Consider the following 72,089-nt stretch of genomic DNA (forward strand, 5'->3'; position numbering starts at 1 on the left):
CCGCAGCATCGCTCATGGGGCAGTCAACCAAGCACCGAACTCTCCTTTCCCTTTTGCCCCTTTCGCTAGTCAAAACTCTGCATTATTCAGAAATAAATCACACCGAAAGATCCTCCTCAGAGCCCAGCCCAGGGAATGGGCGCCATGGTGGCAGCTAAGGGCGCTGGGCCCAAACCGGCCACAGGACCAAACCCTCACATGATTAGTTTTTCCTCCAGGCAACAGCCAGAGAAAGAACCTGTCCCTATTCAGCTAAAAGAGATTAAATGTTGTGTTCTTTGTGTCATATTGATAGGGTAAGAACCAACTGGCAGGGGTGGTAGCAAAGGAGAGAGTTAAGAATAAACACCCTATTTATAAACCAGGCCTGCAAGACCCGGAGCAGGGGCGCTGAAGAACACGGATGCTGCCGCATTCGAAGTATGGATTAGGAAGGCTGCTGGTGCCCATAATTCCTGGAGATGCCTAGGGCGCTTTTCCCATGTTGTTTGCTGCTGGTCACGACGCTTTGTTGCTGCTGGTGCCCTGCGATGCAGTAAAGGCCCAAGCAGGCGCATGGTCGAGCCCCGTGGTGCCTTGCTGCGAGGTGGGCTCCGAYGTCCCTGCGTGTCCTTCTCAACCACCCGCCTGAAATCTCACACTGAGCTAAAAGGAGACAAACGGGAGCATAAATTTGCACTTCTCCCATCTTTCATAAGCATGAAGGGAAGGTGGAACACAGAGCTCTGAGAAGCAGGCGGTGCCACAGGGAGGCCTCTGCAAGATGGGAACGGGAAGATGAAACGCAGGAACCASAGCAGCCTTGGAGGCACCGGCTCCAGGAATCCGCTCCGAGGAAGGGTTCGGCCTGGGTGAAGAGACGCTTCCAGTCGTGCTCCGGCTCCGGAGCAGCAACTGGGAAAGCTCCTCCTGGCCCCACACAAGGGGCCAAGGAAGCAGCGCATGCTTGTGCTGGAAAAGCCTTGAACATGAGAAACGAAAAYGTGGATGCGTCTCAAGTGCCTTTACGACCATTTAAGTTATTCCGTCTTCGCTCCTGTGACAAGCAGGTAGTTTTTACACAGTTCTCCTCCCCTCCTGAGTAACTTGCCATAACCAGTGGCTGCGCACGCTGCAAGTGCCCTCGCAGCGCCTGCACGACGCTCCTCCCAGCCCTCACCAACCCCGGTGGCTCCAGGGTCAGTTCTGCAAGTCGCTGTGCAAGGTGGAAGCCAAGAACGCTTGGCGAGGAGCAGCACAGGAACCAAATGTGATGCAACCRCCACCTTGATTCAGGTCTTCTGCAGTCAGCTGCAAGCATCTCAGCCCCACTGAGTGATGCTGGTGGTTTAYGTCCTGCAGATGACACGTGCCTCCCAGCAGAGGAGACAGGACCCAGCAACGYGCAGCGAAGCGCTGCGGTCAACCTGCTGCTGCAATCATCACTTCTACTCACCAACAGCAGACACCTAATCACAGAAATAAGTTCTGCTCCATTAATCTCAGTGAATATATTAAAACCCAGAAAGCGCTTGAAGGATTTACCAATTTATTTGTATTAGTTACAAATTTGGCAGCAATTATGTTTATGTTACAAAACGATTTCTGGCCTGCTATGACAGCATCTATTACAAGTGACTTCAACACTGCCCTTGCTGTCCCTGCTCACCAAAACAGGAGGTGGGAACGAGCCTGGTGAAATGTCACAGGACTTGCTGGTGAGCAGGAACAGCACCCGTGCAGAGGGCCCCGTTTGTACAAGCTGCTCCTCTCAGCATCAGTTCCCGGCCCCAGAAGCAGGTAGGGACCCAGCCTCTCAAGAGGTGACATCCAGAGGTCCCGTTCCCACTAATAATCCAGGAGGGCAGTCACAGCTGGGCTTTCTAACAGGGAAATTTGTTACGGCTCAGGTGTCTGCAGGAATAATTCACAGCAGAAGCTGGGGTGGAAAGGTCTGGAGGGAGAGGAGACGTGAAGGGATTTGTCCTTGTTCCCCACTTTTCACTGAAACTGGGGCAGCCCCACAGACACTGTGGGGTCTCCCATAGCGCAGGAAGTGGAATGGAGGCTGCAGCAGGGCAGGCAGGAAAACAGAGTGTACCAGACTTCCCAACGCCACACACATCCGTGCCGCGGAAACACAACACGCTGCGACAGTTCAGCCTCCAGGCTGTTCCAAAGAGCTCCGGCTTTAGGATTTTTTATTATTAAAATCATCTTATCAAATCAAAAGACATCATTAAAAACAAGTTTTCAGCTACAGTTATGAAGCAGAATGTTTGTACAGGACGCATATTTTATAGCCTTAGTTTCACCTACTAGCTTGTAATATAGTACTTTAAAAATCATTATGGATTAAAAACAAGTGTGGGAATCTTCAGCGCTCCTCCTCAGTCACTTCCTGCATCATATTTCACAGTCATATCTTGTTTTGATTTAAAAAATATATATATCAAGGCACAGTTTCATTTACATGACTCATCAGGTATTCTTCTGCATGCTAGAAAGAAAAATAAATTTAATTACTATGATATAGTGCTGCAAACAACTTGAGCTGAATTATCATCAACTGCCACTTGGAAACATATGGCAAAATATGMGATTGGTGTAACTCCGTTATTGCAAAGTTAGATATAAAGCCCAAATAGATAATAAAGCCAAACAGCTGAAAGCCTTCTAACCTAAACAAGGCACCTACCTTGTGTCAGTGATTGTTTTCAGAAGAGCCCGTTCACTTCTCCTGACACTGGGTCCAAGTCTATATCGAAGAAACAGGGTCTAGTTGGCAGGCCGGGCATCGTGCTCATCTGCAGAGCAAGGGAGAAAYGACGGTAGCAGCAGAGCTGGGAGGGAAGGCTTTGACACCCAGGGACACTTYACTGTGAGGGTGACAGAGCAGTGGAACAGGCTGCCCAGGGAGGTTGTRGAGTCTCCTACTCTGGAGGTCTCCAAAACCCACCTGGATGCCGCCCTGTGCCACATGCTCTGGGTGTGCCTGCTTGAGCGAGAAGGTTGGACTAGATCTGTAGAGGTCCCTTCCAACCTTGAATATTCTGTGATTCTGTGTGTGACACGGGGAGGGCCACGGCTCCCTGCACACAGACCTACCGCTGGGTGATGGTCAGGGCCCTTCTGGAGCCCACGGCAAGAACCAGAACTCCTGGCTCAGAGGAGGAGGAACAGACCTTTCCTGCAGCATCCTCCTTTCCTTCCAAACCACACGCACGGAGAAGTAACACAGGGCAACTCCAGCCATTTACTTACACCACAAAAATTAGACCACATGGATGTAATCAACCCCCTTGCAGGATTTCAAATAACGCACCCCTCGTTTGGGTTTTCTTTCCTTCACTGGTTGAGAATCTGAAAACAAGCCCTTAAGAAACTCAAAAATAGAGCTGTCTGAATAAAAGATGTTTTTTCAATTCACTAGTGGCATCAAAGAAAGAATGCTAAATAATTGAAGTCACACTATTTATTTCACTTTCATTATTTTTTATGCTTAAAGTTAAATGTAGGTAATCCTTGAAATTATGTTTCCTTTAAAATAGCAAAATGTTTCATTAAAGTGTAAYGTAACAGTTCAAATTTTGATCTAGAAAGGGGGAAAAAACCCTAAAAACTGAGAAGCTCTGAAAAATTACAGTGTGACATTTATCTTTGTGGTTTACTTGAGACAACATGAATACATAAGTACAGGTGAAGAATTTCAATTCAAATTTCTCATAAGTTTTGCTGTATTTTTCAGTTCACAGATTTCCTTTGAGGCTAACATCCCTCCTGCTGAATGGATTAAAAAACCTGTACTGCAATCAGTGTGCTCTAGGTTGCTTTTCACAAGGACATCCCTGGATTTGCAGGGAGGTTAAGGAGTGAATTTCACATCTCTAACCACAAGACTGCTGTTAAATCTGGCAGAATTTACATCCTGATTAACTGAACGTCCAAGAAAGCAGAAGAAAATTGGGGAGGAGCAGGAAGGACAGAGTTCAACTTCATAAGGAATGAAGCGATCTGAGAAAAAGTCAGTTATTAGCTTGAATATCTAAAAAGCATCTCTCCCTTGTGTAGCTCATTAATGCTGTGCCCCCCTTCCTTCTGCAGTGCTTATAAAAAGCTGTAAATATAAACTCATTGTTTGGATTAAACCTTGGCTTTCAAAAAAAAGGTGAGCAACAACAGGCTTTCATATGATCCCAAAACACACAGTGTTCTTTTTATAAAGATGGGCAAGCCAGACTTTAATCAGGATGTGGYTATTTTTTCCATGTTGGCTAACCTGCAAACTTTCTACTTTTTTGTRTGTATGTCAAATTAAAATGTATGTGTGTGTATATATATATATGTATATGTATGTGTATATATATATGTGTATATATATATATATACAYAYACWCWCACACACACACACACCCCCCTCCAACGCTTAGCTGTAGAACATCTAGCATTTGAAGGAGGAAGGGACCCAACCCTTAAATCAGCACATTTCAACCTCTGCCCCCTGCACCCTCAATGCTTTTGAAAGACAGTCCAAAGAAAGCAAGAGTGTTGCCGTGAAGACTTCAGGAAAAGGTACAGATCCTTAAAATATTTTTAAATAAGGGAAGTGATAGAGATGTTTGGTCCAAACACTCCAGCCCTGAAATAATGTAAGTCACTTCACAACATTTGTCTAGACTAAATTTCCAGTGGTTCYTTTCATCCTAATATTCTTTGATGCAAACCTGAATGTTACTGTGTTTTGCAGGTAACTCTTATTTTAGTTTCCCCACTATCCTGTTCACATCAAAGCTATTCCAGGCTTCTCTTTCCAGAGTAATTACTCCCTCTCCTTTAGGCTGACATGARGTCAATCACCTCAAAGAACAGGAACCAGGCTCAAGGGCCCAGGGAAATACAGTGCTGTGAGGGATGCACGTTGTGCACAAATGGATAGTCATCCATTGAGGAATGAGTAATGGGACAGGCGAGTCTGGAGGTGTCTCAGCAGCTGCTGTGTAGGCTTTGGGGGGGCTGTGTTGTCTCCCCCTGATCTGCTGGTACGTGCAGGCTTCAACTGCAGCACTAAGAAGCGTTTTCATCAGGAATGCAAAGTCACAAATGCACTTGGGCAGGTCACAGATCTCAATTCATTAGCTGCAGGGCTCACGTTTTCCTCAAAAGCCAGACAGACAGGGATGAGGGACCCACGGATTGCCTGGAGGGCTGTTCTGTTTGTGCATTCAAAGGATCATCTGGTCTATTTTAGCATCTCTTTCTCTCCTTGGAAAAAAAAAACCCTACTACAAGCCTCATAGCCCAAGCTAATACTATTAAAACACTATAAATGACACAGACTCTCCTCCTTTAAGGCATCTGTTGTAAATATCTTCACGTGCGTTCCCTGTTTTTTTCCTCCCCTCCTAGTTCAGGGTTTCACTCGGCCACCTACCGTTCCCACGAGCGGGTAGAGGAAGCCGGCGCCCACGCTGGCTCGGATGTCTCGGATGGGCAGAACGAAGCCTGTGGGGGCTCCTTTTTGTTCAGGGTCGTGAGACAGCGACAGGTGAGTTTTTGCCATGCAGACTGGCAGGTTTCCAAAGCCCTGAGGAAAGCCATGACAGGGGAGAGGGAACGAGATGTGAAGAAGGAACAGCAGCCACAACTCCTCCCATACACAAATGCAACTACTGGTTTCTGCCACTCGCTGGGGTATCGGGTCATTTTGCCCCTTGGCAGCTGCTTCACCCACAGCCTTTCAGGTGTGTTGACCAATTCAGGAGCCCTAGTCCTTCCRCCACCTTCTAAGTATGAAGGCCCCCAGCAGAACCAGTTGAGGAAAAGGTTAAGAATAGGGAAATGTTGGATAAAAACGGTTCTCATACAACCCTTATAGTCTATTCAAAGTCCTTTACACATCTTCATTAATGCAGAAACTATCTGCATGAGTTATACTGCAACAGTGCACTATTTTGCAGGAGGCAAATTCACAAACAAACCAAAAATCCCCAAACTACTCAGTCTCTGGCAGTCCCCTAATACTCAAACTGCTGGAAGATGGGACAGTAGAGCAGAGAAATATCTCAATATCCTCATGCCCCTCCCTCTCCATATGCTGTTAGGAGATGCACTACAGAGGGACATACATGGCACGTTCTCCACTAGAAGCCAGTGCCAGCTTCTCACCAGCTGACCCACTCCATCCTCTGCCACAGGTGCATCCAGTGAGCCCTGGAGAAGGCCATCACAGAGATCACATCCCCTTTAGGCACAGTTTGAACAGCACTGTCAGACGTGAACATTTTAATGAAAGCATTGCTGCATATTAGGTGGTTTGGAAAGCTCACCTGCTTTGTGTACAAGGTGACTTTCTCCTGTGCTTCTGGAAACAGTTCAATGTCACTTGCCCCATAGATCTGCTGTGCGATAACTCTGATCTTATCTGTGACAGGCAGCTAGGAGAAAAAATATATATAAAAAATAATTAAAAAAGAGTAAGTCGGCTTGGACAGACTACGAAGAGCCCTAACAGCCCAGTAGCTTAACAGCCCCTCACACATGCTGTGCAATGCAATGTCCATGTGCAACTTTTAGAGCTATTTCCCTTCGCTATAAAACAAARACTACATCATAACAATCTGTAATTTTTTATTTATCTTCTTGCAGCTGATTCCCTGATAAGACAACAAACAAAACCAGTTCACTGTGACCAGAAACAATAAAATACATATCRGTATTTCTGATAGGCTTTTCTTACACATTAATTCACCTCCCAGAAAAGATATGGTAATTTGCCTCAAGTTTAAGTTAAAAGCCGTTTTTGATAAAACACAAGTTATGTTGAAAAGAAACAAAAGCATAAATTAGGTTAGAAAAGGAAAATGAAATGCAYTTGTTCAGGAGCTAAAATAGATATAATGATATCACTCTGCACTTCATTAAGTTCTTGAATAAATGCTTGTTATTGAAGGAGGATTCAAGGTATAAGCTGGGTGTCTGTCAGTGAGCAAAGAGGTGTCTGGAGAGGCTCCTCATTTGCATGAATCTCACTTCTTGCCTAACTGAAACAACCCCCAGCTTTTGATGCAAATCTCTGGTAACTTCCCCAAAGAGGAGAACCAGGCTCTGGAAGCACTTGGTTAACCTGCTTCCCCCCATCCTGCTGACCCAAGTCAGCTGCAGCTCTGATGTGCAAGGGAGACTTGAGGAAGGCAGTGACACTCCAGACAACTGCTGTCCTGCACAAGACTTCCCTCAAAGCCAGCTTCTCTTATGTGGATTCTCCACAGGCTACAAAACCACCAACTGCTGTTGAAGTTCCCGAGTTCCTATCTTGTTCGTGAGGCATTAATGTGGTGTTTCCTCCTGCTGTTTAACAAGTTGGGTTCATGTTGCTACTCGTTCTATTGCTGGGCAGTATTTTTATTGAACTGCCAGGGACTTCATTACCTTCAAGTCTACCCCAGCTCTAAGTCGTAGGAAACACACACACTCCCTTCTGCTTCACCTGTGCTGTGACTCTGTTACCCCATTTGTGAAGTAAAAAAAAAAAAAAAAAGCTCCGAATTGGGTGCACAAACTTTCCCAGTTTGGGGTTATGGATCCTCGTGCTGGCCATGACACACACCACAGGCTCCCTGGTGAGGCACCAAGTTCAGCAGGGTTCATTCCAGGCCATCCTCTGACAGGAAACCACGTCTCAGTTCAAGAAACTTCCCCACCCTGGGATACCTGGGTTTTAGTGGGCTGCCCCACTAAAATCCTGTTCAGCATCTCTAGCAGAGTCACAGCAACATTTTCCAGTGCCCAGAGTAAACAATATTTCACTTTGCAGTCAAACTGACAGGACTAGGTCATTGATGCTGGTGAATAAGTATTATATTTAAATTCTTCTCTTCTYAAATTTTCACAGCAGACTTTCAAACCACCTTCAGCAACTTAAGCCCGTGAAACTAACTACTCCTCACCTAATATACAAAGTACTTCTACATCATGACTGACTGCACTTGACAACAAACTAAAACTCTTTCCTAAGCAAAGAGTGAAACGAAGGATCAAGTAGGGGCTTTCTGTGATGGTGCAAGTTGTTACCTCCACGTTATAGAGGAACCTGAAGTTGCTGGGAGCCTGTGATGCTCTCTGCACAGCTCGGGCAAGCGCAACTGCTCCTTTGCCTCCCTCTGCCCAGTGCGTGCACTCCACTGCATCGAACGCTCCCGCTTCCTTCGCCAGCTGCACGACCAGGGCCAGCTCGGCCTTGGTATCCGTTCTGTAAGGAGAACAACAGGTTTATTCGTACGAGAACATCCACATCGTAAATCACCTGCTTGCTTCAACCATTCACCTCATCCCAAACAAGGCAAATCACAGAATCCAGCCATGAGGAAGCCATTTCTGCATTTAGGGATTATCCACCACAAGCCTCCACCTCCTTGGTGAGGGAAGCAGCTCCACACAGGAACAAGCAACAACAGGAAGCCCTGGAACCACACGCAGAAACCCACGACTGACCGACAGCACAGTGCTCTACGTGCTGACATCTCTGCTCCTTACTGCCAACTCCTGCTTTCAAAAGTAAACCCCAAAAGCTATTCGAAGTACTGAGTTAGAGGTGCGGGGATTCACATGCATATCACAAGTTAAAAAAAAAAAAAAAAATTGCTCTAAACCAACCAATATAATTTAGTATAAGAAATCCTTAGTTGACTATTCCCCTGCAATTGGTATCAGTTTTAACAGACCAGTTCAAAGTTTTTTATACAGAAAGAGACAACATCAGAATTTATTTCCTCTGCAGTACAATAAAGGAAGCTCTAAATGCTTTGTAATGGAATAATTATTCCAGACAGCAGATCACTGAATGCTGTGTGGTCTACAGAACAGGCCCCTTATCATCTTTTAAGCATCCAGATTGCAGAGCAACGCAGGCACTATTTGAATGYAGTAATTTTGCTAGCCAGGGTACAAGTGATGGCAGTTTAATAATCACTGATCTTAAAATCCTTGGTTAAATTAAACTACAGAGTGCAGTGGATACAACCGAGCAGAGCTCGCGTATTCACTCTCTGAGCAATGCAAGATGCTGCTTGCTGCAGACGATGCATGAACAACACTGTAAAAAAAGAAGTTTAAGTTACACRTAGCATTTCCCTCCCTCCACATCCCAGCTCACTTACTTGAAGGCATTCACAGCCACGACTACCGGGACACCAAACATCCGGGCGTTTTGGATTTGCTTCCTTAGGTTACTGCAACCTTTCGCCAAGAGTTGAAGATTCTGTAAAGACAACAGTCAGCAGAGGCTACATCTCAGGACAGGCAGTGAAACATCTGCCCCAAAACCATTATGTCCACAGCTAAGGACAGAAGTGCCAGAACAGTGTCAAAACAAAGATACAKTCTCACACTGTTGCTTTCTGAACAGCCTGGCTGAGGTAACATCATCACCTCGGGGAAGGGCAGACAGGAGGAAGGCTGCCTGCATCCAGGCACTGCTGGTTTCAGCTGCCCAGCCAAGGCAGGAGGCATCACTTTTTACCATTACTGTTATTTTTAACTGCTCAAGTTAAGACTTATGCTGAATAATTCCCCATACTAAACCTCATTTTCCTCTGTGACACATTCTTCTACATATCAAACATCATTAGCAGTGAAATTCACTTTGTGGCAACAGCTTTAGTTTTATACATATTTATATTTTGCAGCAGGGATTACTGTGGAAATCTGTACATTTTATCCCTTCCTATACAAAGTTTAGCTCATACAGAAGCTCCACATGAGAAAAAGCTGCAACCACAAATACAGCAAGTGCATTATCCAAGTGTACACAGCTATTCAAAGAACAATGTTAGAGGCTGAGACTGTAATTCCTTTTCCCTCTGCTTGCAAAGAAAGGGGAAAAATGTGCTGCTGCTAAGAGTAATTAGACAGGCGCTCGGAGTATTTTCAGAAACCATATTTCAACACCAAGCAACTGCTCTCTACTGAGAGGGTCAGGGGACACAGTAGATATCATAAGGAAAAAATAAGCACGCAGACAACTGTGTGAGTTAAGAAGAAACAAAAGACTCTAAATACTGACTAGGTTAAAAACAACGAATGCTCAAAAGAAAGAAGAGAGCCAAAGGATCATGGCTAAATAAAATAAGAAAGGGGTTTAGGGGAGGGAACATTACAGCTGGTACGAGGAAGCATTTCCTCAGCAGCTAAGGAAAGGACATAGCAGCTATTCAGACATGCACTGCATGACAGTGTCTTGTAGTAACTGCAGTTAACTGATCAGCTAGCAGCACATAAATGTCTGAAGAAGGAGGTTACCTCTTCTGTGTACTCCTTTGGCAAAGGTACCCCAGCACTGACCTGGAGAAAAAAAGAAGAAAAATAAAGAACTCCAGAAGATTTCTGTTCATATGAGCAATCTGCCCTGGGTTGTTCTTAAACTGAATCAAGATCTAAGGCACTACTCACAGCCAGTGCCCAAGTGCCCCAGCATGCAAGCGCTCCATGATGACAATAAAACAAGTGTAGCATATGACACAGAGCAGCTTGCAAGCCTACGGACACATATGGATTGCTTTTACAGCAGCAAATCTCAGGACAATACAAGTCCCTCCATTAAAGCCACAGGGCTTTAAGTGACTAAATGGGAAAAAGCCTAAGAACCTTAGGCCACAAGCTGAAGCACAAGAAGTTCCGTCTCCAGGTGAGGAGCAACTTCTTTACTGTTAGGGTRACAGAGCAGTGGAACAGGCTGCCCAGGGAGGTTGTGGAGTCTCCTACTCTGGAGGTCTTCAAAACCCGCCTGGATGCCACCCTGTGCCACATGCGCTAGGTGTGCCTGCTTGAGCAGGAAGGTTGGACTAGATGATCTGCAGAGGTCCCTTCCAACCTTAAATATTCTGAAATAAAATATTCTGAAATAAACCTCACAGATCTAACCTCCTTGCCCAGCACTTACTGCAGGGCCTCCTCCGTGCATTTTCAGAGCTCGGACAGTGGCAACCAGCACCACCACATGAGGCCGGAGACCTGAATAGCGGCACTTAATGTTGAAGAACTTCTCCATGCCGATGTCTGCACCAAACCCTGCCTCTGTAACTGGAGATGAGGACGAAAACTTGTGAGAGAATGCTGGGCAATGAAAAAGGCAGCTCCCTCCCTGCAAAAAGCACACACTTACCAACAAACCCATCTTTGCCCACAAGCTTCAGTGCAATTTTATCTGCCAGCACTGAAGAATTCCCGTGTGCAATATTGGCAAAAGGTCCAGCGTGAACAAACACTGGTGTGCCCTGGAAAAGGGAGAGGGGAGGAGGAAGGAAGGAAGACAGGGAGAAGGGGGGGGGAAAAAAAAAAAAAAAATCACACAGCAAAATTTAGCAAATCTTTAGCATTTCAGTAGGTAAGCACAACAGTGTCTGAAGGTGGAGAAATATTTTTTACAGAGAGTTCTGGGAGTCCTCTAGTCAAACACTCATTATCAGTATTAATGACTACAGGACAAACAGGATTATAATAATCTGCAGAAGTAGAGATATTAATCCTCTTAGGAAAAGGATGGCAATATCCCAGCAACTCTTCCACATGCTCCTGCACCCACACACCACAGACTCCCAAAACACTTCCTGGTGCTGATGGGATCTCAATGGAGACAGTGGAGCTTAGCAGGCTTCTTCAGGAACCACCCCACAAACCAAGAGCAGACCTAGGAAGAAGGGAGCCTTCCCTTGCAGCCCTGAACTCCATGCAGGAAACCACAATAAACAGYTCCTCCAGCTCCAAGCAGAGCAAACCAGTGCTGATTTGCAAAGGGCACACTGGACCGGTTCCTTTTTGGCTTCAAGCACGCGCACATCCCAAGCCCTTAAAAAGCCCTTCTGTGCTCACCTCTAGTGTCTGCATCAGGTTGGGCTTAACAGCATCTTTCATCAAGACAGCCAGAGCACCAGTCACTCCCTAAAGGAAGAAGAGCAGCAGTCAGTTCCCAGGCCCAGCAAAGGCTTCCAGGTGGTTCCTGCACAGTGCCAATGCTCTGCTCTTGTCCTCAGGAGCTTTCAGGCTGTTGCTCCAGGTACCTTTTATTTTAGACCCCACCACCTTTTCAGTATCTTGGCTCTAACTATGGGCAAAGGCGCATCCCCTTCTGCTACATCTTGCCCAAGGATTTTGTGCAGAAGTAACTTCTAAAGTGAATTCTTGTCCTTGTGACAAGCTGACACCAGGAAAGACAAACGCAGGAGTCTCTGTTTCTCTGTTCCCTCTTAAGATATAGCTCTCTTTAGCAAAGCTAAAGCCTGCAACTCCATCCTCATGCACCCAGGAAGGAAAGCAGTGGTTCTGTCATCCTTGTGACTGACAGTCCATTGGAAATCCAACTGGCTGCTACTCTGCACTTCCAAYTGCCATCACATAGACTACGCCAAACGCTCAGAACACTTATGAAAAAGCCTTCAACCATTATTTCCTTTCCTCTTAATTTCAACTGGATTGCAGCACTYGATTATGTGAAAGACTTTTCTTGCTTTTTTAAGAAATTTGCTGCTTTGTTTCATTAGCTTCAATCTTTCAAGAAGAAAGCTTCATTAACATTTAATGGAAAAGCTTTAAGCTTCAGTCATCTCGAGAATAATGAAAGCCACGGAGTCAGATTCATTTCCATGATGATATTTCAGGTCTGTGTCACTCAGTGGTGCTTCAACACATCCCCATTTCTAAGAAGTAATCAGTTTTTGCTTCCACATCTCTTCCCAGCTGTTTTGGGCATCCTAGTAACGTAGCTGTGACAGTGGTGACTCAGAGCAGAAGGACTTGCCCTTGGGCATATCTTTATGCCAATCTGGCCTTTGCAATCACAGGGTTTCTGCCTGCATAAGGAGGATGTAATGCAGGCCTGGCGACGCAAGCCCACAGCTGCGTCTGCAAAAACCAGCGTAACACCGAGAGAACCTGCTGGATAGACCTGATACCATCTCCTGCTCTGCAGTTTCAATTAAAATAATGAGGTTAAAAAAAAAGTCTTGGGTTGAAACACTTTTATTACCCAGACTCTACATAAAACATGTAAAGCAACTCCCTACCCAAGGGCCATCTGCATCTGCTGCAGACAGGAAGCAAGAGAGACTTTCTCTTAATAGGTGCTAACCAAGGTCCTCAAGGTCAGAACTGCAGCACATTAGCAACATGAACAGAAATTTCCAGGCTGCTTACAGGTACTTTTAAGCATGTACCTTCCCTCACTCCCAACAAAAGTCTCGAATCACAACATCTACAGAAAAAGGGTTCACAGACTAATCCTCCTCTGCAGGGCCAGAGTTATGCCATGCATCTCGTAATATTTCTCAGGCTTGTCCTGGAAGGAAGTAAAAAGAAGTAAAGACAGGGAGAGCATGAGCTGGGAGCTTTGTGCTGTCTCCCATCTTGCTAGAATCCTGATCCAGATATCCATTCTGCAGATTCTTCTGTTCCCAGACCAACATATTCACAGAATGCATGCAACACCACGCATACTGCATCACGCTAGCCTACAAAACTGAAAAATCTAAAAATCTATTACACAGGACAAGCTCATTATTCCTTTACTGGGCAGTGAAACAGTCTCAAATCTGTTCTCTGTCCTGAGGCAAAGTGGCAGGGCACAGCTCACACACGCACAGAGCTCAACTGCGCTTCCTTCCTCCAGAGAGGGGCTTTCTCCAAAGCCTTCCTTGCAAGAAGTGCCTGGGGCACAGGCTGACGCGCTGTTGGGGAGGGTTGTAGCTGACACACTCCACAGATGTGCCAAGAACTGGGTTAACAATTATTGTATGGACAACTACAAGACAGGGCTGCAGCTTGTGCCCTTCCCCTCTTTCAGGTACCAGTAACAGACATCACCAATTCCACTATATTCAGCATATCACACAGTGAGAATAAGGGATTTGTATCTCACTCTCAGGCTCTCCCTCCACCACTGCTGTATGGAAGCCTTGCACTTATTTGCAAAGAGTTCAGCTCTTGTATCTTCTGCTAGGTGACAAGGTTATTTCATCATCTGTAATTAAATCTGCACAGGCTTTGTCTCTGCTCACTGTTTTCCTCCCTCCAGGGAGCCTGAGAAACAGGATGGTCAGCAGGATGTATTTTGAATTCTTCCTATTCATATTTATGCTTCTTTTCTAGATGCATTTCCCCGCTGTGTTAATTCCCACAATGTTACTTCAATCTTTCAAATCAACCTCTTGTCCATTGCCCAGGACACAGGTACCACAAGCACATACATGCTGTATAAAGTCACACACCTTCACTACACCTAAGGACCAAGATTTCACCTTTAATCTTCCATGTACTTAAGTCTTTTCTGTATTGTAACTATCTCTACGCTTTCCAACYCAAGTCCTTCAGACACAATAGTGGGAACTTGGCATTTAAGGACCAAGTGACTCTCTTACGAGGTCATCTGCTGTAACTGGTTCTCCCYTCTTGCTGGAAGCCACCACCATTCTTCCCAGTCGGGTCCTCATATCATCCAGTCCATCGGCGAGCGCCAGGACTGCCATGATTTCACTGGCCACTGTGATGTCAAACTGAGCCTGCAAGAGATGAACATTSTCTGTGAAAAGGACTGGTCATAATTCCCTACCAGAAATCTTTACCTCCACTAAATTATTGGAAGAAGGTCAATTATCACCATCTTAAAAAAAACAAAACCCCCACATACATACATAAAAGCAATCTAAAGTATTGCTCTGAGAACATACTTCACTTCAAAATGCAGTTTGCAGCTACATTCTTTTCTGCAGCATAAGGTAAAAACTGCTTATTCCACTGCTATTACCTGAGGCTCTCCTGGTGCATAAATTACTGATTCATGACAAAACGTTCAATACCAACAAACTTTATCTTTGAGGACTGAGATTACTAATTGGTCTGACCATTATTAAACAGTAAAATATACAACAGAATCCAGCAGATTCTGTAGAAAACGAAGAGGATTTATCTGACATAACGAAGACACCTCCAACTAAGCTAGGCACTCCAGGGACCTTTTCTAGTCAATAAAGAGGCTTTTTGAGCACGATCTATTTAAACGATTAACTTGACAGCTACTTAAGGATGAGAGGAATCACAGTGCATATTGCCTGTTTTTCCTCTATCGATTATACAATAAATCTAGGCAACAAGCTCAGAAGCAGCATCTAGTTTTGGCCAGATGCATCCTGCCCAGAGGGCTTGGAGCAACTAAGATTAGCAACTGCCATGTGTCGTATTTGCAAGGGGTATTTGTGCATCACTGTTATCGTGCCACAGTCATCTCAGTTCACAGAGCCAACATTCAGAACAGGAAAAGAGAGGAATGGATGATAACACTGGACATAGCATTGGCAGTGAATTTAATTGCCTGCTCTGAGGGTTTTTTCTGCTCTCTCTTTAACAAATTATTGGTAGCAGATGAAAGTGAGTGGAGTTATGGAATCCTGGCTTAGGGCCACATGTTTTTTAACCTTTGTGTTTTCTAAAAGATGGTGTAATGCAAGAGAGAGGACCACTTACTGTTCGTGAGAATCCTTTTTCCGTTGGAGACTGTCCAATAGTGATTCTCCTAAGGAACCTGTCGTTTGTGTCCAGCACTGCAGGGATACAGACAGAATCATRAGAAGTGACGTTTCAAGGGTTTCAAGTCATACATTTTATCTCTGCCCTATCACAACCGCCCACCTAGACCAGGCAAGATGATTTGGTCTAAGATACTGTTTTGTCCTTAACAGCAGCAAGTATCACACAGGATTCTTCTGCTCAACTATAARTGCAGTGATATTAAGATACCCATGGGCACACGTTGGAGATGCTGCACTAGATCCAGAGGGAATCAGCCTCCCTGCTTCCGCATCAACCATAAGGCACCAGCCTCCCCAAAAGCAGAGCTAATTCCAATTACTTTTTCATCATCATTAGTCAATGTGAGATCAGGAAATTACTGCAGCCAAATGAAATAGAATTATCATTTTAGAAGTTAAATGATAAAATGGATGGATTATATCCTTTCAGTGGGAATAGCTTATGTTTCCAAGATGATCTGGGTTGAGAGGGCTGAGTGGAACTAACCAATACGGCTTAAATTTTGTGTTTCTTACTATCTCTTGAAATATTCTAAGTATTTTATAGAAATTTCCCATGAGACAGACTAATTTAGTCACATTAGAGGCTACGAAGCAGATTTCAAAGAATATATGTCACACTATGTTTCCATAAATAGGAGACAAAGAAATACTCCTGGGGTTTAAAAGAGAAAGGTCTGTATTTGTAATTCCTTTCGCCATTGAAAAACAAAATCAGCCAGGCTGCTTCACCAGATCAATCTTATCTTTAGTTAACTAAGAAAGCAACCACACATCTCAGCAAGCTCTGGATTACTGATGTGATTTGGATTTGCAATGTCCAGCCTATCGACAAATCCCAGGATACTCAAGTTTTGGCTAAAGTGTCTGGACTGAAGATGTGAATTTGGGAAGAGGAGGGCGGCACTACCAGAGTGCCCGAGCTGTGATCAGGTTTAAGGTTTAGATACTGAAGAAGTCAGTGGTGCTGGCTGAAAAATACCCTGGGCCAGGCAGCTGTCCATTCTCTCCTTAACTCTGTTGCTCTTGCAAGCAGGATGGCCAGTGAGGAACTCGATTCATCTTTCTAGCAAACTGGCTAAATTGCGACTTGCACAATCACCCCACCTGCCCATTTCCATTTCCATTACCTCCCATTTCCTTTCCAAATTTCCCTGCAGTTCAGCAAAACGGTKGGTTTTTCAGCAGTTACTAAACGACTGCAAGCTTTGCAAACAGGCAGCTGGGAAAAGATAGACTAGATCCCAGTTATGTCCCCCAGAAGGAAAAAAAAAAATGGCAGAAATAAATCCTTATGGATGTCCCCCTGGAAAAGAGCAGACCAGTCTGCAAAGATGTAATGAGTGACATGGGGAAGGTGACATTATTTCAGCTGGGCAAGAAAGAGGACAGGCCAGAGGGGTGAAAAATTCACAGAAAACCAGGAGACTTTCACCAGGTGCTAATAGAGCAACTTGTTTAACAGGAAACACTGTATAAACTGGGAAAATCCTTTATAAAACAGCTTCTGTAAGGTAGCTGAGAAATACTGCTACAAAGTAACACTGAAACTATATCTAAATTTTGTACCTGAACAGATGTTGCAGGGCATATATGTTCCAAAATAATTTCTAGTTCAAAAAGCAGCTAGACTGACATGGACCCCAAAAGGTGCTTATTATTATYAGAGTTTATTTTCACACAAAATGTAAAAACATATTGTCTCTTAGTGCTTTTACACTATTTAACCATGTCTGATGATTCTAGTATTAAATACTGTAACAGGTTTAGAAAAAGTATACCAAGTGAAAAAATATAAAGCTTCCAATTTAAGACTGCCAAGAGAACAGAACTTCAAAGAGAAAAAAATCACTTTAAAATTTTAAAAATTGAGTGTACGAATTACATCATTCAAATTATGTATTGCTGTCTTTAATGATGTTCARTATCTGTACATAGGATTCCTTAATATGGAATTATCCAGAGGCTGCTGCTATCTGAAAACACCTCTTACAATGAAGCCTGATGAGATCAGGTGTTTCAGCAGTTCTGTGGGGTGCAGGTGTTCAGACAGCACTGGTTTAAACACCAGGGCAAAGTCAAGTCAATAAGTTGCTATTATCCCTTGGCAGCAGTAGTTGAACCAAAGTATTCAAGTGGGGCAACATCAAGACCAGGACCTGGAAAGATTTACGGCCTTCTCATGTTGTTGGTAGATTTATGTTGTGACTTACAAATAAATCTCAGAAAAAAATCCACAAGAAGAGAGTCTCTGCTACTGTTGCAAGATAGACAGCAATCTTCAATAGCTTGGGATGCAGCTGACTGATTATAGGGGGTGGGAAATCAGCATTTACTGGCAATTAAACCTCACAGAAGGCAGCAGAGCACGTGCTGCTGCACATAACATCCTTGCAATCTAGTAAGATAATTTTTTTTAAAGGGAAAAAGGCTTTTGGCTACAGTTGCCATCTCTGAACTCTGACTGACAAATCCAGAAACAGAAACCTGTGTGAAACAGTGAAATCTGCTCTGAACTCACAAAGATTAAGATTCAAGCTCCTGTGTCAGACCCTGTAGTAATGAGATTCCAGCTACAGTCCAAAAAAACATCTATCCCATCAAATACTCCAAAAGAGAGGCCAGCCAATTTCTTTCTCCCATTTTTCCAAGAAGAAGGTGGGGGGGGGGGTGGAAAAAAAGAAAGGTTCTGCTACATTTACAAGCTCCTGTTTCACATACATTTTGTTTCTTAACTCCTTCATTTACTGGCTCTCGTACCTCTTTGCCACGTTATGGTGGCTGGGTCAATATCCAGTCTCACAAACACATTCATCTCTTCCTTTGTCAAAGCCTCAGGATCCGTTTTGTGAATGCCCAATTTCTAGATGGAAGAAAGAACAAAGCAAAACAAAAATTAGCATGAAAAGATTTACAGAAATGAATTATTATTAGTTAGCCTTTGACAGTAGCACCTGCATTTCCAGAAATCAGGAAGGGATGCCTTTTAGACATCCCTTCTCCTAACACATGCACAATGTAGGAGGATCCCTATCCAGCTACCTGGAAGCAGAGCTTGCTGCTGGTCAGCGAGTAAAGGGCAGTACAGGCAAGACAGCTCATTGGGGCAGGTTGCCTCCAAATTCTGTGTAAAGCATCTACACAAAGAGTAAGAAACTGCAGAGCTTCCCCTTTCCTACGTGCCTTGCTCCAATCATTATCCTCACGTGCTTACATCTGTTTCTGTTGCCTTGCTGAGGGCYACTGCACACACACGCACTGCACACCGCGTTCAGTGAGCAGGTTAAGCAGCACAAAGGAGGAATGAAACAATTCAGTCACAAGGCTGCCAGCATCCCAGAAAGCTCATCTCRAACACGCTGAGAGCATGGGCACCTTGCCAAGTTGCTTAATTGAGAGTAGAATCATCTCAAGAAACCTGAGACAAGTGCAAGCATAGGAATGGGGCAAACGATTGAGGTTATTTATGAACGAGCAAGCTCCTTTAATTTTTATTAGGCAGCTAACTTCACCTTTTCCTCCAGAACAGCAAAGAATAAAGTCTCTTCTCTTCAAGCACAGCACATTGACAAATAAAAGCAAGAAGCTCCCCCTTTCTGGGGTATCAGTATACCTTTTACACCTCAACATTTACAAGCAGAGGAGGGGTTAGGGTAGAGTTTCCTCAGCATCCATCCATCAGTAACAGCAAGCAACGTGATATCATCTCCTTGTTCAGCAGAGGAAGCAAACATGTTCTTTCACGGCTGAGATACTACAGCCCATTAATAAATCAGAGCCTTAGCTTCCTAGGTATTGTTCCTGAACTGATGTTCCTGCTCTCCACACGAGCAACTGATCCAGCTTCGCTGTTGCACAAACAGGTAAGGAAAGCAACTCGGGAAGAGCTCAACAGGCCCAAGACAAAAAGGTCTCAGCCCAACGCAAAATCCTTCTGCTGTTAATCCTCATTTTTGCAGAAGCCAGGGACACACATGGGGTCATGCTGATTCCCGAGCATGAGAAGAGCTGTGATCCACTCAGGAGCTGCAGTCTCTAGCCTGCTCATTTAACTTTTCTTTTTGGGGAGCGGGAGGGAGGAAGGAGGGTAACTACTGGTTTTTCCGTGTTTGTTCTGAGTAAGAAAATAAAATTTTCTACCTTTTTTTTTCCCCGCTGTACTCTACGATTACCTCAGCAGCTGTCACATACAATCCTCAGTAGTAATGGAGTATAAAGGACAAAGACCATTTCTGGTCCTGTCTTAAAGGCACGAAATTGAGATTATTAATAAAAGACTCTACGTTCTAATCTCTCTTCCTCTTCCCTCCACCTATTAAGTTATTCATGCAGTGTCTGACAAATGGAATTAGATCAATGATTCTTCCCCCTTGGGGCTATGTCTCATCATTATCTGTGCTGAAAGAAGGCCATCCTTTTGCACTTTTTCTGTAATCAATAAATGCCATCAGCATAATCTATAGGACAGCACAGTGGTTTCTGCAACCTGTCCCCCRCTCACGCAACATAACAGTAAGCGGTACAGAAGCAGGAACCTACTTGAGACCAGTGAACTTACCTGCAGTCTTCGGATCTGAATGTCTGAGAACTTCCTAACACCATTGACAGAAGGCACCAAGCGACTGTAGAGAGCCTTACAGGATGAAACACACAGTTAGTGGGGCTAACACTCCCAAAATATCTTTGGCATTCCCAAAATATCTTAACCAAAGCGGGTCAGGCTCAACTGCATCCTGAGAACGGATCATACCTGGTCAGTCTGAGTTAGCTCATGGAATATACGTGCATCAACAGCAGCAGCAACCAGGTTGTTTGCAGCAGTGATGGCATGGATGTCACCAGTCAGGTGAAGGTTAAACTAGAGGATACAAAACACATCAGTTACCTCATCCTGCTGCATTTTTAAGTTACTTCAATTCACTGTAGCCAGATGGAAAGGGAAATATTAATAGCAATGTTAAAGTGGGTGAGAGTAGAAGGGGAGAGATTGCTCAGTACAGTACGTGGAAGAAAGATTTTTTCTAAAACAGAAAAATGCCTCCCCCACATTTATGTCATGTTACAGACTTCGATAACTATGCCTTCACAGGAGAAGATTTTTGCATGACAGTTCTGACAGGCTCCTTGATACCTGAGAAGACCACTGAGTGACACACGTGCACAGCACCTCCCCTTCCTTCCTTCTGACCCACTCCCACTATTTGCACATCAGGTTCAACACCTACATCAGCTGAAGTGGCTGCTGTTCCCACAAAGATGCCCAAGCTGAATTCCAACCAGCAGCCTTGGGTAGYGACAGCAGGGTAGAGCTGCGCTTGCTTAGAGCTCTGCACGAACTACCCACCCAAACACCTGCACAAGATCTCAGGCAGAACTTGCAGACTACATACTACACAGTGACACTGCTAGTAGGTTTCTTGTTCTATTTAAAGATAGTTTGAGTGAGTTAGTCTGTATGAGTTATCTTGCTGTGCTATAGCTATACTGACAGGAGACTCGGAGCATATAGCTCACTTGACAGACAAGAATTAGGGCACGGGGGAGAAGGGTGTAGWTAAAATCATCTATCCTCTGGAGCAAAGAGGGAAAATGATGTTAGAAAAGGTCACATGACAAAACACTCTAAGATACCACACATTCCGGCAGAGTCTTGCTACCGTGATCTTTTTAAGACAGACAGTTAAAAACAGAGTTGAATCATCACATGCTAATTATCAGTTCTAATTAGCAAACCTAATTACTGCCCATTCTTATCCACACAACAAGAATCAACGACTAACACCTTGGATGTGCAGTCCTCACTTTAGAGCATCTTGCTAGCTAGGTACTTCTTGGAAAGAAAGCTGCATGCAGACACTGCCAGTGAGTTATCTCCATGCACGTGCATTTTATAGGGCTGGCGTTTATTAAAATGCTCCCCCGAGCCTATAGCAGGTGCATTTCTATCATGTGGGTCATGCCTAAATAAAGTCYCTTTCTGCCACCTTCCAAGAGCAGGGCTATTTGCAATTGCTGCACACAGCCAAGCATTTTGCCTTGCCTTGTTAACAGCCACAAACAGGAGATTATTTTTCCTCAGTCCTATCTACCGTTCACAGATCTTCTGCCACCTGACTGTATCCATCTGCCAACGCCTTGCCGTTTTTATCTTTTACGGACTTGCCACATCAATCAGCACAAAAAGTCTTTTGATGGTTTCTGCTTTTGCTCCTTGAGCTGCCCTGCACACCAGTGAGTGCCTAGCAGAGGCTGCAGCCACCCGAGAGCCAGGGGAAGCAGGAGAGCACGCGGCAGTGCACGTGCCTCTCAGCTCCAGCCCCCGGGGACAGCATTGCACTTGCTGCCAAGTCACATGAGAAACACACTTAAGTGCTCGTCACCTGCAAGCTGATGCTTTGGCACTACTGATCTTCAGCTTGGCTTTTCCCATCACATACTAGCAATCTAAAATAAAAGTWGACTGAAATAACTCATACTAAAAGCGACCACCACTGCTGACAGAGCTATTTGGTATGTTTCCAAAATGGTGTAAGGTATTATCATCATTTCAGTGATGAAAAAAGGAAGCATGGGATGTCCTTTGCTGAAGGGTATACAGCAGTTCACTAGTAGAAAAGGGCAGGGAACAGATTCTTAATACCCAGTTCTGTGAAGTATTTCCCTGACCATGCGGACTCCTCCTGAAGCAAAAGATGATGTTTGTTTCTGAAAAGGTTTTTCAGACATCAAGCACCTGTTCTTGGACAGCTACGCTGGGCCATGAACTAAAAGATTTCATAAACTATCTGACTACAGCATCTCTTGAAAAGCTGCAGACAATTACATGCAATGAGGCTTCATATTAAAAATTACCTCTTCCATGGGGATAACCTGAGAATAGCCACCACCTGCAGCTCCACCTATAGAGAGACAATAGTCAAATTGTGAAAATAAAGTGGTCCTTAGCCCAGAGTGATATCACATGTATTTTCTTAAGAAACAGCTTAGTTAAAATTCCAGCCCAGCAGTTTGGGACAAGGGTGAAGAACATATTTGATGTTTTTCTTTCTTAGAGAACTGTAATCCTAACTGGGAACTATTCAGAACTATAAGAGCACAAAAAGAAAAACCCAACTCTGAATGCCATCTTTTCCCATTCATTCCAAGTGAAAGCAACACAAGAACTCCTACCTTTTATACCAAACGTTGGCCCCTGAGAAGGCTGCCGAACGCAGGCAAAGACGTTCTGATGAAGGTGGGCGCCTAAGGCTTGAACAAGACCTATGGTCGTGGTGCTTTTCCCCTCTCCCAGCGGGGTAGGAGTTATTCTGCAGTACAAAACACAATAGACACAATGAAGGCTTCGAGGTAGGTAAGACTCAAAGCACTCGGAGGGCTAACAGTCACTAGGGAGTGAAATAAATGCTAACTCAAGTCTTGTACTGGTTCGGACCTCAGCTAATTGGAAACTGGAATAAGACTGGGAGATTATTATGTGGCTTTTCGCTACAGCAACTTCCTGGTATTTGTTGGACCACGAGGACTTTGAATACGATCCAGTTTGCCCTTCCAATCAATCTCACCTGCAGAGCAAAACACTTGAGTGTTCAGAACTACTAAATCACGTTCCCACTATTTGCCACAAGACAGAACTCCTATTTCCCAAACAGCCCAGTTTTTCAAAATGATTTGTGGAAATCCAGCACGTCTCACATAACCACCTTTCCAAAGGGTAATACAGTGACAAGCCCCGTTGACACAACTTCTTTTCACCACGACACCACAGACACGACGTGCCCTCAGCAAGGGAAGCACCTACCCAGTAACAACGACGTATCTGCCGTCCGGCTGGTCCTGCAGCCGCCTGAGAGCTGACAGCTGAACCTTGGCTTTAGTTTGTCCATAGAGCTCCACCTCGTCTGGGAGCAGGCCGACTTCTTTTGCAACTTGATCAATGGGCTTAGGTATGCAAGATCGCGATATTTCAATATCGCTTAAAGAAAGAGAGCAAGGTCAATGACCAAACACAGATTTCTCACAAATTATCTGCTTCTGGCAGACACAGCTCACTATGACCCATCTGTGATTTTGAAGGGAAGCTCAGCTCCTCCTAGCTACATGAATCGATCCCACAAATACTGGTGGCATTAGAACAGAGGCATGTTCAAAGCAGATTTTTAAAAAATAAAAAAAGAATACACTTCTGTAGACATCTTTCATGCTCCCTTTGCATATTTTGAACTGCTTCTTGGGGGCTTTACACCTACATAGCTCCTATATCAAGGTGCTAAATTAATTGAAAGCATTACCTGGGAACAGGCACCTTTAGGGTAAGTTGGTTATACTGGATGTTCCATTTTCCAGGCTGGAACTTCTCCAGGAAACGTTGTGCGCTCTCCACTGTGCTCTAAAACGAACACAAAAATATACTATGGCAGTCACTGTTGTACAAACCACGACACACAGAAGCTCAGAATAGATTTTCCCTGCCCATGGGGCAGTCTGGGATTAACACAAGATGCTTTGGTTAAAGTCACTACTAAAAATCCAGACTGATTTTTTGCTTGTAATTTTCTTAAAAGAAAACAAACAAATATACATCTTCYACTGCACTGCTTTATTATTTTTGCACTCTGTGCTGGCAAAGAACAGGAGGGAGTTGCCTTATACTGTTATCTCCTCTTTATCCCACCACCTTGTAGACAGCTGTGCACGTACCTGCATTAACATGGCCACAGTCATAGGGCCAACGCCACCGGGGACAGGGGTGATGTAAGAAGCCTTTTCCTTTGCTGTACTGTATGCCACATCTCCCACAACTCTCTTTCCACTGGCCTTTGTGCTGTCTGGGGATTTAACCAAAAAAATAAAGCTATACAGGTCACAATTCATCAAAACAACAGGGAAGACAGCCCTGAGTGATCACAAATCGTTGCCTCTGTTGGAGCAATCACACCAGAAGCTGAGTCTCCASGAGGTTACAAAGGGGGCATGTATTGCACATAGGGCAGTTTGAAGATGTCAAATTACATGCAGCTTCTGGCAGCAGCAGGACCATAGCCACAACGTGATGGATGTGCTGAGGTGYAAAACGTAAATGGGACATACAACAGAGATGTCAGTTGAAGCATCCTCTCAGCTCCTGCTGCACTGCTCTGAAGAGACAATGCCGCTTCCAGCTTGAAAGTAATATGAACCAAAGCTTTAGGAAATACGAGAGAAATATGGTTTGCTTGTCCAGAACCACCCAGATTTACATTTCTTCTTCCATTCTTGAGGAAATYGAGGCCTTATTATTGAATAAAATTCACAGGCCTTTACAGAAAGGGAAGGTAGATTGTGCTGTGTTTTTCATTCACTTGCTACCTTCCTGATGAAGCACCAGGAAACACTGCAGCACCCAGAGGTAAAAGCCTCCTGTCAAAACAGATCTCATGGGCAGCTTGAAAGCGTTCCAGCAGAGTAACCTCTTTTCTCTCTGACAAAAAAATGCCATCCCCTGCTAAGCTACACAAACAAGCAAGAAGCAGATACAGTATTTTTCTCCCAGTGGTGACCTACTCACTGCTAAGCAGAAAAGCTCTGCCATAAGGAGCTRAAGAGAGGAAAAGAAAAATCATTAGTCAACTGGTATTGCCATCCAAGAAACTCACTGCTGAGACACAACATTAAAAAGTCAATGTAAGTTTCTCTCCTACAGTGGAAGAGGCTTATTTCGGTTATGATGACTCCAGGGAACTTTTTAAGTGGTGTGAGAAAAAAAAAATGAAGATAGATTTTAGTGTTGCTACACTGCAATATTATACCACATATAGTATGCATATATTTGAATGCAACATAATCAATAATCTTAACATACTTTTGCTGAGATGGAGAAGTGGAGGGGAAACCAAACTCCTAGAAGAGCTGATTACAGGAAAACTGAGGAGCAAACAAACAAAGCAGCTCCCACCAGCACCAGCTTYTGGGTACATTGTTATTGACAAGGAGCAGCCTGGATGTTTTGCTGCACTTGTGTTTTAAGCAATGCAGGGTTTTTTCCTCCAAAGTTCAAAGCTGAACAACGTCACAGCTGTTAAGCAGTGTTTCTACAGCAACTGTCAGCTTTACTGCCTGAATTGCAAAGCAATCTGGCCTCCCAACCCAGAGAGCACTTTAATTAAGGATGCAAAAGAAAAATAATATAATTGTATTTTCTTCCAAGGACRTCAAGCAAGCTTACCAATCGCCCCAGCCCCGAGAACGAAGAAAACAAATGTTGCATTAGGCACTCCAAACAAACTACAGCAATAAGCACAAGCCAAATGCATAAATAAATTTAAAAAAAAATCCATGCCTCTGCTTCCACATGCCAAGCACTGCAGAGGGAAACTTGCAGCAATTCAAAGCCTCACAAAAGAAAGCCTTGCATCACATTTCTGCCTTTCTYATCTCTAATTTCACCTCTTCAACACACATCCTCCTGTTCTTTTAAAAACAAACTAGTTACCGAGCACTAGCAACACTACAACTGTCCCCAGTGCCTGGGTATCTTCCTTCAAGCAGGAGGTTCTCCAGCCAGCTTCAACTTGTGGACTGGAGCACCCAGGGGCTTTGAGATCAAAGAAACTGAGGACCTACCTGCACACACGGGACACAGGTACAACTACCTCCTACCTCCAGAGATAGCTGCACAGGAGAGGGCTCTAGAGATCCAGAAGCTGCAGTTAGACTAGTGACTCGACTCAGTTTGGCAAGGCAAGGCTTGCAACTAAACTTGCTTCAATTATTTCCCTCCTGTGTATGTATAGCTGTAACATGTTTCTGGAGGACATGTGATTTCAAGGGTGCAAGACTACATATGACCCTTGCCTGCAAAACACAAAGCCACCTGCTTGCAGGGAGAGAAAACGAGCTGCTGGTTTTTCTGGACCTCAACGGGAATGGTATTTCATGAGGAAGTCAACACAGTCTGATCTTACAGGTCCACAATGCCAKCTTGATTGCCATTATATGGAGATCTACATAGAGCATGTGGTCAAGGCTCTCCATTATGTCTTTCTAGTTCATCTGCCATTTCCATCACRTGGCAGATCCACAGAGGATGGTCCTCTTCTGCTGCTCTCACACCCCAATGGTCAAGGTTCCTTGCTGGCTAGGGCTACACAGTCCCATGGCACCAGATGATTCTCAATTTTATTGCTTTCTTTATCACAACTCACAGATGAGCACTGTGGAGAGTGCCACCTCTGGGAGCAGCCTCTGGTTGCACTGCTTTCCTACAGCAGAGCTATTCCCAGAGGCCTGGAATACGGCATTCAGGACATTTGCTGGACTAGCTTTACAATAGCAATAGTAGGGAGAGAAAARAAGAGACACAATCCTTTTTGGAAAGGGACTGTGACACAATTGTCTGCTCTAGGCTTAATGTTTCAAAAGGTCTTTTCCCCTCTCTACCCAAGGAGGGAACAAGAAGTTCTGTTCAGCTGCAACACACAAAGCCCAAACTCCATTCAAAAGCAGAACAGCAGCACTGGCTGGGGTTTTGCAGCTGTAACTTGTCTATCTGCAGCTTTGCARGTTGCCTGAGACTACTTTGCATGGACATAATAAATCAGATCACCAGCACCAATCAGCTCCATAGGGTCTCCTGTTGCAGAGACAGGCATATCCAGAAACCTCCTTGTCCACTGGCTGCAAATCGCATCTCCACAGCCCCAACCCTGACAAGCTCTAAGGCAACAGTGCTATTCCACCCCCAGGACACAACGCCCAGACACAGTCAACAGTATTATTATTTTCTACACAGCACTGCAGTTGGAGAAGCTGGCAAACCTGGGTCATTTTAAATTCCCCCAAAATCTGGCTTTCTAAAAGATACCACTGAAAACTCTTTTGCATCCTACCAGAAAACAAGAAGTGGTTAGATAAACCCAGTATTTTCAGCAAAAGGCAGAAAAGGCATCCATTATTTTAAAGATCTGACCAAATCTGAGTCTCAGTCGTGCTGCCGGGTGGCATCGCCCAGGCTAGCAGCAAAAGCAGCTCAAATCCTTGAGCGCTGCCTGAGGCAGGAGAACTGCAAGAAAAGAGGGACACGTCCTCAGAGCTGCAGGTCACATCAGGCCTGAAACRGTGGCCACACCATCCTATAGCAGAAACTTAAGGATAATTCTATTTGCAACATGTTAGTGAGGGAAGCTCTGTTCCACTCCACTTTGTGCAAATTCAAACTAGCCCTGTGTTTTTTGGCAAGTTGCCTAAGTTTGGGTAGAGTGGTACAAATACATCATGTAACAAACAGCAACAGCAGATGACTTCTTTTTTTAATTTTAATTAAGCAGAGGACTAATGTTTTTAAATGCAACGCAAATGTCATCTTTGAAGAACAAGATTGCTGCACAGTACAAGAGAAAATTCTTTATATTCCATTAAAYAATGGCAACAAAATGACTGATTAATTATGAAAACTACCTTTTAAAAGCCTTGTGGGCGTAGCACAGAGATAGTTGGATGGTGACTAATTTTCCATATCATTCAGTATCTGTAATTTGGATTTAAAATGAGGTGAAAACAGAAATTGACAGAACATCTCCTCCTCCTCCACAGCAAAAAAAGTAGCTGAGCGAAATCCTATCCCCAAACCCATTATGTTCAAACACTGTTCTAAGCCAGAGCCACTGCCACCAATACTCCTGCAGAAGCTATTTTATCTCCAGAGAACAGCCATTCAAGCCTAAGAAGCTAAAATCGTGGTTCTCCAAATCCACAGTTACTTTAGGCAACTGCGTTTATGCATTTCTGACAAAACGGCCTAATCAGATCCAACTGTGCAAACCAGTGACAGCCAAACTCCCTGCTTACAAGTGACAACAGTAGCAGGACTTCACTGTGTAGTTGTACCAAATTATTTATGGGTGTTTTGTTGTAATAATTCATACATCTCTTTGCCCTACACATCATCAGCCACATAGAAGGCAGAAGCAAAACTGCTGCTATCTGCTTCAGAACAGTAATTCCAACACACTTTTTTTWAAATTATTATTATTATTTCTTACTATGGCATCTTCAGAGGTTGTCATTATAACCTAAAACAAAGACTTAAAAGAAAAAAAAAAGTCTAATGTTGAAGAAACACCAAGGAAACAGTATCCATGTGCTTACTTACTTAGCAACTGCATTTATATACAAATAAACAAATCCCCACTCTTTATACGTTACCCACACACCTGGCACATGGTTGATTCCACAGTCAATTACGACTGCACCAGGTTTGATCCATTCACCTTTTACCATTTCAGCTTTACCAGCTGCAACCACGAGGATATCAGCTTTACCAACCTATAAAAAAAAAAAAAAAAAAAAAAGCCAAAAAGGCAACTATGAGTGGAGAAAAGCAGTACTGCTCCAGCAGCAGCTCAGACCAGCTTAAATTGCAGTGAAGTTGTGGGCTCTCTAATTGCCGCTGGAGGAATGGAGGGACACTGTCAACAATTAAAAGTAGCTGAGCAGTTCCTCAAGTAGCTGAGCAAGGACAAGRTCCCACAGCCAGAAATTGCATCCTGGCCTCTACTGTTGCTAGCCAACACTTCACAAACTCCTCTGAGCTCTCCCTGATTCTTAAGAGGATTTTGCACACTACTTCCAGATAAAACAGTGCTCTGCATATTCTAATTTTCCTCCCTTCCATCCTCCCTGCATGCTGAGCTGCTCATTTCAGCACCAGAAATACACCCAGCACTCATCAGACAGCAGCCGAGAACAACCTCTACACAGAACTCTAAGCTCTGCTTCGCTTGCAGCTATTCTGGCTTGTGTTTTTCATGTTCAGGATTGTGGAATATGCAGCTTCAGGGAAAGGAGTTTGTAGTTCAGCAGCAATATTTGTTTAGACAGTACTCAGTAAGTTTGGCAGATCTGGCTGTGAAGCTATTAGGAACTCAGATTGAAGGTCACTGTCACTTCTTGCACTGCTTCATTTATGTTTGTTTAGGAAGCTGCTACCACATTTTTCCCCTCCTTTAATCCAYGTAAAGGGAGATGTGTTACCTCTGGGATTTTGTTAGGGATTAGCACTTCAACTGTTAATCAACTTAATGAAAGCCTGACTGAACAGCAAGTCTACTGTATGAAGCTTTGCAGCTTTCTGATCTGCCTTATGAGTTGTATTTGAATACACCTACCCCCTTTCCAGCTTTAAGTAGTTGCCTACAGAGCCTGGCAGCTTTGATTGCTCAACAAAATCCAAGTAGGTGGCAGCACAGGAACACATGCTATTTCTGTCATTCTCACTGTTAAAGAAGAAAATGGTACAAACTTCCAGGCATATAAAACAGATTTAAAGGAAATTTGGAGAAAAGACCATTTGGTCCAGCATTTCCCAGTCACTAAAACAAAAGCACACCTGATCTTTTATTTTTTTGGAGGAGGGAAAGGAATGTAATATTTTATAGGCCACTACTGGAGATTAGGAAGGAATGATTAAGTACTCAGCACCTGCCCACAGAAAAGAGAAATAATTATATATTATAGTTACCACCTTCTACGTGATCCTCCATGCCAATAAGACACAGCCACTTATACCAAACAGCCATAAAAAAATCAAGGGCAAACAAAAATTTAAATACAGCTCCCAAGCAAGCTTTTTTTWTTTTTTTTTTGCAGGAATGTAGGAGTTCCTATAGTGCAGACCACTTCTGGTTTTAGTGCTGGTGCGTGAGAGCATGATGCACTCACACATCCCACCTTCAGTGCTTAACTAATTGAAGTCTGAGTCAGCACACAGCACAAGTCTCACTTCAACCCAGCATTAACCATCTCACAGCACAAGCACTCACACAGCCATGCAGTGAACCTGGAGGCCTAGAGAACTGCTTCACACAAAGCCCAGCCCAGCTCCAGCTGCTTAAGCAATGCAGGGCAGCCACAAGCTTTGCAGCAGCTAAAACGGCAGCTTAACGTGTCCACACTGTCCCTACCTCCTCAGCCAGCGTTGAGGTTTTCGAATGGCAAGTGGTCACCGTGGCGTGATTCCAGAGCAGCAGGTCGTGCATGGGGGCACCCACGATCTTGCTGCGGCCAACCACGACAGCTCTTTTCCCTGCAACCTGGACCCCTGTGAAACAGAAAGACAGTAGTATGATAAACACAAAAACAAGTCAGTGAGCATCCCAGTACAAAGAAATTCAAATGGGTCTGGAACTTCTCATCAGTTGCAATCTGGCTTTGTTACCTCATGATACTATTTTTTCTGCTGGGTTGTGTGTGATAAGGAGCTTAAGAGTTGGGAGGAAGGAAGGAAGAAAAGACAGCTTTAAAAATAGCATTATTTTTTCTTCTCTCTCTCTCTCTCTCTYTCCTCTATCTGGAAYGGAAAAGGTGAAACGGGACATCTAAGCAAAAGCTACCATGCCACAAAGGCATAAATGTACCCTGCAACACACACAACTTCTCATTGAAGACAAGCATAGTCACAAATAATGAAAACATCCCTACCTGTCTGCCTGATTAGTTCCATGCATCCTTTTGGTGTACAGGGAATAAAGCAGTCTCCTAGGTCCCCTCTGGAGAGCTTCCCAGCATTGATGCTACTTAAACTGTATTTTAAAGTCAAAAAAAGGACAATTAAAATTCCCAGGCTCACGATCTCATAGCTTTCAAAATATCAACGTTTATGCTAATCAAAAAAACACATACACACACACAAAGACATAGAACTCAAAGATAATTCAAAAAAAAAAAAAGAAAAAAAAAGAAAAAAGCATTTTAAAGTAGCTGGCATGCTCTCTGCTCTCCAGCGGTGAAGTGAGCTCACCCATCCACATCCTTCTCAGGTGCAACAGCATTAGTTATCTTCTCTGTGTTGATGGGTTTATCAGAGTCCAGTGGCAGCTGCACTATAAAGCCATGAACAGCGGGGTCTCCATTCAATGAGGCAATGCATTTGAGGACCTACAATAAGGACAGACAAACAGCCTGATGACCAACAAACAACAAACTAAAGCAAGACTAAGGCAAGGAGAAAAACAAAACACACACATAGTCCTCAATTAAAACATATATTCAGGGTATTTTGTGTATTCCACCCAARAGTATAAATTACTTGCATTTTTTTTTCTTTTAGAAATTATAGTTATATGGTTATAGGTTTTTTGTTGCAAGTCAGTATTTTAGGATAAATCTTTATATAAAATCAGAGGGCAAAGAAAGTTCATCTTTTCAGCTCAAAAAAAAAGCTTTCCATTACTATGTCACTTACCTCAGCTTCTGTTGCTGTACTTGGCAGTTTTATGTGATTGGCACTGATCCCAATCTGCAAATGGGAATATTCACAAGTTACCCGTTTTCCAAACTGACACAAGAGATTCTTCTAGACATTCTCTCAGTCCGGCCCACTCTAAGGTACATTCTCTCATACTTCCCAGTTCTATCTCCATTTCCTATAGTTGACCATGAGTCAAAGAAGTTGAAAGATTATTGTTTTGCCTAGATAGACTGGGTTGTATCTCTATTGTCCAGTTGAGCTTCTGGAATGAAGATCATCCTGTGGGCTGGACAGAATATTGGTCTCAAAGGCCAACAGAGGAGATACCCGTTGTCCCCTAGGGGGACAAGAACTCATCTACATTTCCAGTTCTGCTGTAGGATGTAGGCTACCATTCAGTTATCAATGCAAGGCAACTGCAGGTGCACATCAACGAGGCACAGAAGGAAAATAAGCACATGGTCATGGATAGATAAGACAGCAGCCCTTCACACACATGGAAATTCAGAGCTGACTATAACAAACATTGCACCAACCACACTGTTGTTTACTGGAACAGCAGACATGATCCAGCCTCAGGTCATACATCCGGACTTTTTCCTTGCAACAAGGAACTCAGGGCAGCACCATTTTTGTCAATACAGGCCGAACTTAAATAAAGCTATTTGACTCCCATGGTATTTTCCCATTTTTGCTCTTGACCAGCCATAGGAGGGTTAAAGAGTTTGGGTATTACCTCAGCAGCAGCTTTCAGCTTCATATTAATGTAGAGGTTCGAATCATCCCGATTTCCCACCTAAGGTTGAAAAAGACAGTTGAGTCACACCACAGAGCAGAGACCCAGTCAAGGGCTGAGATGGGTTTAACACTTGGCTTCCTTTGCCCGACCTACACCAAGGAGACAGAGGCATTCCTGAATAATTGTAAGACACACTGACACAGGCCACAAACACTCAAGCTAACAGGGAAGGGTCCTTTCAAGTAAAAGGCATCTAAAGAAAGGCTATCTGGTTTCCTAAATAAACAGCATTTATAGCTGTTCAAAAACCTTCAAAACACAGACCTCTCCAGGGCAGAAAAACACTCTGCTTGTCATCTCTTCTGAGAGGTTTAAATGACCGCTTAATTAAYATGATCAGCAGGTGTTTACATCATCCAGTTATCTGATTGAGGTTTTCAGAAAAGCTGGGCCTCTTTGATACCTAGGAATTTACAAATTAGATAGCTAAGAAAAACAAAACAAGAACAAAGTGATGCACAGATATACAAAAAGCTTCAAAAGAAAGCAGTAAGTTGAACTGAAGCCTGTGGTTTCGAGCAGTATTGGGCAATTACAATACCACATTTCAGAGGACTGCTTGAATCATCCRATATATTTTGCTAAAGGTAATACTCTGTAACCACAAGAAAATGATGGACAATTGGGAGAAACCTGGTAAGCACAGGTAAGGGAAAACAGTTACATCATACTTGGGACTTATTGCTAGTTCTCAYGCAAATTACAAGCTACAGGAGTGATTTATCACTCAGCACACACAGGCTCTTCTTCCCTACACCAAGGGGCCGATGAGGAGAGTTTTCTTTGTACACTATAGTATTCTGGAATCCAGAGTGCCAGACAGGCACCAGGAGTTTTTCAGGAGTCTAAAGTGGTAAATTCAGGACAGGAGACTGCTGGCAGAAATTCTGCAAAGAGCCTCTTTCAAGCTATCAACTCTCTGTGGCCATACAGTTTTTTTTTTCCTGCTACATGACACTTGCTACTGCTAGTCACCTTCTGATCTRAACAGCTGACCAAAGAGCTTCCATTTTTCTCAGCTGCAAGGAAATATCCACTTAATTCTATCAAAAGCACAGGCCCAAAGCCTGTGCTGACAAGAGCTTTGTGTTTTGTTTTTTGTTTTTCTGTCATGCAAATGAAAGACGCTATGTAGAAATGTTTGCATTTAATCAAACGTATGACAGACATCAGATTCAGCAACAGAATTTTGTTCCATCCCTGCATTCATGCTCCTCTTGGCCAGAGATTTTCTTTATTTTCTTTATTTTTTTTCCTACATGTTCTCATACAATAGCAGATCAAATTCCTTAATAAACCTTCAAACTCTAAGATTTCTGGTATCAACACGTCTCAGAGCTGACAGACTTTGGAGCTTACATAAACGCAAAGGCTTGGAACAGACTCTGCTAGCACCACTTCCTGTTCCTAGGCAAGAATTTTCATCATTTCACAAACAGAGCAGTCCAAACAGAGAATACCAAATGTCAGAGGAGAGAGGAAAAAGGAGAAAAAAAAAAAAGAAAAAGGAAAATAAAAGGAAYGTTTCTAGGCCCCCATAACTGGCAAAAAGACATCACAGAGCTGGGTTAACATCCCACGTGGAACTCGGCACTTTTGTTCATTAAAAAGCATTGCCATTTTGCAAAGCAGTTTTAGAGAAGCTGATCAGCTGCCCACTTAGTGCTGCCAAATGACACAGATAAGCTGTGGTTATTAAAGAACACAATACCTGCAGAATTGCAAGTCCTGGTCTGAAGCCGGGGAATTTCTCCTTCATCTCAGCAACTTGCTGCTTTAGTCTGTCTCTCACTTGTCTGAAGAAAAAAAATAAAAATAAAAAACAAACCAAGGTAGAGGTTAGCCAAGGGTCTAAATTCTAATACAATGGTAAAAAGTCTACATATGAGCAGATTGACAAATGCATGCTTATACACTGAATACGTAAGTGTCAGAGATCTCCAAATGAGATGAATGCCCACAACTCACTCAGACATTTTGGAAGTGTTGTGCACATTACTTTTTTTGAAGTTCATTTTGTGCTTTGCACTTAGCAGTTACACATGATAGAACGAAAAAAATGAGCCAAGATTTTTCCATGTGAACACAAGAACGAGAGAGAGAAGTGAAGCAGAGTTCAAATTGAGCGAAACCTTGCACACAATTCAGTAAAGACAGTTTTTAAAAATATAACTTGGAGGTGAGAACACGAGAGGATTCACTGATTAACTGATGGTCTCCTTGTGCTCAYTGACCCTCAAAACTGCAACCACAGAGCCTGCTACTTCCTAAGTAAAGCCAGACTTCCTAGACTGCAGAAGATGCTGTTGCTGCCAGTTGGTTAAAAATGCAGCAAGATATTGGACTAGAGGAAGCAGCTGATTCCACCTGTGAGACTGCAATTCCTGCTGTGTAGGGGAAAAGCAGGAGGACAAGGAACCAAGAAAGCCAGCTCTATCCTGCAACCATAAGCTCCAAATCAGAAATGCCAGAGGCAAGATGAGGGGGAAGCGGGAACACGAGGCTGCTCTTTGCGTTCCAGACACACAGTTCCCAGGGGACTGTCACTGTCTCCAGGGGATGGAGTCAGCTAGCCCAGCCAGAGGCACCAGGAGGCTGTTCCCACTCACCTYTCAGGGGAACTATCCAGCCTCCTGCGACCCAAATCCCACATCCCTCCCGCTGCATCCTACAGCACACGGTCGGAGTCAGCTGCATCCAAGGCGCTGGTTCAGAGCATGTATAAGCATCTGCTTCTAGCCTGGATGCTCAAATCTTGTCTCCCGACAAGAGGTTTTGATTAATGAGGTTGTTCTTCATCTTCAGAAATAGTTCCTAGGCCTCCTTTAGCCAACACCTCCATAAGACCTGACAATCAGACTTATTTTCTATTACACTGKTTTTTTTCAGCTTACTGTGGAGGAGAAATAGTCCAACCTGAGGGTCTAGTTTCCTCTCTCTTCTCTATGAGATAGGTCTATGACAGGCTTTACCCTCAGGAACCACGGCTGCTCACATATTATATTGATATCATTTTGTGTATTTAGGCACCAGTTCATTTCTCCTTTAGCTACAGAAGGCAACAAACACGTGAAAACGTGGAGCTGTCAGCGCTKGTTTGGTTTCAGAGCCTTAAAGAGAGAAATCACTTGTTAGATGGCCACCTAGTGTTAACCAACTACCACCACCCTTGAAAAGACTCAAGAAAAGCATCAGACAAGAGTTTTGGGAAAAAAAATATATCAGTGAAGAAAAAAAAACTTCCTTTTAACTTTGCAGAGTTATGAATATATTATAAATTACCAAATAATCTTTGCAAATCAGCATCTATTTACTGAGAGAGTTTGCAAGGCTGGATTGTACCTTTTAAGTCCTCACAAAGAAGTATTCATTTTGGTAAATTATCAATGGGAAACACTTATTTTTCAAACACAGAACGTGCAATTCCTCCCCACTGACACCAAGGCCCCTGGTGCACGGGCAGGCTGTTCCACAAACAAGCTCACACTGCAAACAAGGGTCCAGGGTCCGTGCAGGTTAAGGACAGCACACAGCCCTGAGCATACAAAGGAAAAGCCAGCTCCAAAACTACAGGATCTGTTGGCCTCTTTCTCCCAGAGCTGCAGCAGTGAGTTGAACTTCATTTCATCAAGTGAATTTGCTTGCATGGGGCACATCAGCACTCTCCAGCTCTGCTGCAGGCAGAGGGGAGGTGACAGCTCCCAGCCCTGGAGCTCTGCAGGTCCATCCTGCTGCCTTTCCTGCAGGATCCTGCACATACAACCATGTCAGTGGCTGCCTCGGGTGGGAGCACACACAGGCCAAAGCGAAGACCACCCCTGGCTCTGCTTCTGACCTGTCCGTGGTTAATAAGGCACAGGGTCTGTGTGAACACTGTCAAACAGATGAGTAGCAGATGCTTCTGTTGAAAGCAACAATGCTGCAGAAGATGTCTGCCTACAAAGAGGAAGGCTTGGCCCTCCACCAAGGTTTCAGGGGTGGTTCAGGTGTTTCTTTTGCAGCCTCCCACCTTGGCCTCTACAGACCTCCAGTTCTTTGCAGTCTGCAGACTTCTGAGCTCTGAATCATTAGCTCAAGAGCACAGCAAGTCATTAGTCTCCTGGCTGAACTACATGCTCAGCAGCATCTGTTGTGAGCATGTCTTGTGCTCCTGAGGCCATTCCTCCTTGCAGCCTGCAGCACTGAGTGGTGCTGCAACGGAAATGCTTTGGGAAAGGCTACCTGATTGCTGCTGGTATTCAATAAATTCGAATTTATTTTCCATCTGAGGAAAGATACTGTTCAGATGACAGAGCTGCAACCAAGTACCACGACCTACATGGCCCTGGCACAATCACCACCTCCCAGGAGGAGTTTCTGTTTCTTTCTACAGCTCCTCCAAGGCATAGAGTTTTAGGCACTCTTTTAGTTKTGTCAGACACAACTCAGGCTAGAGAAAACACATGCTTTATTTTTTAAACAGAGGTCTCTGCATCACTTTGATCAACAAAAACTACAAAAGAGCTGACCTGAGGGAATGGYAACAGAGCGGGAGAGGCAGACAGCATAAAAGGAACCTCTCAAATGTGCCTGGCTACCAAAAGAACTGTTGACCTACAAAATTCTTGTAAAGCAGAGTCTTGAACACTTACACAAAACGGTTTGCCCCAAACATACTATGAAACCATCAGCGGATGGTGGACACCAAYGCTGCAACACCCACACGGACCAGGACTGCATCCCAAAAGGCTACTTTAGCACCCAACAATTTAATCACAAGGGTAATATAAATAGATAAGGACTCAAGCCATGTTTGCATGGCGGCAAACAGTACTTCAGATCTTAAATGGTCTTTGCTGACGAAGACTGGTAGTAARATTTTCTTCCTTCCACAGGCAGTCCCTTGCACATGCTTTTTCCCTAAGGATTCTTTCTTTAAAAYAGCATATTTTATTTTGTGTTCATAAAGCAATTGACACAGCAGATTCTTGCTTATACTTGGGACTGTTCAATGACATGGGACTGTGTTAGACCATAGCGCTCACATTAGCTTATTAAATCCAGTGCATTTTCTTTAGTGTAGGCCGGAAATCTTCTAGGTAGGATCTGGCAAACCAGATCTCACAGACATGAGATTTGTTAGTTCACACTAGGCTCAGCTTTCGTTTCCAAAGCTAAACTCTTAAAAAAAAAAAAAAAAAAAAAAAAAAAAAAAAACCAACAACAACAGCAACAAAAAAATCCCCTCTTTTGTCTTTACTGTCCTTTTACCTCCAATCATAAATTTAGCCCGATCATCACTGCATCCAGTACTTTTATCTCAAAGCACTAGATGACCTGTCCCTAAGAGCTGGATGGGGTATTCACAGTTCTCTCTGCCATCACAAATTATCAGCCACTGATACCAGGATTGCTGCTCCATTCCTTGTGCTATTCACCAATTTAAGCCAAGGCCAGGGCTTTCAGAGTGGATGGGGTATTATCTAAACCCCGGTTACTTTGGGGGAAATGACTGCACAGACTGCTCACTGCAGCAGAGGAAAGCTGCAGAAAAGGGCTACTCTTCCTCTAAGCATCCATTTCAGATACAAAAACAGAGAAGTTTTATTGCAAGGAAACTATTAAAAAATAAAAGGTTGAGCACAAGCTGCTTGTTGATTTCCTCTAACTTTCCACATTCTGTATACTTAAAGCACTGTCCTGGTTCAGATTAAACTACTATTTACTGTAGTGTTATGCAATAACTCATCTTTTGCAACTCATTTGCCCAAGAGGAAAATGGCACCTGCAGCAAAATCTAAGGCTGAATTACTAAAAAGCTACTCAAAACTCGCCAAGCAGCTCTCAGTATCTTTCATAGAATCATAAAGGTTGGAAGGGACCTTTAGAGATCATTTGGAGATTATCAGTCCAACCTCCCTGCACACGCAGTGTCACCGAGAGCACATGGCACAGGATTGCATCCAAGTGGAGACTGAGCATCTCCAGATTCCACAACCTCTCTTGGCAACCTGCTCCAGTCTCACCAGCTGTTCAGGTTATTAGAATCCAATAACCTTAGCAAAAGAAGAATCAATTTCAACATCAAAATCCTACACACACAACAGTGTCTGTTGCCTTGTWCGCTGTCCCCGTGTAGTTGTACACACACAACATAAGCCAGCTGCATGCCACTATATTTTACTAGTGTCACAGATTTTATATATACGTATATAAATGTTTATATATATGTATAGATAAAACAATCAAACAAAAACCTATAGAATATTACTATTTTCCTTTCTGAGACTTTCTGGACTTTCTGAATGGGAACTTYAGGCTTATCTCATTATTTTTTGCTTATTTGTAGAGGAGCAAAGAAGAACACTCTCTGATTTCCTCTATCATATTCAGAGACACACGCAGTTTTTCCCTCTCTTTAAATATGTTTCACCAAAGTATGTCACCGTCTACCTGATTCCCCCCTCCCCACACCCATAACTGACATCACTCTGAACTAGGAGCTTCTTTTACATCTCTTTGAAGGAGAAAGTTCAAAGTACTTGTGAGTTTTTATTTAAAGCACATAGAGAAACACAGAATTTTGCAGCTGGAACACTACTGATAGATTCATCTCACTTGTTAATGTTTGACTGACTTGCAGACAGCCCCTTTTACCAGCTAAAGGATAAAGCAACAGGCAAAAAAAACCTCTACAGGATAAGTTACTAAAGAAACTATACAGTTGACTGAGATCAGGAATAACCTCCTCATAAAACAGTTCAGTTAAAAATTCCCAGAAAAAACACACTCCTATCATTTTTTCTGCTAACAGACTCTTGGCCCATGAGTGTACTGTGGACAGGAAGAACCTCTGGCTCACTCCTTCTCTAGAAGATCTGGAAGAAAGAGATAACTTAAGGCCCAGGTTTGGGAAGCAAACTACGGTTTTCGATATAGAACATCAACATCATAGAAATAAAGAAACTGAAGGACAGTTATACAGCTGCAATTATTTTTCCACTTTGTATGGTCTTCTGATCAAGACTGGATGCCTCCAAGATATGTTTGAGATAAACACTTCAAAATTTCACTGAAAACATAATCCTTTCTCCCGCGTGCATCATTAAAAGCATGTGCAAATCAAAAAGATCCTAAACTGTGAAGGTGCTGAAGTAATTCAGAAAATAAGCATTAGAAGTGAAATATCTCCCCAATGTATCTACAAATGCAAAAAGAAAAAAACAAACAAACAAAAAATACTGCCAAGGATGCTAAGTTTCATGATGAATACTTGAGATACCTACAAAACATACTCATCCTACCTAAATCAGTATCTTTCTTGACTTGTGCTCGGTTCAAAACTACTGTGATGTGCAGCTTGCAAGGGCTTTCCACATACCAGGGGCAGCTTCCATGCAGGAGAAGGGAATCGTGTAGGAGAACGGAATCATGCAGCAGCATCACTGCGCAGAGCCAGGCCAGAGACGGGAATCGCAGCGTGCCCCGGCCTCCAGCCTCAACAAAACAGGGAGCTCTGATGGAGCTGACACAATATTGAGATTGAATGACCCAAGTTATCCTTCTAGATAAATTACTGGGTAATTTACTAGGTAAAAAGTATGTGAGGAGCCTTTCCTCATGAATAGTTTGACCCTTTTAGGCCTAGCTTCTAAATATTTTGGCCTTTTAGCAATGCTCAGTTCTCATCTGGAGACAGACGCACTGCGGTCAGCGACACATAAAGGCAACCCCACATTTCACWGGGGAAAATAAGCAAAAGTACTAATACACAGCACTGGCTGACCTACACTCAGGACTTKCCACCAAATAAACCCCGGGAAACTAAAGAACTTCTCTTTAGCCAGGCAAACTCTTCCAAATCTCTGCATTTCTAATACTTCCTCAGGCAAACTACTGCTCTCCAGGCTGCTTCGTAACTTCCAGCGCAGACGGCAACACGCGGAGCCCCTTCGCCCGGGGCTCGCGGCCTCCGGGCTCTCGGGCTGCCCGTTCCCCCCTCAGCACCGCTGTCCCGGGACACCCTGTCCCCAGCCCGCGGCGCTCGGCTGCGGGCGGCCCGGCGGGCACCGCGGGGGAGCCGCTCTCGGCCCCGCCGCCGCCGCGGTACCTACGCAGAGACTATCTTGCCGCTGAGGATCTCGGCGGGGGCCATGGCGAGGCAGGGGATCGGGGAAGCGTCGGCCGAGCGCGGCGGGGCTCCCGGAGCGAGTGCGGCGGCGCTGCCCCCGGTCGCGGCCCTACTCGGCGCCCCACGTGGCCCCAAACTTTCGGCGCGGCCGCGCAAGCACCGCCCGCGGGGGTGGAGGTGACGCTTTCCACTCCCCTCCCTTCCCTTTCCCTTCCCCTTCCCGCCGCCCTGAGGCGCCCGTTCCGCCACTCCGCGGGGGGCTCGGGTTGGACGCCACAAAATGGCCGCCGATGGCGCCGCTGAGGAGACGGCGCCTGGGCAGGACGGAGAGGACGCGGGAGGTGGAAATAAACATAAACTAAATAATAATAATAATAATAATAATAATAATAATAATAATAATAATAATAATAAAGCAGTCCCTGCATCCTCTGTAGGGTTTTGGTGCGCTTGTGTGACATGAGGTATCCGACTCCTGTGTTCAGTGCAGAAAGAGAGTATCCAAGACAGGGATTGGGGCCTGACAGTTGCAGAGTCTTTATGAGTTGTGGGAACCCATTTTTAGTAGGGGTCCTGCTMACAGCGTTTGCCTCAGACCTGGGGATTTTGTAGGTACCCATGAAGGAGGCCATTTGGACCTGTGCACTTCCCCATATCATTATTTCTGTAATCTGTGCTTTTCCTTATTCTGCAGGTTAGAGCAGACAGTTTGGGACGTTGCTGAGAGGGAGTTTTTGGTGGTTGTCTCCAGCAGAACAAATGTGTGAGTGTGGCCAAGGTGAGGAAGGCTTGCTCGGGCAAAGTCAGGACCTAGAGATGTTGAGGAAAATGTTTTATTTTACTACTAACAGCATTAACACCTACTATATGGTCAGAGAATGGCTCAGTCTGCAAGAAATCCCCTCTAACAATGCGAGGGGGAACTGGCTAAGATTTTGCTTTTTATATAAGGTTTGGAAAAAGTAAGTCCTTTTTTTTCCAAACAGTCTGCTAAGAGAGTATTCAGTCCCGCTATAAGGTACTTACTTTGCAAAGAGGTTGGGAACAGTTAGGTTTTGAGAAGAAGGAGGTATAGGCCTCTTCAACTTGTAGGACACAAATGATATGAACAGACTATGAGATGTTCAGGGCTTCCTGCTCCAGAAGTTTTGGGATCACTTCTCTGTGATTCTAGGAGGGGAATAAAATCCACGTGGCTGTCTCCTTCAATAGCTGTGGCTTTTTTTTCCATTTCTGTCCCACTCTGCTTTCATTTTTTCATTTGGTAAGGAGAGACCAAACTGTCCCTTGTGTAGTCAAACCATCTTACATTAGCAAGGATAGGATTAGAGGTTAGAAATTTCTCTTTAAAAGTGATTTGAAAAAGAGGTAAATTTTAGCATTTTGAGGCTTTTATATTTTAATCAGAAAAAGCTCAAAAGAGCTTTTTATTATATATTCCTTTTATTTCCTGGAATGTTCCAATAGTTGTACAATTACATAATTTAAACAGATTATACAGTTAACTAAGAGAAGGGATTTTTTTCTAGGCTGCTTAAAATTCTGTGCTTTGTTTGTTTCTTTTTTCCCTCTCTGTTGCCTTTATCTGAGGCCTGAAAGAGCTTTTTTTGAGAAAAAAAATGCTCTTTTTAAAATAATTCTAAAGACACACTCCTGCTAAACATARCAAAAGCTCACAAAAACAACCTTTGCCAACAAAGATTTGACACTTAGAATGATAGCATAAAAATACCAGCCAGGAAAAGAAAAAGAAGAAATCCAGCTCATGCAGATGACCTGATTTCCAGAGTGAACAGAAGCTGGCGCCATCAGAAGCTGTAGTTGTTAGCTTGCATGATTTGTATGTTGTGCAAGTCTTATGTCGTATGCTAATTTTCTTCGTGTTCCAGYTCCTGAAAAAATGTGCTGAGAAATTTTAGATGAAAGGTATTCTTTTTAGCTCTCATGATGACAGATAAAAGTTMTGAAAGTGAACTGAATATAAAATCTAAAGAAGGGAGGGGAAGTAAAAATAACCCCCCAAACTTTCTTTTTTTCTAATGATTCTTTTTAAGCTAGACTCTCTTTTGATAGGAGGGGAGGATTAATTTGGAATGCTTATACTAAAAAAAATCAGACTAATTTTCTTTTTATCATAGAAGGAATATCTTCTGTGTTCATAAGTTTTCTCGTTGTAGTCAGCTCAGGTTGCCATTCAGAAGTTGTGGATGTCATGTCCTTATGTACATTCTTTAACATTATGTACATTCTTTAACATTCCATCTTGATTGTCATGCTGAAATCAAAATATTAGGAATGGGAGGGACTTTCCCCATGGGAAAGAGACTGGGTGATGAGAAATGGCTGAGTGGAACACTGCGTTCTGCTCATGTCAAAGCTATATCCAGGTCCTCAATACAGTAGAAAAGTTAGGACTGCGGTCATAAGGAATCTCCAGGAAGCACAGTGGCAGAAGAAACAAACATTGTAAAATAATTTATGAAGTTGAGAGGCATATTCATTGTTTTTTTTTGCTTTGAATACACTCTTTTTKATCATATTAATGCAAAATACAAGAAAAGAAGGAGARGAAAAAAAAAGCATATGTTCTAAAAGTTCTGTGTTGTACTAGAGCAGATTGGTTCTCTAAAGGCTGTTAGGATGATGAAGGATAAAAACAGCCTCCTTGGAGTTTAAGATGTGTGTGCTCTGAGTGCTACCCAACACAGTTACTCTGTTTCCTTCACCCACCCTTGGGTTTGATTTGGCAGCTCTCACAGTTGATTGTTTACCTTTGCATCCGCCCCCTTCTTACCTAACATGTCAAAAGTCATGGCAATTGCTCTCTAAAAAGCCATGAAGCCTGCAAAATCCATGCCAGAAAGACTGTCAGGGTTGCTGATGAGCTAACAGCTGAGCCTGTGATTGCACAGGACTGCAAGTGCAATTTGTTGAGAGGAAATGACCTTTTGTCTGCAAACTAGGGAAGAATGTTAGATTTTGCTTTATCTGTCAAGAAGCCTGGTTAGGATAGGGCATCCTTCTATCCCAGCTGGATTATTTTCAATAAAGGAGGTAGAACAGAAAAGTAGGTTTGCTTCATGAACTTAGGTAAGAAAATACCTTTGGAGAAAGTCTGTTTGCTAGAGCATGCCTCAGAAAAGCAATACTAGACTTTGATTCTTCAAACACTTTTGGAGAACCTTTCCAGCTTAGACATCTCCCACTGAGCAAAGCAGGATTGATTAAATGAATGAAGTTACTCAATGTAAGAATAAGTTAGAGCTTAGTTTACCTACTGTGACGTTGAACAGTGGGGGAATAGGGATACGTTTAGAAATGTTATTAGTCAGATTTCGCTTTGGTCAGAAGATGACAGAGCTTTGATGTAAGGCATGAGATTGAGCTCAGTGTACACATTTTGAAATAGCCCTCCCAACCAAACTGTGTTTAATATTATATTAGATATTGTGAGCTAACATTTATTCTGTCATGAAGTGTTTTTAAGGATTATTATCCTYGATTTGTTGAGCTGTTTCATGTTCCCCTATGTTCTTGGACACCAAGAAACGTAGCAYGTTAGTGATGCAGTCTGTGGTGGACAGTCAGAAGCAGCTGGCTGGGTCAAGAAGCTGTTGGCTCTCTGGCTACCTGGCAATGTCTTCTGCTCAGGGTTCCTGGTCCCGTTGCTGAACAGGGAGCTGGAGCACTTGCCATCAACTACAATACAGCTAGATTAGTCAAATCATTTCCAAAAGCAGTTTTAACTGTAGTGAATACTTTGCTATAAAGCAAAGGGTGCGATTTTTCTGGCAGGATTGTGAAGCTGGTTGTTACCAACAGAGTGACAACAGGAAGAGGTCTCTGCTGTAATTTATGACTCCTTGGTATCTCTTAATGTCTTAAGTTTATCATTCGCCAACCTTGTGGGGGTTTGTGTGTAGCCATAGCTTGTCAGGCACTCTGAAGACATATGTCAGAATTTGGTCAAGCTCCAAACATTCACTTGAATTTCAATGCTTGTGGTAAGTATTTTCCATTTGCTGCTTTATGTGGTTTTTTTTTTTTTTTTTTTGTTATTATTATATTTTTGGTTGCTCTTTTAGATAGCCACTCTAACATATATCACCTTACCTTCATATGGAAATTTTCCACCACTTCTCAGTGACCTCTCAGGAATTCTCTAGAAGAAAAATGTCTTGTTAACTCTTTGAAGAACTTTGTCACACTTGATGCCATTGGGAACAGGGCCACAGCCCTTGATAAATTTGGGTCCTAGGTTGTCCTGACTCTTTGAAGTTAAGAGATTATTCACAGTAAACAAACCATTTTCTAAGTAGTCCTATCTTCCACATAATAACCATTCCTAATACTTCTACAGCAAGCTGTGGCATTTCATGCAATAAACAAACAGCCTGATTCACTGTCTCAGCCCTGTTTTGAGTAAAATATTGACACATTTTCCAGATCACATTTCCAGAGAAGAAAGGGTTAAGTGACTGCCTAAAGCAAAATGAAAAACACAAGCAGTGTAGCTGAGGCTAAATGGCTTGTCATTTCCAACTCTACCTTATTCTCTGCAGCTAATTAATTTTAGTTAATGGCTTGTGGCTATGTAGGCTATGGAAAAATGCATTCCTAATGCCTAGTTCCTAAAGACTGTAAGAACAGGACAAATATATGTGAAATTGTTGGTTTCCAACCATTAACAGTTAATTACTGAGATGGATGGGGTAGAGGAAGTAGGGAGAAAAGGGGAAAAGTTTGGAACAAACAGGATAGGATGCACCCTGCTTTCTGAGAGGTTTGGGAGAGATGTACATCATTTCATTATGATACATAATACAGTGAATATCTTTTTTTTTTTTTTTTTTTTTTTTCTGACCTACAGAAACTTGGTGCACTTCATCTTTTGCATAGACGCCTTTTCACCACATGAGTCTTTTGGTTGAGTGGAAGGAAGTCTGATACAGTACCATACATCTGCTGTATGTACCTTCCCCTACTTGATATGCATGAGTTTCTGTCTCTGAAATTGAGATCTATTTCCTCATCCTGCTACTCGTTATCTCCTTGCTGATGTTCTTCGTAATTAGACTCTAGCAGTGAAAATACATATTTATTTTCCATTGTCCTTGTTTGGCGACTGTGATTATAAAGAAACAGTAAATYGAAGAAGGAAGGTGACTAATTTGACTGCTCTGGAGAAACAGATCATTGTTTAAAAGGAGTTTAAAAGGGATGAGTACACAAACAATTCAGCTATCTTGTTGTGTTTTATTCTGAGCAGTATCAACACAAGACAGCTTGCTATAATCCTGTTCCACACTCATTTATAGCACTAACAGCAGAAGAAAAACCTTTTTGTGAAACGGTCTTGACAAAAGCCCATGTGTGTGCAGATCTTGCAGCTCACATGCGCTGCAAACCCTTCTATCCCCGAACTTTTAGTCCATTTGATCACATTTTTTTCCCTTTTACCTAAGAGAATTGTGATTTGTCTCGTATTTTAAAACAAGAACGGCTTGGTCTATAAATGAGGCAGAGCCTGGCAGAGACCGCAGATTCAGAGACAGAATTCTAATGTTTTCCTTGGAGCTATGGGATGTGTTCCTTCTCAGAGGCTCAGCTTTCTTAGGGAAGAATAGTGGTAACTTACCTAATACGTGTACAGAGCCCTTGTATCTGTGTTATTCATCTCTAGGAGAAACATTTCCCAAAAGAAGAGCGAGGGTTGCTTGTGTCTAATATAGAGCAATGTCTCTCTGTATTTTCCAACTCATAAACCAGCTTGAGATCTGATGAGAAAGTTTCTGCCGTGAAATGACCTGTCCTTGGCTCTTGTCTCTACTAGCTATAAATAATCCAGCATGGCAGACAAATGTTTTGCCCAACGTACTGTGTCAGCTGTAGTTGGTGGAAAGCAAATTAAGGGCCCTTCTGGTCTCCTGTCATCTCCAGCCACTGTTTTCAAGCAAAGTGCCCAGATCCTTGGGGGAAGAGACAGTGACAGAAGCCTGGCCAGGCATGGGAAGGCTGCTTTCCTGGCTGTGCTGGGCTCTGACAGGGCACACTGGCRTCTCAAGCAGGAACATTTTCACACAGGACTCCCTGGCAATTTTGATTTTTTGAAAGAAAATCTGATTTCAAGACAGCACACGCAGTGTGCTTCAGTTAGGAAAGTGTCCTTCAGTCAGACGTGGTGAGCATGAATGCTCATGGCAGGAAGGTGTTACAGTTTCATATGAAGAGTGTGAAAATACACCACTAGTTTACACACAGGCAGAGAGAAGGAAGAGAGGAGGTGTCTTGTTCACCAGAGACCAGTGCTTTTTATTTGAGACAGAGATGCTGTTTCCTGCTGCTGTTGATTGAAAGAGTCTGAACTCAGTGTATGACACATATATGTATCAAATGACAGTGTATACATATGCACACTTGTCCTTGGAACTAGGAAGACCCAGAAGATTGCGGGAACTCTGAAGAATTGGTGGCAATTTTTGCTATACTTTCAAGTGACAGATGATCCAGATGTGATTGCAATATTCTCCCAACTGCTTCTTTCCTCGGAGCTATACAGCTCTGCCTAAGAAAGATGACACTAACAAAGAAGGAGTGATCTTCTGTTCATGCAGTGATAAATGTACTGGGGGCTAATGGAAGATGTAAAACTAGTTTGCTGTAAAAACTGCCAGCTTAGACTTTAGCTTTCTTTGATTTAGAGTGTTTGGCCTTGTTGGCAGGAGTCCTTTTTAGGGTTTTTATGGGAACATTGCTCAGCTGGCTACTCCGTGTGTAGTCACCAGTCAACATCYTTCCAGGTTGGGAAGACAAACATAGGAACCTGTATGTAGTTATGGTAGTAACCAAAAYTCCCTATGGTTATTACAACAGCTGGAGGCTGGGGGGGATGCAGTAACATGTGAGGGAATTGGATGTTGTGGGCAGTGTTTGGGTGTCCATCCATACCTAAGGAAGACAGAGTGAACGGGTGGACTTTTCTCTGGAGTTCTTAGCACACTACCTACATGGAGATTGCTATTGCACGTTAGGAATTTGCATTTGTGCTCCCTCCAGAAACAGAGATTGAAAATATCTGAGACATTKCTGTCATCATCTCTTTAAAGCAAGGGTCCTGAACTTGGTTTAGACAGGTAGCGCTTCTCAGTCTTGGCCTGTCTGCTGTTTTGCCATCTCCCCTATTATTGTTAACTTCTCCCCTTTTCCTCTGTTGCCTCCTTCAGTGCCTTCCTTTTGCTGGACTGTGCCCTCTGSTCTGTTCACATTTCACACGTGCCTCTGTGCTGAGACACACCTCATATTTAGGAACCTATGAGCCAAATGGAATAATTGGCAAGACCACTGTATGTCCATATTCCTAGAAAGCTCCTGTTCCTCTTAGCACTGCTTGCATGTTTGGACTGGTCAGGAAAACATAACTTGTTTAACCAAGAGTTTCGCCTATCAGCTGAGAATAACTTTTGTGCTTTTCAGCCACAGGTGCTTCTTCTGGGTCCTTAAATACTTAAATGCAGTAGAGGTCCTGAAGGGCCAAAAGTCACATGGAGTTTGCAAGTCCTTAGAGGAAATCCCTCCTGCATCAGCCTTCAGAGATGAATTGACAAATTTTGTGAGTACATAATAAGGAATACATAAGTACTACCTTTCTTTTTGTGGAAAGTTTCTCCCATAGAATCATAGAGTCCTTAAGGTTGGAAGAGATCTAGAGATCATGTAGTCCAACCTTGCTGCACACACAGGGTCCCCCAAAGCATGTGGCACAGGGCTGCATCCAAGTGGGTTTTGAAGATCTCCAGAGAAGGAGACTCCACAACCTCCCTGGGAAGCCTGTTCCAGGGCTCTGCCACCCTCACTGTCAAGAAATTTTTCCTYAAGTTCCTGCGGAACTTTTGGTGCATCAGTTTGTGGCCATTTCCTCCAGTTCTATCATTTGCTTCTTTAAAACTTGACGCTTTTTTAGTGGTATATTTTTTAAAAAAGTCTAGGCCACTGTTTATTTTCTTTTGCTGAGCTGTGTTACAGTGAGGCTGCTATCAGCAGRAAGGAAATAGGTTAAAACCAAACTAACCTGATTAATTTTTAAGCAAGAATTCACTAAAGACTTTGTACTTTCATTTCAAGCACCCAGAGAGATGTTGCATTCCTGGTGGGAGGAATAGGGATTTTCATAAAGGCAGATGTAAAATGCTGCCCATTGCAGTTCRTAAGACGCAAAGTTATGTCCCATACCCATAAATGAATCTCTCTCAAATACTATTTTAAGGCAGGATAAAGAAGCTGAAATTCATACTGCCGTGTAATCTGGACCTACCTAAAACTCTGGGCTTATTTGCTTTTTTAGTGTTACATTGCCARAGTATATGTAACCATATAGGATCCTGGTATTTCTGTTACTGTGGTATATACTATGTGAACTTCCAGTCCACTGAAGTCAGTGGGATTTTTGCCATTTGCTGTGCAGTGGTATCAGTGCATCCTGTTATCACAGTTGATGCAATGCTCATGGTACAGTGATACAGACGTCACAATATAGCTGCTTGACCCTGTGGCCCAAAAGCAAACAGACAGTAACACTAGCAGCCAGCCAAGGAAAATAGAGAATTGGCAGTGATTAAGTTGCTAAAGATTTTTACAGCTTTTTAAGATTTTTCTGTATATGCACAGCACTCCTGTTCTTCCTGTTAATTTGCTTCAAAGGAGAATCGGTATTTTTTTTTTCAAAAATGAAGGACTTTTCAATATAGCAGCAGTCAGAAGTAAATGCTTCTCACAGAGCAAGAATAGACATCACTACTTTTTATTAATGTTGCAGAAATAKAAATTTTATGAAGAGTTCCTTTAAGATGACTCCGTGAGGTCTAGATTGGGGTAACTGTCAGCCACTGTGCCCTATGGGCTGAGCACCTCTGAAAGCCAAGGGGGCAGCCAAAAGATTTTAAACTTAYTTAAATCTTAAATAAGTTTTAGATTGGCTGAACGTGACCTGCTCAGATAGAGCAGGTCCTATGCCCTGTAATTGTGGAAATGAGCACTATGTGAAAATCAGCAYGGAGCAGAAGGGACACTTCAAGCTGCTGGTGAATGTCACAAGCTCAGCCCCTCAGGGCTGTTCCCCACCCCTCCAACARCTCTAATTAAACAATCCTGAAAAATTGTCATGGTGAAGAGCAGCACTGTCACTACCAGCCCTGAAGAGAGTAGGGAGCAGTGGGTGTTAATGGAACCTTTTCCTGCAGTCCCTCATGACAAGGGGCAGTGACAGCACGTGAGGAAGTSACTCAGAAAGTGGCCGAGTGACCCATGGGCTCCCCTGCTTGGCCAGACAGTGTTTTACCTGAGGACTTAGGAGCTTTATAGACCTTTTCATGCCCTTGATTCTAGCTGGAAAGTGTCCATTATTTATAGAAAAGCATTGATGAGATCTCCCAGGTCAATCTCTTCCCTGTAAATCAGCATCTTTTCAAGATTTTTTTTTTTGCAGCATGATATTCCACAAGTGGAAACATAGTCAGGAGTTGTCTTTGGAGGAGTTTGGATACCTTATTTTTTAGGAGGATAGTAAATCAGAAGTCTTCTATGACATGAAAAAAAAAAGAAAAGAAAAAGAAGAAATATAAAAGGAAAACATTGAGTTGACCTTAACAGGCCTGTGAATTAAGCGCAGAACTGCCACCCAAACTTGTTTTATGAATATTTGCAGTATTCATTACCTTGATTAGGAATTGCTCCAGTCTAGCAGTGTTTTCTCTTCCCAGTAATAAAACCATTTCTGGAATAAACCTAGTAAAATCCAAAGTGGTAGAAGACAAAAGAGTGTGTCCCTGCACGCAGAGCAACAACAGGAGGCTGAGACCACCCGGTAGAGTGTTTTTGTTGCTGCATGACCTGCCTTTGGATTTCATCTTAGAACTGGAACAGTTGCAAACTGGAACAAGCTACAGACATTTCTGTCTGACTGCCCCAGTTCCTGTGTTTTCATTACAACACGTAGTACATATGGTCTGTTGTACTCTGAGCTTGCTGATTATCTGTTTGATTTATGCCAGAATCAGGAAATGCAAATAGTGCAGCTCTTATTCATCCATTTGACGCTAAGGGGTGCTCTTGTAACAGGGAAACAAGCTGTGAAGCCTTTCTGGCCTGTGAGGAGGAAAGTGTGTCGTGTAAGGCTGGTAGTGGCATTAGATTGGGCTTGTGGCCTTGCTTTGCAAAGCTTAAGGGTTTCTGTGATCTGATGGAGAAGGGCTCTTTTCACACAGGCAGCGGCACTTCACACAGATGGTGAAAMAACAGAACAGGTTGTGCCTGTATTCCTCTGAGCTCCTGCTCAAAGGTTTTGAAGAAAAACCTTTATTTATTCATTTACTTACTATTCCTAATCTTTTAGGCTTCAGCCATAATTCTGCTGGCTAAAAATTAGCTTGGACAGGGTACATACTATAGAGAATCTTAAGCTGAGATGAACTAAAATAAGTCATGTATATTGCACACCTGTATTATTAACAGAGWTAAATAGCTCTGCTAATAACTGTAAGATCAGTTGTTTTTAAACCCCAGTCTCCCAAAACAAGTGTGTGTTGTGATACATTTGCTTGTATTAACATTTCACTGATTTCCTTTCTTGTTGGGTGGTTGACTACTTTATTAGATCAGCTTATTTTAAAAGATCCTATAAATTAGCAGTTTTCTTGTAGAAGAGAGAGAATTTTTGTTGGCTGAGAGACTGATATTCCTTTACAGGACGAAAAGAACTTGGAATATTTGTAGCTGCTTTACTGTTTCCCTGGCAAACATATCATGATAGATGTTATGCTCAGACTGGTCCAGGATGGTGCAACTCAGTACACAAAAATCATAATGAATTTAGGATACTTCTATTAGAAGAAGAAGGACACTGTTATGCAATGACACTGGCCAACTTTATCCAAAAATACAGCCAGGAAATAACTGGGAGCGCCTGACTAGATTTTGAATTCTATGCTAAATAGATTAAGATTTCAAAATAATTGTAGTAATGTTGGCAGATTCATACTAGACATAATAAGAACAGGCACTTTGTTACCTGAGGGCAGTACCAAGCCTATCTAACAAATGCCCAGWTTGGATTTCATTAGCTTTCACTCCAATGATTGCACCAAGGAAAAAGCAAATAGGTGGTGGTAGAGGATAACTCCACCAAGGATCTTTCTCTCTTTCTCCTTTTCCCTTTTTTTTTTTTTTTTTCTTAAAAAAGGATTCATGCCCATGCCTAAGCATGGTTTCTCAAGGAAGCTTTTTAAAAATGAACYTCTGATTAGTTTAAAGTACATTTCTCCTGCTTCTGATACCTGTTTCCATGAGAACAGGAGCAACAACTAGAAATCACGTCATCAGAACTCTTGTTGGTTGCAGAAAGCTGCAAAGAGAGGACATGCAAGCATGAGGTCTGGTCTGCGTAGCCTTATCAGAATACCATCAATTTATTATGTTTTAAAATCCCTTCATATACTTGCAGAAGAACTCCTTACCTTTGGTGTTTTTTTTTAACAAAAAAGACTTTTACAAGTATTTTTTCAAACTAAATCAAATTTTAGTAGTCAGGAATAAGCTTTGCTTTGGAAAACTGCACTTCTCAGTAGCAACATGACAACAAACTTGAAAAGAATTGAATGCAGCTGCTTTATATCACATCTTCTCCTGAACAATATTCCATTACATATAATTTTGATATGTGATAACAAAACTTCTTTCTATGAGTTGCTGAATCATATGGTTACTTGAAGTAAATRGGCAAGAAACAGTTTTAGTCTTTTKTGTGATCTTCTTGAATGCTCTGTTGAACCAGAGGGGTTTTTCACTGGAAATTCAAGCACATGGGGGATCCCCCTGCTTTTGGGGGGATTAATACTGTAAAATCTGGGAAAAGGTACCTTCTTGACAAGGTTATCTCTTCATTATTAAGAATGATGAAAAAATGGAAGCCAGTGGTGTACTTTCTCCCAAGGAGCATTGTGCTTCTGCCTGATGATTATTACATTTCTGTGAAAGTTGTTTTTCAGGTGTTTTTCATATAAAATGGAGGTGTGACTGTATGACTGTAGCCAGTCATATTGAAAAAATAAGAGTTATGGGCAGAGAACATGACCCTAAAGTTTAGGCAAAGGCCTTGTGACTGCAGAGGCCTACGAGTACGTGTGAAATTTCTGTATCAGAATGTGAAGCCATCAAAACACCTGGCTTCAAGTTTCATTATGAATACAAATTTATAATTAGTCTGCAAAATGTTTATGAATGTTTGCAAACTGTATAGGTCTGCAAACCGTATAGGTCATGAACTAAACATGAAAGCTTCCTCCTACTTTCACAAATTGACTTTTTTTTAATCCCCTGATAAATATAGGACCTTTCTTTCATCCAGAAAGTGGAGAAAAAAATCATTATTTGTGAAACATATAACTCGGCATGTGTTGTGTGCAAAGTCAACTTGACTAGGGGAATCAGAGGTGTCATAAGCTCCTCTAGTTGGTTTAAGTTTGGTATGTGACAGGGGGACATCTTCATGCCTTTCAGAGCTGACTGCAGCTGTCTGTGGCTGGTGAGGGACAGCTCATGGTTTCCTCCCATACAGATCTCCCTGCTACCCAAATCCTGCCATTTGTGCCACACAAAGCACATAAGATAGAACAAAGTTCTGCTTTGCATAAATCCAATCCCTAGCAGTAGTCTGTAGCAGATATGCAGGGAAGAGTATGAGTTGTGTATAGAGTGGTCCTTCCTGGCTATGCCTACCCTATTTCTGGCAACTGATAATTAAGCTTTAGATATGTAGTATAAAAACTTTTTTTTTCTGTATCTGGATGTAGGGACATAAGGGTGCAATGTTTCAAGCATGTTCTGCAATAGCCTGTCGCATGTCATATCCAAAAGTATGTATTTAAACTAATGGTATGTATTTAAACTAATGGTAACTTTTACTCTCTTTTTATTTTTTTCAGGAAAAAATCAGGAACAAAGCCTGGTGGCTGCAGGTAACTCCTGTGCATTTTACTTTTGCAGAGAGAGATTGGACAGCTTGTAATTGATGCAATTTGTTGCAATAACAAAATGTTCCTGACCTGTTGTTGATCACACAGCATACTTTTAGTATGTCAAGTAAAATCAAATATCATTCCCTTTCCCCCTCCTGCTAGTTCTCAAGGATGTGTTATATACTAAGCTGCTTAATAAGAAATTTGAATTACGTAGACGAGAACAGAATGTTATAGCTGAAGACCTTAATGACCACCAAACTGCTACCTCCAATTTCCTTGTTCAGTATTTTCTGTGTTCACTCAGAGAAAAGCAAGTAGAACATATATGTATGCATGTGAGAGCATAACAATTTAACATATATATTTTTTCAAAACAGGGACTTTAAAATGGTTCACAGCCAGTTTAACTGTTAGGCAGTTTCTGCCACAAATACTAACATCCCTGTCAAGAAAGAATACTGCAAGAATGAAACACTTTATTCTGCTTGTTGGTACCTGGAAGTTTTAGTTAAGAGAAGCATAATTTTGTGAGATAGAACCAATGGGCAAAGTCTAGAGTTTCAATAGAAGAGAGCTGGGCAAGGGGCAGGAGTCAGAGGAGGGGAGTGGAAGGGCTCATGGTGCCTCACTGCTGCTCTGGGTTCTCCTTCCACCTCGCAGATCAACTCCGTAAGTTTTATCATAAGGACCAGCTTTTCTGCTTTGACCCTGGCATGCCTTTGGTGTAGTTCTCACACCAAAGTGAGGAGACAAATGTGAGAAGGCTGAAACAGTTTTATTTCAAATGTAAATTCTTCAGCTTGACCCCGCACCTGATCATTGATTACACAGAGAACTGAACACTTTGCAGTGTGCTCTAAGGAAGTCACTGCTTACATTCAGTGAGTTTGGGGAAAACTGTACTTTTATAGTGTTGGAGAGGAACTGAACATCTCAGTTTTGTTTAAAAGTTCTTTCAAACCACTGGACTTTAGCCACTATATAAATTATTTTAAAAGGTACTGAGTTTTGTAGCTGTCACATATAATCGTGATGTGATTTTGCTGCTGTGTTTTTGCAGTTAACCTCACACAGAATGTAGTAATATCCAGTAGAAAAAGATTTTCATTTCTGAGCTGCCTTTCCCTCCCAGATTATAGATACTGAGCCAAGTTGACCATGAAAGATTGAAATCCAGGATGCTGAGCAGCAGGAACAAGATAAATAGCAGGATCATAGCCCTGGACTTTAGCAGGACTTTGACCTGTTCATGGACCTGCTTGGAAAGATCCTAAGCATTCCTGGAAAGATGCAGTCCTGTAAAGGAGAAAAATCCAGGAGAGCTGATTGATACTCAAAGATCACTTCCTATTCCACACTCAGAAGTGGTTGATGCCAATGGGCAGAAAATGAAGCAAAGGCTGCAGGAGGCCCTTCTCTGTCCTTGGAGATACTCTAAACTGACTGGACGTGGCTCTGAACAACCTGTTTAGCTGATTCTTCTCTGCTCTAAGTGTCTGGAGGGTTGGACTCAACTGTTCTGAGATTCTCTTGCAAGTGCAGGGCATATTCTCCTTTTCTATCACATTTTTGGGCTGCAGTATCTCCAAAGCCAACTGGTAACCAAAAAGTCGCCTTTGCAAGGGATGAAGTCAGAGCTAGAAATCTACAAAAAAAAAGATCATTCTACACCGTCTTCTCACTTTCAGTCCTTGAAAGCTCATGTCAAGAAGCTGAAAGAAATTGCTGCCTCTGTAATTACTGTAGAGGCACAGACAAACACCAGTATTTATATTCTCACTGGGGAGAACTAAGTAAAAGAGCCTGAGAAGAAGCCTAAGAAGTGTCTGAAGTAGAATTCCCAATCCTTCTGAAAATTGTTAGTTTTACAGCTATGGCAGTTGTTAGCACTTTGACTGTGACATTATAAAAGATACTCCCCTAAATGAAAGGGAAACATGACAGCCTGCCTGTCCCAGGAGGGTCACCCGTGATGCATCTCTGCGAGGAGTTAGAAGACAGTTCAGGAATCACTTGGCCTTGAACATACGTAGCTTGACTTGGGCATATGTTATGGAACTGCACTTAGGGATGTGAGGGATTTGAAATATTGTAATACCTGGAGAACACAAGATATGGATCAGCCAGGCTTTTGCTGTGATGAGTGCCTTGTTGTGCGCTTCTTTCTAGTGCCATGGGCAGTAGTTATAGATGGGTGATAGTTTTATTCTCTCATGATACACAGTGCCATTAAGCAGGTCTTGGTGGAGTTTCAGAGAAGGTGATGATGGGTTGGAGAGCCTCATAGGAGGAGGCTGGGGTTCTTCCTGGGAACTTAATCCTCTTGTGGAGGCTGCATGGTAAAATAGGTATAGGGGCACTGGGACTCCTTCCACAGTTTCCTTGTGGTGCAGTATTCTTTACATGATGAAACCTCTCTTGTTCCTCTCCCCGTAAATGATACCAGCATCATCTGGAGACGAGGTTATTTGAACAAACAGCAGCGTTGGGTGGTACTGCGCAGAGCAGGCTAAGCCATGGAGGGCAGCACAGTTGGTGCACAAGGGTGTTCTTTCAAATGCCCTCACTGAATGGACATGTCCTTGTTTTTGGCATGAATTGCCATCATTCAAGAATCATGATACTACCAAAATATTAGTGGATTGCCTGTCACTAGTAGTAACAACTGTGAAAACTTTATGTGAATAATGTAATTTACAGCTTTCTCTGAGGTTTAAACAACATACTTAAAACCTGCATTGAAGCCATGTCTCAAGCATTTTCAATTAATGAAAAAATAATTATAATAGATTGTCAGATATAATTCTTTGTATGGTATGCCAAGATGCTTTTATGTCAATCTACCTGAGAAGATATTCTAGCCATCATATATAGACTATGTTGTAGCTCATTTTAAACAAAGGTAACTTTCTTTGTTTAAGGAAGTTACTTTCCTAACTTAAGCAGCTTTCCTACCAAGACAAAAAATGTCCAAGAGATGTGTGGATGTGTGTAGACTTAAGCTTTTTGATACGTGTTTATCCCCAGATACTATTTTCAGCCAATTTTGTTCTGAAGAGTGCTTATTAATGTATTTTTTTTAAGAGTGTCTCTATAAAGAGAAAGAAGAGCAGAAAGATTTAGAGAAGCCAAGAGGCTGGAGTTAGGTTATCCTCCTATATGAATAAATGGCAAGAGGATCTGCTGGGATTTTTACTAATAAAGGTGAGAGTATTTGACTGCCGCTTTATTTGCAAAGGTTTTGAGGAGAATAATCAGAGTCCCTTGCCATGATACAGTTTTCATGGCTACACTCCTCTGCTGCAAAAGGAAAGAATCTTCTGCCTGTTATTTCTGCTATTTGGATCTGACCGCATGAGAGTCGTTTAGGAAAGTGTGCTCACTTTTGTTGTTGTTTCTGATTAGATCCACTGACAAGGATTTCAAAGGAGATGGTGAGGGGGCTTTGTTCCCTAGTTTCATTGTGTGTGGAGCATGATGCCATATATCTGTGCCACTGGAGGCAATTGAACTTCAGCTGAAACAACACTCCTTCAGAGTAGCAAATATTGAGCATATGCTGTCTGCTGTATGACTGGGAAGTTGAGTGGCTTAGCTAAAAGTCATCCCTTTCCAGGTGAGATGTGATAGCAACTGCGAGTGATATTCAGGTAAACTGGCTGGTAAATTTAAACTCATGTGTGTTCCAGCTTTGTAATGAGGATAAATATAATCCATAGTTGGTAACAGCTGAATGGAGATTTAAAAAGATTCTCCTAATCACCTCTCAGCTGTTACTACCATCCCACACCTGAGACCAATATTTACCAAAATAGCATGGGTGGGCTGAGCTCTGAGTGGGCTAACCCAGCCCATCTGTGGGCACAGACAGCATATTAGCGGGTTATGCTATGTCTGGGCTCTCAACAGATGTGACTAGAGTCAGCAGCCTCTCTTAAAAGTAACTAGTAGTGTTTCTTCTATAGGTTTGAAACTACTTTCTCTTCTCTTATGGCATTCCACTATGTGTCATAAGGTAGACCTTCACTAAAAAGACAGTGACAGAGTGCTGCTGGAACAGTATCTGTGATTTTTTTTTTTTTTATATATTATATATATATATATGCACACGTATAGTTGTGCTCAAAGAAAAGTTTCTAGGCAGGTGTTATGTATTTGGGTGTTTCATTGTTGGGTTGCTCACGTTCCTGTGCAGTGATTTTGAGCTAGTAAAGTGTCCATAGGAGAAATATCCTTACTGTCTTCTCCGGGTCAGGATAAGCAAGTGCAGTTTGGAGGTGCAAAATGACTTCTTTGTTGACTCGCCTTTCATTTGGTAAGTCCACAAGTACATTAGTGATTAGAAAAGGTTGTGTAAATAGTGTTATGTATTTGTTGTTGAATGAAATGAGTGCTCCTGCGCTGCCTCGTTAGCTCCTCGTTGTACTTTCATTCCCTTACTAGGGTTATTAAGTTTGACAGCAAGATATAAGTGCTTTCCTTGGGCACCAGCTTTATAAAATACACTATTCACAATGCCTTGGAAGAACATTGACTGGGGAAGATAAGCATTTCATTCTTGAAAAAGCATTAACTGCTCAGGAAATGAAATTTAAAATTAGTAGAGAAACTACAGTCACTTTCCTTTAAGAAAATAGATAAAGGGGAGAAAGCAGCAGGAGCTGGTTTCATTGAACCAAATGATACCAAGGTGAGGAATATATCTCTTCTGGCACCTGTCAGTTGGCTGCCATCACTGTGAAGAGCACAGTGATGTGCTTCTTGCCTAGCAAGAAAGAACAGCAAAGTGCCCTGTTCACCTTGTGAGAGAAACAGCATTGCTTTATTGTACCCCAAACTGTTACCTGTTGATACTAAGGCACAGTATTGCTCTTGTCACCTCAACATGAGATCACTTTTACTTGTTGCTGGGCTTCAGCACACAGGCTTTTCTTTATTACCAAGTTGTGAGGTTGCTAAATAATACAGGTGGGTCTTAAAATCAGCAGTAATTTCATTGAAGTACAGGTGCCATCTTACAGGTCTTAGCAGAATATTTTAGCTTTGGCCATTTTTTTTTTTTTTTTTTAAATAGTCCAAAGGTGCTGAAATACAACATGGTAAAAAATGTCTCTTTTCTATCTGGAGATGAACAACTTGTAAAAGAAAGGGAATGCCTGCCTTTGAAAAGAGTATCACAGGAATACTGATATTCTGCAGGTGTCATAATGGGATTTAGCACAATGCAGCAAAGGCACAATGTTTCTCTTAGAAAACAGTAGCAACAGATACGCCATTTAAGTTGGCAGAAAAAGAAATATTTGAAAGTTGTTCTTTTTTTGTGTTTTTTTTCTTCTTTTTTTCTTCCCCTCTCTGAGTGAAGTGGTGATAGTCCAACCTGACCATCTTCATAGTTCCAGAAATAATGCCTTGATAGGTCTGTGTACTCTTCAGAGAAAGGAGGTTGATCTTATGATGCAGAATATTGAAGAGGACAATAATATTTTCCTAAAGACATCTAGCATGTTTGCCGAGGTCCAATTCCAGATAAAGAGGGGAGGGGAAAAAAAGGAACTAAGTTGTTAAAAATTCTGCTTGCCTCTGAGGGCAATACTAGAACTACCTAGTGCTCTACTCAGCTGGCTGAGCTTCTGAGCAACAGCTGCAGGACCAGACAAAAGCAGCCCCCAGAAGATACATCTTTAGCAATGAGAATTCATGAAATGTGCAAAGATGGGGCTGTCTAAGGTGTAATTTATATGGTGATTTGTTCTGGGATTTATTACAAGTCCTTAAGTGTAAAGCTTTGTATCTTCTGTTTTAATGAAAAGTAAGGTACTTGATTTTAAATTCTGCATTATAAATTATGTCTGAGAGAAGCATTTGAAGTTCTAGAGTTACTTCTGTTGGTGAAACATGCAGATTTTTTTTCCCCTCCCTCCTGTTATTTGCTTCACTTCAGCCTCATGAAAATTCTGAGGCATTTGGGCAGATTTAGGCTGCCTTTTAGCTCTGTATTCATGAGAAAATCTAGGGGAGAGTCTGAGTGGAATATGCAAGGTTTACTTCAGTGAAGCTTTTTTCCTTTAAAGTCTTCTCTTACTCATGCTACAGCACTTCTGCTGTCTGTTTTTTCTCCACCTCTGAGATTCAGATTGGGCATAATGACTTTGCATAGATGTGGCAGACTTCCCTGCTGCTTTCCGTCCTTTCTGATAAATCTGAAAGCAATATATTCTGCATGATTTATGAGTGTATTGAAAAATCTTATTCTATAAGTGTCTGTTCTACGCTTTCTGGAGTAAAAGGAATAAAAGAGTCGATGGTCTAAGTTTATCTATGGTGAAACTTTGCAGATCATGAAGGAAATCTTCCCTGAAGAACTAATGGTAAAAATATTTTAGAAGTGGTATTTGGACATATACTTCCACTATCTGTATTTTAGAAATGTCACTGAAAAAGGACAGATTGATGCAATTTATAGCAAAGTGTTAATAGAAAACTTCCACAGCCTCTACCACACATTTTTGTATGAGCTAATTGCATTATGAGAAGAGGTCTCATTTTAAAGAGATTCTTTCTTCATTAGCAGATTCTTCCAGTGAACAGGGAAGAGAGAGAGTATTTCTTTGGGGACAAGGAAAAGTCAGGAAATTTCCTTTCTCTTTCTTTCCACCATCAGTCTTTCCCCTTCTGTCACTTTTCTGTAATCTTTTCAATGTCCTTATTCCATTTCCATGTAGTTTTGTGGACTAGAAACATTTTGTAGAATATGATCACAGGATCAAACTTGCCCAGTACAAATCTTATGTTTCCTCTCAAAATAACATTTCCCTTAAATAATGGAAGTGAATGTCTGGTGACCTGTCCCATTTGCTGAAATGGCACCATATGTTAGTAAAATGTCCTTATTCCAGGCTCATGTTCTCCCTTCACTGGGGATGAAGCAAACTGGAATAAAGCTGATGACCTGAGAGTGTTGAAATGCTGTGGGTTTTAGACATCCACATATGAGCTGAGTATGGAGAGAGTTTAGGGAATTGGTTCTGGGAAGGGGAGCGGGGGGGGGGGGGGGGGGGGGGGGGGGGGGGGAAGACCACTTGAGTGACCTGATTTTAAAAGAGCTTTTAAGAAAATAACTCTGATACAGAGTGCGAATTTAAAGTAATGTGATATAAATATTGCATAGGGAAAACACACAGGAATATAATTATATAGACTCAACAGAAATTAAAAACATCTTAATATTGACATGTTAAATTCTTAAGAAGCTATGAAACACTAGTAAGCGTCTCCTATTTTCTCTATTAGAAGTAAATCTTGCCAAGATTCAGTTTTTAAGCTGCAGGAAAATTTTTATACCGGAAAGCAAGAAACTTGGCATGGACGTGGCTTCAAACCACTCCACAAAAAGTGAGTGGGTATTTTCTAATCACCAGCACAAAGCTGCATTATTTCATATATAAGTTTGTTACACTGATCCTATGTAGGCTAAAAAACTGCTAGTGGTGTCCCTAATAGATGGTGTTTGTCAAAGCCTGATCTAGTTTTGTGACAGGTTCTAGCTGTGACCCTGAGGTGTTTATTCTTTCAACTGCATTTTATCCCTGACCATTTCCTTAGTTCCAGGGCCTTAGCACTCCGGAAACAAAGGGCCATTTCAAACCTTCTTACATAAATGTTTCTTATTCATATATTTTGCTTTTATGTTTGGCTTTTCCAAACTTTTTTTTCTTATGTTGGATTTGGGCGTTGGACCTCATTTTAGGGTAAAGCTTTGAAATATGGTCTTAAGATTTTGAGACTTTTCTGCCTGTTTTCCCGCAAAGAAAAGCGTGTCTACAGAAATTCCTCACGCACACGAAGCAGCAGGTTAGGGCCTGCAGGCAGTGGGCACGGAGAAGCAGTGTGCAAAGCCGATGAAGAGACCTAGTGATGGCTTGGGTTGAGCTAGGCAAGTTCTGCTTGTGCACAGGTCGCCCCTCAGTCAAACCATCTGGCCTGCTCCAGGCTTATGTCAGCGTATCAACGAACACAGACAGTGTGAAGAGGCAGAGAACTGAGCCTGGTGGGCTTTAAAAACTGTCGGCTCAATCTTTCTTCTCAAATTCTCTCCAGTATTGAGCAGAAAAAAAAAAAAAAAAAAAAAAAAAAGGCGGCTGTTTATGAGTATGGAGCATAAGTGCTCCATTTGCAACTGCTTAATTTTGATTTTTTTTTGCCAATAGCTTGAACCTGTCTGTTCTACATAACTGTAATGGGATCACCTCATTAAAAAAGTTGTTTTAAAAATTACTTTTGCTTTGTAATTAGAACAGTGAAGTTCACACTTGCTGAAATGTTATTGATTTTAGTTCTATTAGATTATGGAAAGTTCCTTTCATTAATTATATCTTACCCAAAAGTACACAAGTGACACTTTTGTCAATGTTTTTCAGAGACTTTCTTCTTCCCCATTGTATTATAAAACAAGCAAATGAGTAATTATTTAATAAAATTTTGATGGAACTATACTAGCGCTAATAATATATTTAGCCATATTTCTGCCATTTAATCTGTTTCTTTATTCTTGATCTCAAAATTTTCAAATTAAAAACAAACTCCTGGCCACTTTTCAGTGAAACTTTAAAATATAATGCACTCCTACACAAATTAGCATCGCATCTGTTGTCACCTAATTAAATATAATCATACAGTGTTCAGAATTCACAATGTAAGGGACTGGTATCCAGAAAGATACTGGCCATGCTGTTTAATGTTGGACACCTGGGCTGCAGCATTATGGAAGGTTTTTGTTTTCCTCACTGCTTGTCTGCATTGCAGATGGCAGTCTTGTGTAGACCTACTGGAAGCCAACTGGCTTTGGCATTGGAGAGGTAAGGAACTTAGCAGGGAAACGGAGGCCTCGGGAAACGCCAGGTTGCCATGGTTAGCTGCAACTCCTAGCTGCGCTTTGTAAAGCTCTCTCTTTAGTACAGACGTTTTGATACTTGAGAAATGTTATGACAGGAGGCAGGATCATGATTTTCCTGGCCATTCGAGTCTGGTCTTCCTGAGTTACGGCTTGTGGAGCAGCATGGTGGTGCTCGCTGCCCCTGTGGCAAAGGCAGAGCAACAGAGGCCGAGTGCGGCTCCTCTGGGCATTGTTTTCATGGGGCAACATCCTTGCTTTGATGCCAACCAGGAGTCCAGAAGCAGATGAATTGCAAATTGCTTAATGAATTACAGGAGGGGTGTGCCGAGTTGACTGGCCAGTGGGACAAACTGTTAGTGAGCTGGAGTGAGTTACTTTGTAAGCGTGAGCTGGCTGGAGGCACACGGGAGTTAGCTGTACTACATCAGGGTAGTTCAGAGGATGCTGAACTACCCTGTTGGAACATTATTTAATGTGGGGAAGATCTCCCACTGTAGCTACTGCTGACTCTTCTTACATGGATTAGATTACAGGGAAGATAGTCTGTAAATGCATCGAGAGGTGAACAGTGTGAGAGAGATGCCAGGAAGGAATCAGTTGTCAAAGTACCAGAGCAGAATGCTAAATTGTGCCCATCCTCTAACCACCCTACGGTGACTCCAGTCAATGGTTGTGGTCATCAGGATGAAGAGGTAGGAGGAGGATGTGTAAGGAGAGACTAATTGAGCTGTACTTTTTTTTTTTTTCCTCTCTTTTTTTCCCTTCTCCTTAATCTTGAAGAGAAAGGAATGATCTAATTGTTTTCAAAGAGCTCTATAAATACCTAGGAAAACAGAGCCAAACTCTCTATGCTCATGCACAGCAAAAGGACAAGCAGTAACAAAAAAGTTTTAGGGAGAGAAATTTCAGAATATTTCAGAATATTTCAGAATATTTCAGAATATTTCAGAATATTTCAGAATATTTCAGAATATTTCAGAATATTTCAGAATATTTAAGGTTGGAAGGGACCTCTACAGATCATCTAGTCCAACCTTCCTGCTCAAGCAGGCACACCTAGAGCATGTGGCACAGGGTGGCATCCAGGCGGGTTTTGAAGACCTCCAGAGTAGGAGACTCCACAACCTCCCTGGGCAGCCTGTTCCACTGCTCTGTCACCCTAACAGTAAAGAAGTTGCTCCTCACCTGGAGACGGAACTACTTGTGCTTCAGTTTGTGGCCATTACCCCTCGTCCTATCGCTGGCCACCAGTGAAAACAGCCTGTCCCCTTCCTCCCTGCATTCTCCCTTCCTGAACTTATACATATTAATCATATCCCCTCTGAGCTGTCTCTTCTCCAGAGAAAACAGGCCCAGCTCGCTCAGCCTCTCTTCATACGAGAGATGTTCCATTCCCTTAATCATCCTGGTTGCCCTTCTCTGGACCCTCTCCAGAAGCTCCACGTCCTTCCTATACTGGGGTGCCCAGAACTGAACACAGTACTCCAGGTGCGGCCTCACCAGAGCTGAGTAGAGGGGCAGAATCACCTCCCTTGACCTGCTGGCAACGCTCCTCCTGATGCAGGCCAGGATCCCATTGGCCTTCTTGGCCACGAGGGCACACTGCTCACTCATGGTTAACTTAGTGTCAACCAGGACTCCCAGGTCCCTCTCCGTGGAGGTGCTTTCCAGCAGGTCAAGCCCTAATCTGTACTGATGCCTGGGGTTATTCCTCCCCAGGTGCAGGACCCTGCACTTGTCCTTATTGAACCTCATGAGGTTCCTCTCTGCCCAACTCTCCAGCCTGTCCAGGTCCCTCTGGATGGCAGCACAGCCCTCCGGAGTGTCGGCCACTCCACCCAGCTTGGTGTCATCCGCAAACTTCCAATCCGCAAAATTCCAATAGGATATAAAGTGAAAAATCCTTTGCTTGGAGGGGTGAGCCAGCACAGGCACACATAGCCTAGCGAGGTGTGGAAGCTCTGAGCTTGCCAGCGTTTGACTGCTGAAGACTCCAAACAGCTTCATGTAACTCCAGAGGGCCCTGCTGTGAGCAGAGGTGTTGGAGTAAGTGATCTCCAGAGGTTCGTTTTTGACCTAAATAATTCTGTGATGCTAAAAAATGACCCTTTGTTATGCAGGGTATAGGCTACATAGATGTACCTGTGCATCTGTAAGCACAGATGCTTCTCTAACTTGATTTAACTGAATAAACAAGAAGAATGAAAGTGCTTCATTTCTGGTGTAATGAGTTTGGGTTAAGGATTTGGTGACATTTCTTATACTATACACTGTATCACAAGTACATATCACTTTATTTGTGTAAAATGTATTTGAGATAATACTCTTTAAAGACAGAGTATTCTGTCTTTAGGAAAGGAAAGAAAATGATGAGCAAATTTAAAAATGATAAGCAAATTTATAAAGGTAGACACTCTTAAATGATTTCTTAGTAATCTCGGTTAAAACAGTGATAAAATTAACTTAATGCTATTTCCTGCCATGTTTCTTATACAGCACTTGTAGAAGAAAGAAGAGGGATACTGAAGAGAAGAGTTAATAGAAATCTGGACTTTATGTATTCTTGGATGAAGGGCTCATCCTGTGAACAGTACCAGGCTGTTGCCACCAGTACAAGTTGGACATTTAATCTACGGGAAAGGTCATTTTCACATTTAAAATCTGCTCTGATTGATTCTTCCTATTCTGAGGACGGCTAATCAATATTACCAGGGGGTAGCAGCCTTGTGTTGGTTTTGGTGATCTTTGCAGGAAACCATACAGGAACTGGATGAGGAAAAAAAAAAAAAAACAAATGTATAATGGGTTACTTAACCAGTGATGAACTAATTAGTTAAGATGGAAAATTAGAAAAATATTAAAACTGCACACCTTTCTACAACATATAGAAATCGTAACTTTAATCTGCAAGTGCCTCTGATACAATACTGGGTGGCAAGAGTCCCATTTAGAAGGCAATGGTATATTCCATATATTAAAGCAAGGTTTTGTGAAGCAAACTTCAGGTGAAAATCTGGACAGAATGGCTTAAATGAACAAAAACCAAAACAAAACCCCAGAAGATTCTGCCTTTTTCAATCTTGTGTGAGGATGGGAGGGAGCACATAGTACGTGAATCTCACACAGGCCTTCAAGAGAAAATTCATCGTGGTGAACTTCTTCATGGAGAAAGGCTGGGTCTTTTCTTGCTGTTTTTACAAGAGCAACAGATTTTTTCTTCCTGCAAATTGCTAAAGCACTAGAAGGCTTTTATTTAGTTAAAGAGTTTATATCCCTAGGACTATATAAGCTATTGGTTGTTACTTGGCAAATTCATAAATGCATGAAAGCACTTTGGAAAAACAATTAAAAATAGCTTTTTTTCAAATATATACATTTATATATATATATAAATATATATATATATGCTGAGAAACAACTGTGTCATTCTGCCCTTTCATTTCGACCTGTTCATCAGGATGTCTTTGTTTTATGGAATAAGAAATGTCAAATGTCAACATCAGGATTCAAAGCCTTTCGTATCATATAAAATTAATTTTCTCAACATAGGTAAGATTTCCAAGGGAAGAAAAATACACATACAGAAGAGCAGGGGAACAAATACAAAAGGGGATTTAAAGAGCCTGAGAAGGAGAATGAGCAACAAGTTTGAAGGATCTCAGGACCTCAATTCTCAGGGTGATGCTGGGAAAGTTTGGGAGTAGCATAGTGGAGAAGAAAAATGTGATCGGTTTACAGGCTGTACATTAAGTAGAGAATTCTAATTTAATTTAATTCTATTTCTATTTTAAAGACCAGGGAGGAGACATAGTTGCAGATTTTAACAACATGGTAGCCATGAGGCAGACAATTTTAGGCAGCTGTTTTCAAGTCTGAGCAAGAGGGAGTCAGTGCTGCCAAGTTACAGCAGAGAGCACAAGCAGCCAACACGTGCAGTTTTAATTTTTCAATCCATATCTGTATTAGCTGGAACAAAATGTCTCCATTTGCCTGTGGTCCTTTAAACATGTTAGTAGGTATGTGTCTATCTCTTTTAGCACTTCTCAAAAAGTAGAGAGCTCTTTGAAGTTTACTCCATATTATTCTTTCCTCTTTAATATGTTGGATTAGTTGCACCAAAGATGTGGCTGTCAAAAGTGCAGCATGGGGAATTCAGGTCTGTGGTCCAATTTTTAATGTATTAAGGCAATTTATGATTACTTCATATTCATATGGAATATTTTGTAGAACAATGTTATGGAGGAACCCCTATGAATTTTGGGAGCATTTTAGAAGCCTAAAGAAAAAGAGGAATCTGGAAGAGTGATTGGTTTGAAAACACAAGTCTCCACTGACTGAAATGGAGAAAGACAAAGACGACTACGTTGGAAACTGTTGCTAATGAGCTGCACTCAGCCGAAAGAGCACTTGAACAAATAGCAAGACTAGGAGAAAAGAAAAAGCAAGGTACTTTTTTTTTTTTTCCTTTCTATTGCTGTTCAAGCAAATCATTAAGGCCTCCTTAGAGACACTTTAAAAGCTTATTAAACAGTTTTTTGGTGGCTATTACTACTACAAGTTGCCTCCCTGTTAATCTGATGTTAGCTTAAGGGGATTGTAAGAGACAACAATCTAAAAGAATGATTTTTTTTCACAGAGATACAATATAATGTGGGGAAAAAAGCCCACTGTTTGTAAGAGAGGAATCACAAGAGTTTTATTGTTCCTTTAAAAGGCAGTTATGGCTTGATTTATCCATGTTTTTTAAAAATGCACAAAGATGAGTTTTAGAAGTTTAATTAAAAGCAGTCTTGATGTTGCTAGGCTTTTATTCTAAAAAGCATTCTAGTGCAGCCTTACACATTCATATTGGTACTCTTGTTAGCATGTTGGTATGAAAGTAATGACATTGGTTCACTGCAGCTTGCTGATTTCACAGAAGCTATTATGAAGAGCCTGTGCCTTCATGTAAATATATTTGTTACTTGAGATGTAATCATGAAATAAGAAACTCTTGAAATGAATCAGAACTTCTAGACATTTTGACTTGAATTTCAGGTAACGTGTTCAATAATCAGAAGTGGAAATGATCATCATTTGTTTCAATTGACTGGAATATATAAATACATTCTATATTGGACTCTGCTGTTGACTACAGTCTGCAGAGTAGCTCACTTTACCTTTATATTCAACTATGTTGAGACTGCAGATGTTCAGAGTATGTACAAGTTTTAATTTAAAGAAAAAACAGATCCTTTTCCTAAAGAACCAACAATGCAAAGAGCATGCACTTCTCTGACCGACTTCAGTCTTACAGTTTTTCTATATCAACTCTCAATTGTGTAACTTCTTTCTACTGTTAATCTTCCTTGCAACATATGAGAGAGTGAAAAATATCTTGTAAGCAAGATGAGGAAAGTAAATCTATAGAAAAAAATCAACAGAAAAAAAAAGATTGTTATAGACCATATATTTATTTTCCTAAGCTATTTCTGTCTGAATGTCCAGGTCTCGTTTTTGGAAGGTCTCTTAGACTGAAGATAGCCTGGCAGCTATGCTCCAGGTCAGTCTATCCTCAAAGTCTGCCAGCTTTCTTTAAATTGTCAAGAAGTCAGTAAGGATGGTTCCTGCTGCTGTTGAATGTGAACAGCTTACAGAGGCAGAAAAAAATATACTCCAGAAAAAGTGCAGCCAAGGTAGAATGATTTCTTAAAAACTTATAGAATGCTTCATCCTATATGTTATTGTTTAAAGTTGGTCTTAAATACGATTAAGTCCTTAAGAATTTGTGTCAGGAACTTGTGATTTTTTTATTATGGTCAATTAACCTTCTGATACTTCACTGAGACCAGTTTTCTTTTGAAAATTTTGAGATCTTGCTGCACTCCCATGTTTCAGGTAGTACTGGATTGATGCCTGTGATATCTGACTGAAATACTTGGAACAAATTAAGTGCTTTTGATACTGACACTAGTGTGTACCCTGCTGACCCATCATCTCAAGAAAATGTCTTTAATATCTGCAGATCTACACATCACTATATTGGAAGTATTTATTAATTCTTCTTGTGTTTTTTTTCTTGTTTTCCTTTTTTTCCTGATTGGGTTATTTTATTTCAGTGAAGTAATAGTAAGTGAATCTCATACTAAGATAGAAGAATATAAACTTGTAAGCTTTCACTCATGTAAGTGATGAAGAACATGTATTTTTATTATGCTTTAAACTTAATGAGTGAACAGCTTTTGGATTTCTGACATTTCCTGGTAGATTCTAGCGTAGTAATGCAATTTAACATAATGCAGACATTAATAATTGTGTACATCCCATGTGTGACAAATATAAATATATCTGATGTGAAGCATAATATAAAATCAGAGTATTTCTTAATCCATTTGAAATACAAAACGCGAGAGGGATGGCTGTTTACTTAATAGCACTCCTAGAATTGCAATGTTAATCTCATCTAAATGAAGATTCTGAGACATATTTTGAAATACACTCCTTTGACTAACTTGCTTATTGCATTTGCACCACTAATTGAGTTCCCTTTTCATTGCCATCCTTCCTTTGGGAGACTTGATGATTGTATTTAAAAGAAAAAAAAAAGAGGGGAAGGGAAGATAGTGTTTGGAATAAGCCCCTCCTTTGCTTCCTTATCAATCTGGGCACTTATATGACTCCCATTCCACAGTATCTCAACTGTAGGTAGAAACAAATCATTGCAGGGGACCAGTCGCCAATCCCAAAACTTTGACAAACATCCAGTTGATGGTCTTTTGTCCTTGCAGAAATATATATAGAAGCAAGTGTAAAATACATTTCTCTGTATGTGTGTGTGTGTGTGTATGCACACACAGCTTTTTTGTTTTGTTTTGTAATCTGAGTGCATCTTTGGGTATGATTAGATAATTATGACTGAAATAGATGTAAATTTGTTTCAAGTATAAACGAACAACATTTTCTTGATAAGTTCAAAAGAAAAAAAATCAGTTTATTTCCTATCACCTCCTCATTGCCCTAGTGTTAGGCTGTTGTCAAGTTCTTGGTTATTCCAGCTTCTTCAAAGCTATTATCCTCCAGAAATGCTTTTGTATTAGGGAACATGCCTTAAGCTTTGTTTCAGGGAAACCTAGCAACTATGTAGCATAATTTGGGTTCACTTACAGGAGGCAAGCAAATGCCCCCAGTTTAGAGAATTATTTAGATGATCAAGATGTATTTTAGTTCAGGGAAAGTATTTACAGGGTGCTTTTCCCATTAAGATTGCATACATAGCCCTAATAGCAGCAAACTTAATCCACTTTCCACAGTGCGGAAAACTGGAAGACACTAAAATGACATCAAAGTCCAAAGGCAAGAAAGCTGATGTCCAGAGAGAATGAGACCTAATGTAGATAGGAAAACATATGTGATTTTTCTTCCCAAGAATGCAATTTGGGAAACAGTGGGTCAGGGCAGTCTTACTGCTTGGTAGCTCATGGCCAAACCCTTGCTTCCTCAGAACTGAGAAGTGTGGCTTCTAGGGGAAAATATTATTGCTACCTTTTGGTATGAGCTTCTTCTGTTTTTCACATATTAATAGTATGTTTCAGCTCTGGATATCATGTTTAATTAAGGCTGATCACTAATGAGAGCAGATTCTGTCATGACAGAGCTCCACAGTTGAGGATCTTGCCCTACGCTCTGTGCAGGCTCAGGCACGCGGGCTCAGCCAAGGCTGTCGTAGTGGTGACCATCTATTCTCCAAAGCCCCAGGATGCCTCCAGTTTCCCAGCAGTGTCCAAAGCAAAGACTCGTATGATGATATAAAAACTCAGTTGTCTCAGTGGGTTCAACTGGTTTTAGGGCATTTGGGGGTTGGGAACGCAGGTGTGTCATTTGTACTTGCTCTGCTTTGGTTATATTTGGCACAGAGTGATAGTCAAGCCTAGCTGATGAATCATGGGGTTGGTCTGAATTTTGAATGTTAATATTCCTGCAGCTTAATCCCGTACAGAAATAGAGATTTTTGGCCTATCTGAATTTAATGGCAAACCCTCCACCGACTTCAGCAAGGGCAGAATTTCTCTTGGAGACCTTATCTTTTCGCCAGAGAGTTTCACACAGCTAAGAATTTGGGCATGAAGCATAAAAATATCTAGAAAGGTGGTTCCTTTCCCAGAAAAAAAATCAGAGAAATAGTTTTGAAAATGATTTTCTAATACTAATAAAGAAAATGTAATAGCCTATTTTATGCTCCTGTCCTTAGGCTATGCCTTATATCATGAGCAATATAAAAGAAAATTATATTTCCATGATTACTCATTGAAGCAGAAAATGAGTTCTGTTACCTGCAAATTTAGAAGTTCCTTGAGTAATTGGGTAGCCTTTGTACATCTTCAATTTTTGATGTTATTGGGTAGTTTATGGTATTTACTAAGATGCTTTAGCCTAATCATTTTTTTTTTGACAGGATAAAATATCACTATTACAGTGGGAACATTTTCCTGAGAGAAGAAACCATTTAACAAAGTAGATTCTGAATGAAATTTGCTGGTCAGCAATACATAGAATATACAATGCATGTGCAAGAAATAGTTTAAATATCAACCAGAAACTAACTATGTAAATTACACAAAAGCATCCTTATTGTGCTGGCTTTCTCTTTCTTCTAAGACTTCAGAAGGCATTAGCAGAAATAATTTGAATACCTGAAATATGTTGTATAGAAATCTGTCTGCTTCAGAATTACAGGCACCTATTTCAGTGCAGAACACACAAAAAAATTAGTTTAACATTTGCAGTAGTCAGTCAGTTCCTCCTAGTACTTCTGCAAGAGGCAGCCTTGAAAGGTAGGTAACAAAGATGAGCCCCATCTTTGCAAGCATTCCTTCTTCCGTCATCTTTCCAAGTATGAAAGATCTGGTGCCTTGGCCTGCCCAGGACATCCTTTGGGCAAGGGAGCCCTTGAGTGGATGTGAGATGAAGATACAACAGGACACAGGGTGCTTTTGTTTCTAGTTTTTATTTTTGGCGGCAGGAGGTGGGTGATTGTTCCTCAGTAAGAGACGTGCAGAGGGCTGCAGCAGCTCTTCTGTTGTGTAACGTGGAGCATGAGCTGCAGGGTAGACTGTAAACAGGAGCTTGCAGTCTGTAAATCTACCTCTGCTGCCACTGTTACATTTTTATGCTACATCTAGTAAGACTGATTAGATATTCTGTGCATAAATACTTCCAAAAATAAAGGGTCTGGCTCTTTGAAGGTTAACTGCCTAAAAACAAATGATCACTTGGAAATACTGGTCCTAGTTCAGCTTTGTTATGTGGTGTCTGTCCAGTGCAGGCTTGTGAGAGGCATGGTGGGGACTCTGGTGAAAGATCCTGACTTGCAGATCCTCGTTTGCCTCTTGCTTCTCCCTGAGAAATTAAAAGTTTTTCTTCTGCCCTCTGCTTATGTGGACCCCCCTGGTGAGAACTGGTAAAAGCTATGTCTCTGGTCTTGGGCTCTTCCACTAGGATTGCAATTGCATAGCATTTTATTTGCAA

The 72,089-nt window shown here is 42.1% G+C and overlaps 1 protein-coding gene across 1 annotated transcript; it reads right to left on the reverse strand.

Annotated features, from left to right (window-relative positions):
• Nucleotides 1-2,010: 2,010 nt before the first annotated feature.
• Nucleotides 2,011-40,745, reverse strand: MTHFD1 (methylenetetrahydrofolate dehydrogenase, cyclohydrolase and formyltetrahydrofolate synthetase 1). The gene is made up of 28 exons (XM_026039219.1): nt 40,666-40,745; nt 34,284-34,368; nt 32,510-32,569; nt 31,768-31,821; nt 31,324-31,460; nt 31,005-31,105; nt 30,488-30,624; nt 28,739-28,850; nt 24,249-24,376; nt 23,840-23,937; nt 23,350-23,523; nt 22,722-22,858; nt 22,404-22,450; nt 20,302-20,409; nt 20,110-20,184; nt 18,312-18,414; nt 15,487-15,563; nt 14,385-14,525; nt 11,845-11,913; nt 11,138-11,249; nt 10,916-11,055; nt 10,276-10,317; nt 9,135-9,235; nt 8,050-8,227; nt 6,306-6,413; nt 5,411-5,563; nt 2,678-2,786; nt 2,011-2,479 (listed from the first exon to the last, which is right to left on the reverse strand). Exons 1-27 carry the CDS (start codon nt 40,704-40,706, stop codon nt 2,697-2,699), a joined length of 2,808 nt encoding a protein of 935 aa, XP_025895004.1. The 5' UTR covers nt 40,707-40,745; the 3' UTR covers nt 2,011-2,479; nt 2,678-2,696.
• Between the last annotated feature and the right edge of the window lie 31,344 nt (nt 40,746-72,089).

This window comes from Nothoprocta perdicaria, unplaced genomic scaffold (genome assembly GCF_003342845.1).
Source record: "Nothoprocta perdicaria isolate Ctin4 unplaced genomic scaffold, notPer1 scaffold_223, whole genome shotgun sequence".
In the NCBI taxonomy this organism is placed as follows: domain Eukaryota; kingdom Metazoa; phylum Chordata; class Aves; order Tinamiformes; family Tinamidae; genus Nothoprocta; species Nothoprocta perdicaria.